This window comes from Oncorhynchus nerka, linkage group LG18, assembly GCF_034236695.1.
Source record: "Oncorhynchus nerka isolate Pitt River linkage group LG18, Oner_Uvic_2.0, whole genome shotgun sequence".
In the NCBI taxonomy this organism is placed as follows: Eukaryota; Metazoa; Chordata; class Actinopteri; order Salmoniformes; family Salmonidae; genus Oncorhynchus; species Oncorhynchus nerka.
Window position 1 is genome coordinate 37,355,833 of NC_088413.1, and position 72,089 is coordinate 37,427,921.

General features: G+C 42.7%; 3 protein-coding genes across 3 annotated transcripts; 1 reads left to right on the forward strand and 2 right to left on the reverse strand.

Annotated features, from left to right (window-relative positions):
* Positions 1-1,495: 1,495 nt before the first annotated feature.
* On the reverse strand, positions 1,496-28,073 carry LOC115145826 (succinate--CoA ligase [ADP/GDP-forming] subunit alpha, mitochondrial-like). Its single transcript, XM_029687378.2, has 9 exons — positions 27,909-28,073; positions 23,787-23,887; positions 21,764-21,880; positions 21,421-21,633; positions 21,194-21,251; positions 20,279-20,362; positions 18,639-18,790; positions 11,194-11,382; positions 1,496-1,871 (listed from the first exon to the last, which is right to left on the reverse strand). Exons 1-9 carry the CDS (start codon positions 27,940-27,942, stop codon positions 1,845-1,847), a joined length of 975 nt encoding a protein of 324 aa, XP_029543238.1. The 5' UTR covers positions 27,943-28,073; the 3' UTR covers positions 1,496-1,844.
* Positions 28,074-30,642: 2,569 nt separating this feature from the next.
* On the forward strand, positions 30,643-35,169 carry LOC115145825 (CDGSH iron-sulfur domain-containing protein 2B). The gene is made up of 3 exons (XM_029687377.2): positions 30,643-30,906; positions 33,722-33,936; positions 34,441-35,169. The coding sequence occupies exons 1-3, from the start codon at positions 30,804-30,806 to the stop codon at positions 34,528-34,530; spliced, it is 408 nt and encodes a 135-aa protein (XP_029543237.2). The 5' UTR covers positions 30,643-30,803; the 3' UTR covers positions 34,531-35,169.
* A 2,667-nt stretch (positions 35,170-37,836) lies between these two features.
* LOC115145824 (sodium/hydrogen exchanger 9B2-like) lies at positions 37,837-55,159 on the reverse strand. The gene is made up of 13 exons (XM_029687375.2): positions 54,894-55,159; positions 52,485-52,740; positions 50,529-50,727; positions 49,821-49,991; positions 47,869-48,011; positions 46,910-47,037; positions 44,685-44,860; positions 44,060-44,166; positions 42,504-42,653; positions 41,927-42,035; positions 41,626-41,762; positions 41,061-41,244; positions 37,837-38,859 (listed from the first exon to the last, which is right to left on the reverse strand). Exons 2-13 carry the CDS (start codon positions 52,572-52,574, stop codon positions 38,801-38,803), a joined length of 1,653 nt encoding a protein of 550 aa, XP_029543235.1. The 5' UTR covers positions 52,575-52,740; positions 54,894-55,159; the 3' UTR covers positions 37,837-38,800.
* Between the last annotated feature and the right edge of the window lie 16,930 nt (positions 55,160-72,089).

Consider the following 72,089-nt stretch of genomic DNA (forward strand, 5'->3'; position numbering starts at 1 on the left):
TCTCAAATTCAACCTCTGCTTTCCTCATTCTCTTCTCCCCCCATTCCACCTTTCTGTGTCCCTGTCCCAATATTACGCTTCTCCGGACTTCACTCGCAACCCATATCCCGACGTAACTCCATCTCATAATCATCCTGCCCACCTCCGAAACATGTATTCTCCAGGTGCCAACATTTTGAGAGCATCTTCCCAATATAGCTACAGTCCTCTTCATTAGCCTTCCTTCTCATGTGACTGCAACACATGCAATGGGCTTGGGCTGAATTGGACACAGGTGGACGCCAATCAAGTTGTAGTGACATCTTAAGGATGATCAAAGGAAATTGGTTGCACCGGAGCTCAATCTGAAGTGTCATAGCAGAGGGGTGGGAATACTTATGTAAATGAGATATTTCTGGATTAACATCCAATACATTTGCTAAAGTTTCTAAAAATGGGATTTCACTCTGTCATTATGGGATATTGTATATAGATGGGTGAAAATAAAATGATTGAATCCATTTTAAATTCAGGCTGTAACACAAATTGTAGAATAAGTCAAGAGGTATGAATACTTTCTGAAGGCACTGTATGCTCTCTACTAGCCTGGACAAGGTAAACAATGAATTCATTGAATGTAACCTACAAGTGGGCCAATTGACTGAGGCTGTGATGATCAAAATGTAATGCCTGATTCACACTATGCTACTATGGTGAATGCTTAACTAGGCCAGCTCAGTACCATACAACTGTTTGGTCCTATATTGTGAGTAAATGGTGACCGACTGTCTGATCTTCGAATAATAATTAGTAGTTATGATGCAAGGGGATTTGTAGGTTGGTTGGTCACCTGCACTGACAAACAAGCCAATAAACCCCTCCACTGATTAATCTTATAACCAATCATATCAGATCTTTTCAGAGATGATCTGATTAGTCAAAAGACCAGTTAGTGGGGGGAAAAAATATCAGCTTCAAGAGGAGTTATGAAGTGTGAATTGAGAAGGAATTAGCATTTGTCTGATATTACATAATGACAAATGTAAAAACTGTATGAAGCAATGCAATTATACTGTAGGCCCAATAAAAGGCCTCCTACACACCACCTCTTCCAATGAGGCGAAGAGAAAATGTGTGCACATGCAAATCCCTTAATGGGTGACATGTCAGCTCGATTATAGCAAATCAAATCCCTGGATTGTATATCCTGCCTCCTAACTGGCCTCGCCAGGGAGTGACACTGCATGACGGGGGAGTGTGATTGGATGAATTTAGTTCAGTGGCGACCTTTTCAAATTGGGACAAAAGAAAAACATCTTCCAAATAAAGTCTAGTATTACATACCATTTTCAAACAGACATTGTTTTTAATGCTATTACACTGTAAAACTTAGCAGAACCACACATCATATGCACCCAATAATACCAGTGTGATAACGCTTCAACACAGTCATGCTAACCTGTGTGTGCGTGCAAAAGACAGCGAGACAAACATAAAAATGAGCCCACAACCAAAACCGTGTTCGAGATATTTTCTTATTCAGGTGTATAGCCAGTGAGAACAGACATTTTGATGGAATACTTGGTTACAGTAGGAGAGTGTAGTAGTAGAAAGACAACACAGGAACCAGATCACCTCGGTTACCTTGGCATTCCTCTGTTGTCAAACTAAACACATCAGAAGCTACCATAACAGATGCCAATAACTATCCTCTAAAAGACATGGTATCACATATTTAAAAGACATCAAGATATACTGATATATTTACTCTTTTGTGTAATGGTATGAATTCATAGCTGAAATCAAAAACATCTTAAAAACACTGCGTAGTGAGTGTGTATGGTAGTAGGGGCGCCTTTCCCCGTTTACAACATCTTCCTCTTCTCAAACTCCTGCGGAGAGAGGGACAGAACAAACAGGAGGGGGAAACAGGGGGAAGGAGAGGAAATCATTATTTATTCATGTGGATTCACAGTTTGTTTACATCTGGAAGCTACACGGGGTGGGGGATTGGAGGGGATGCTAGTAGACCCTGACAAGGCACTTCTTCCTGGGGAGGTGGGGGAAGGGATAACTTCGTCCCAAATGGCACCCCCATTCCCTACATAGGACTCGGGTCAAAAGTTGGGCACTATGGGTGCCATTTGGGATGTAGACAATCTCTCTCTCTCCACAGGGATTAATGAAGGAGATCTAGACAAATAACATTCAAAATCGTTATTTTGGATGCAAAGATAAATACCTTGCAAACCGAATAAGGCTATGCAAGGCTCATGTTCAGTGTGGAGTAGTCCATACACAGAAAACATGTATATTCACACCAAAGCATCAAGATCCATAGTCATATTATACGACAGTGAAAATAAGACGTAAAAGCACATAACCAAAAGGACGGAGAACATTAGACGGGATGTCGCCGTTTATTAAATATCAGCAGAGGAAGGACGATAAAACAAATACTCTCCTTCCCATCCTAGAATTCCCCCATGCTACAGAGGAAAAAGCTTCCTTTATGCAAATGTCATTTATCAGGACTGCAACACACATGCATGATGTTGCCCATTGGAAAATGCCTTACTTCCAAAATACCTGAATGTCTACTGCCACCAAGTGGTTGAAAATGTCTACTTCGGCTCAACGCCTCAACTTTGACAGAGTACTAGAGCAACTTGGCGGGCTGTGCGCGTGTTATCTAATGTAACACTCAGGAGTGTTAAGGGAAGACGCCCTTCAGTCTCACGCGGGGCGGATTAAGTGTATCTGTACGCGCCGATCAAGGCCGGGCCCTTGACTTTCTGTGAAAGAGAGAGAAGAGGGGGAAGGAGAAAGAGACCGGGGGATGAGCGGGGCTGTGTTAGGGCTTCTGACGGGAGTGCTGACATGGTGGCCACGAGGCTTCAGGCACTCTGATGGATGGAAGGAGGGAGAAGGGTGGAAGGTGGCACAAGGTCCACTCATAGTCCAGAGGGAGAATGATCGAGACTATTCTCTCTGCTACCGCACAGCAAGCAGTACCGATGCGCCAGGTCTGGAACTAATAGGACCCTGACCAGCTTCTACCTCTAAGCCATAAGACTAAATAGTTTACCAATAGCTACCCGGACTACCTGTATTGACACTTTTTGCACTAAATGCTTTTGACTCATCACATACGCTGCTATTGTTTATTACCTGTTTATTACCTATCCTGTTGCCTAGTCAATTCATCCGTACCTATATGTACATACAGTGGGGCAAAAAAGTATTTAGTCAGCCACCAATTGTGCAAGTTGTCCCACTTAAAAAGATGAGAGGCATGTAATGTTCATCATAGGTACACTTCAACTATGACAGACAAAATGAGAAAACAAATCCTGAAAAATCACAATGTAGGATTTTTTATGAATTTATTTGCAAATTATGGTGGAAAATAAGTATCATTACTCATTCTGTATTTATTCCTCGTTATTATTTTCAAAAATAAATATATATATATATATATATATATATATATACAGTGCCTTGCGAAAGTATTCGGCCCCCTTGAACTTTGCGACCTTTTGCCACATTTCAGGCTTCAAACATAAAGATATAAAACTGTATTTTTTTGTGAAGAATCAACAACAAGTGGGACACAATCATGAAGTGGAACAACATTTATTGGATATTTCAAACTTTTTTAACAAATCAAAAACTGAAAAATTGGGAGTGCAAAATTATTCAGCCCCTTTACTTTCAGTGCAGCAAACTCTCTCCAGAAGTTCAGTGAGGATCTCTGAATGATCCAATGTTGACCTAAATGACTAATGATGGTAAATACAATCCACCTGTGTGTAATCAAGTCTCCGTATAAATGCACCTGCACTGTGATAGTCTCAGAGGTCCGTTAAAAGCGCAGAGAGCATCATGAAGAACAAGGAACACACCAGGCAGGTCCGAGATACTGTTGTGAAGAAGTTTAAAGCCGGATTTGGATACAAAAAGATTTCCCAAGCTTTAAACATCCCAAGGAGCACTGTGCAAGCGATAATATTGAAATGGAAGGAGTATCAGACCACTGCAAATCTACCAAGACCTGGCCGTCCCTCTAAACCTTCAGCTCATACAAGGAGAAGACTGATCAGAGATGCAGCCAAGAGGCCCATGATCACTCTGGATGAACTGCAGAGATCTACAGCTGAGGTGGGAGACTCTGTCCATAGGACAACAATCAGTCGTATATTGCACAAATCTGGCCTTTATGGAAGAGTGGCAAGAAGAAAGCCATTTCTTAAAGATATCCATAAAAAGTGTCGTTTAAAGTTTGCCACAAGCCACCTGGGAGACACACCAAACATGTGGAAGAAGGTGCTCTGGTCAGATGAAACCAAAATTGAACTTTTTGGCAACAATGCAAAACGTTATGTTTGGCGTAAAAGCAACACAGCTCATCACACTGAACACACCATCCCCACTGTCAAACATGGTGGTGGCAGCATCATGGTTTGGGCCTGCTTTTCTTCAGCAGGGACAGGGAAGATGTTTAAATTGATGGGAAGATGGATGAAGCCAAATACAGGACCATTCTGGAAGAAAACCTGATGGAGTCTGCAAAAGACCTGAGACTGGGACGGAGATTTGTCTTCCAACAAGACAATGATCCAAAACATAAAGCAAAATCTACAATGGAATGGTTCAAAAATAAACATATTCAGGTGTTAGAATGGCCAAGTCAAAGTCCAGACCTGAATCCAATCGAGAATCTGTGAAAAGAACTGAAAACTGCTGTTCACAAATGCTCTCCATCCAACCTCACTGAGCTCGAGCTGTTTTGCAAGGAGGAATGGGAAAAAATTTCAGTCTCTCGATGTGCAAAACTGATAGACATACCCCAAGCGACTTACAGCTGTAATCGCAGCAAAAGGTGGCGCTACAAAGTATTAACTTAAGGGGGCTGAATAATTTTGCACGCCCAATTCTTCAGTTTTTGATTTGTTAAAAAAGTTTGAAATATCCAATAAATGTCGTACCACTTCATGATTGTGTCCCACTTGTTGTTGATTCTTCACAAAAAAATACAGTTTTATATCTTTATGTTTGAAGCCTGAAATGTGGCAAAAGGTCGCAAAGTTCAAGGGGGCCGAATACTTTCGCAAGGCACTGTGTATATATATATATATATATATAAATAAATGCATGGTTGGGAAGGACCTGTAAGTAAGCGTTTCAATGTTCGTCTACACTGGTTGTTTACGAAGCATGTGACAATTTGATTTGAAGAGGGCAAGGACAGAGGAGAAGGAGAAATAGTGCTTGCTTGAGATATGTATTTAAGCAGAGGGGAAACGACTTTATTGTTCATTTTTATATATTGATCCTTTATTTAACGAGGAAAGTCAGTTAAGAACTAATTCTTATTTACAATATGACGCTGGGCCAATTGTGCGCCACCCTATGGGACTCCCAATCACAGCCGGTTGTGATACAGCCTGTAAACCAAAGATGTAGAGTAAGAGGAACAGGAGAGAGAAAGAGATGTGATCGTCCTTGTGTGTGCGTCAAAGGTGCTCTATACCGGAAGAAGGGGAGAGGTGGAGCAAGATGAAGAGAGATGAGGGCAGGAGGAAGGAGAGAGGGAGTGATGAAGAGTGCTGGTGTGCAACAGGGACATTTTGTCAAGGGAGGCCATGAGAAAGAGTGAAAAACGGAGCAAGCAGCACACATGGGTGACTGGAGGTTTATGTGGGCTTGACACAGTCTGCCTTGAATGCTAGGTGGGTGGAGTTTGCACATTTGGGACTATTCTATCGGTGACATGCAAGTTTAATCTAGAGCATTTACAGTATTTGAAAGAAAACAAATACTTGAATCTAGGTGTGGACACAAGAAGAACTTCACCGACAAGCACAAACAAAACACTAGAGAGTTGGGCCTTGTACTGTACTGAGAGCTGAGCATGTTAAACCAAACCAAATTAATTACCCCCATCGGGCACTACTTTGTTTGTTTGCGCTGTTGTGTCGTGTGTATTATTACACCGATTACAGCAGCGCCAATGAGATTAACAGAGATGTATGAACACAAAATGGCTGGGAAATTAACAGGCCGGGAAATAGTTCAACATTACGCGCAATGATTCTGAATTAAAACGAAAACAGTGCCACCGCCGCGCAAATCAATAACTGGGTGTTTGGGTTTGCCACCCTGCGCTCGCTCGTAATGAAATAATAAGATGAATGGGTGTAATACAAGCTTGAACTTTTTATACGTCTTGTTAAAACCAGCTTCCTCCGGTGATAAATTGAAATATAGGCAGCAGCAGCAGCGTAGAAGAGTTGCCCGCCCCGGCATCAACAGCCATGGTTATTAATTCCCCCTCACCGGTGCCTTTTGTTTATTACGTATTAAAAAAGTTCAATCCACAAGTCCCACAACCTTACTTGTTAACGAACCCAAAGACTGAAAACAACATAAAAGGTTACTGTAAATTCATTGGGTTTTTTTCTACTTTTCTATGTCGAGATTAGGGTTAAACATTTTGGGGAATATTCAGAGGAAACTTTGTAGGAATTAACATGGAATATATGCAAATTAACTTTAATACCATTTAAATGTAGATGTTTTTTTGCATTTGATATACACTGCTCAAAAAAATAAAGGGAACACTTAAACAACACAATGTAACTCCAAGTCAATCACACTTCTGTGAAATCAAACTGTCCACTTAGGAAGCAACACTGATTGACAATACATTTCACATGCTGTTGTGCAAATGGAATAGACAACAGGTGGAAATTATAGGCAATTAGCAAGACACCCCCAATAAAGGAGTGGTTCTGCAGGTGGTGACCACAGACCAATTCTCAGTTCCTATGCTTCCTGGCTGATGTTTTGGTCACTTTTGAATGCTGGCGGTGCTTTCACTCTAGTAGTAGCATGAGACGGAGTCTACAACCCACACAAGTGGCTCAGGTAGTGCAGCTCATCCAGGATGGCACATCAATGCGAGCTGTGGCAAGAAGGTTTGCTGTGTCTGTCAGCGTAGTGTCCAGAGCATGGAGGCGCTACCAGGAGACAAGCCAGTACATCAGGAGACGTGGAGGAGACAATAGGAGGGCAACAACCCAGCAGCAGGACCGCTACCTCCGCCTTTGTGCAAGGAGGAGCAGGAGGAGCACTGCCAGAGCCCTGCAAAATTACCTCTAGCAGGCCACAAATGTGCATGTGTCTGCTCAAACGGTCAGAAACAGACTCCATGAGGGTGGTATGAGGGCCCGACATCCACAGGTGGGGGTTGTGCTTACAGCCCAACACCGTGCAGGACATTTGGCATTTGCCAGAGAACACCAAGATTGGCAAATTCGCCACTGGCGCCTTGTGCTCTTCACAGATGAAAGCAGGTTCACACTGAGCACGTGACAGACGTGACCGAGTCTGGAGACGCCGTGGAGAACGTTCTGCTGCCTGCAACATCCTCCAGCATGACCGGTTTGGCGGTGGGTCAGTCATGGTGTGGGGTGGCATTTCTTTGGGGGGCCGCACAGCCCTCCATGTGCTCGCCAGAGGTAGCCGGACTGCCATTAGGTACCGAGATGAGATCCTCAGACCCCTTGTGAGACCATATGCATGTGCGGTTGGCCCTGGGTTTCTCCTAATGCAAGACAATGCTAGACCCCATGTGGCTGGAGTGTGTCAGCAGTTCCTGTAAGAGGAAGGCATTGATGCTATGGACTGGCCCGCCCGTTCCCCAGACCTGAATCCAATTGAGCACATCATGTCTCGCTCCATCCACCAACGCCATGTTGCACCACAGACTGTCCAGGATTTGGCGGCTGTTTTAGTCCAGGTCTGGGAGGAGATCCCTCAGGAGACCATCCGCCACCTCATCAGGAGCATGCCCAGGCGTTGTAGGGAGGTCATACAGGCAGGTGGATGCCACACACACTACTGAGCCTCATTTAGACTTGTTTTAAGGACATTACATCAAAGTTGGATCAGCCTATAGTGTGGTTTTCCACTTTCATTTTGAGTGACTCCAAATCCAGACCTCCATGAGTTGATAAATTTGATTTCCATTGATAATTTGTGTGATTTTGTTGTCAGCACATTCAACTATGTAAAGAAATAAGTATTTAACAAGAATATTTAATTCATTCAGATCTAGGATGTGTTATTTTAGTGTTCCCTTGTTTTTTTTGAGCAGTGTATATACACACACCATATCACATGGAGACCTTTTACCTTATCATGAGTAGACATCATTGCAAATGATTAAAACAATTTAAATAAAAAATGATTTAGTTATGAATTGAACTTTAATTAAATGACTTCAGGAAACTAACAACATAAATATTGAATGATCCCCAATGATCCATCGCATCTCCCAAAAATGTTTTCAACATACATCTCTAAAATTAGTCTAGAAACTAAAGCTTTGGTTGTCTTCCTCTCGGGCTTCCGTGTCTTCTCCCTGGACATCCTCTGAACATCAGACTGAGGTGTCATCTTCACTGTCACTTTCCAACCTTGTGGAGGATGGCTCGTTGTCAGGCTCAAAAAGCCTCTAATTTTCCCGGATGGCCACCAATTTTTCAACCATTGTATTGGTCAGCCTGTTGCATGCTTTGTTGTGTGTGTTCCCAAACAAGGACCAGTTGCGCTCTGAGGCGGCTGATGTTGGTGGGATTTGGAGGATGATGGAGGCAAAAGGGGAAAGAGCCTCAGAACCATTAAGTCCCTTCCACCGGGGGACTGATGAGATATTATTAAACCTCCATCCCAAAGACCTTGCTTGGAAGCGTACTTCACCAGACTGCCAAGAACCTTGTCCTCATCCAGGCCATGGTGGCGAGACACGGTTGTGATGACACCATAGGCCTTGTTGATCTCTGCACCAGACAAGATGCTCTTGCCAGCATACTTGGAGTCCAATATGTACGCTGCGAAGTGTATGGGCTTCAGGCAGAAATCTTCACGCTTTTTGATGTATTTCAGAACTGCAGTTTCCTCTGCTTGGAACAACAGTGGGCAGTACGGATTTCTCTTCTTCCATCTGCAAGCAGAGTCTGAACATCAGATAGGATGGCATGGTCTCCCTCAATCCATGCAATGGCTACTGCTATAGGTTTCAGGCTGCTTTCTGCTCTCTCCCAAAATACATCATCCAGGAGGATCCTCTTGATGGGGCTGTCCATATTGGCAGACTTTGATATGGCCATTTCTTGGAGAGATTTTTTATTTTACCTTTATTTAACTAGGCAAGTCAGTTAAGAACAAATTCTTATTTTCAATGACGGCCTAGGAACAGTGGGTTAACTGCCTGTTCAGGGGCAGAATGACAGATTTGTACCATGTCAGCTCGGGGATTTGAACTTGCAGCCTTCCGGTTACTAGTCCAACGCTCTAACCACTAGGCTACCCTGCCTTGCCCTCCAGGAGAATGACAAACATGATGACAACACCACCCCAACGGGTGTTGCTGGGCAGCTTCAATGCGGTGCTCTTATTTTTCTCACTTTGCTTGGTGAGGTAGATTGCTGCAATAAATCTTGATGATCCTTCACAAAACTAACCATTTCCTTGGCTCTCTTGTAGAGTGTATCCATTGTTTTCAGTGCCATGATGTCCTTGAGGAGCAGATTCAAAGAATGAGCAGCACAGCAAATGGGTGTGATGTGAGGGTAGGACTCCTCCACTTTAGACCGAGCAGCCTTCATGTTCACAGCATTGTCTGTCACCAGTGCAAATACATTCTGTGGTCCAATGTCATTGATGACTGCCTTCAGCTCATTGGCAATGTAGAGACCAGTGTGTCTGTTGTCCCTTGTGCCTGTGCTCTTGTAGAATACTGTTTGAGGGGTGGAGATGTGGTTAATTATTCCTTACCCACGGACATTCGACCACCCATCAGAGATGATTGCAATTACAGTCTGCTTTCTCTATGAATTGCTTGACCTTCACTTGAACTCCAGCAAATTAGTAGATAAAGCATGTCTCTGGTTGGAGGGTTGTATGCTGGGCAAAGAACATTCAGAAATCTCTTCCAATACACATTGCCTGTGAGCATCAGAGGCTAACCAGTTGCATACACAGCTCGTGTAAGACATTCATCAGCATTTCTCTGACTATGTTCCTCCAATGAGTAAAATAAAAACTTCTGACTCATGGAGGACCATAAGCTGTTGCTATTGATAAGGTGTCTGATTCATCATTTTCACGTCGAATGGATGTAGAGGGACTTTTGTCAGAGGTTGCTTGTTGTGAACGCTGAGGGGAACTTGATGCACTTGGACAGACTCTGCATCTTTGTTGCATTCTTCACATCTACATTAGCTGCAGTGAAATGTCTCCACACATCAGATAGTGCCCGTGGCATTTTCCTTTAAAGAAAAAAATGAGTAAAAATAAAAACAAATAAAACATGTATCTGTACATGGAATTGTATCTAACTGCTTAACCATCTATCTTACAAAGGAGTTGTTTAGAAATGAAACATGCATGGAAACAGGTGAATTAACACTCAGTTAGCAGGCTCAAGCAACCCACTTGGTAGCAAAAACTAACTAGCAGAAACTGTTAACAAGTTAGAAATGATTTAAACACTTTGGTGTATGCTACTATTTACTAGTTAACAAAAAAATAATGTCATATCAAATATATTCACCCCACCCAGTATTGTAATCAAAACTTACCAGAAAACATGTAGTCCTTGGCTCAGACAGTGTCGTGGTGTGGGCTCAATAGCATCTCATTAGTGTGCAAGATCTTGAGAATCAGCTGTACATGTGATGCACTGCACATGTGATGGAAAAATGCACTGTGCATGCAGATGTTTGGAATTCCATTGACTTGGGGACAGTAAACAAAATATGCCACAAGACCCATAACTGCCTTTTGTATCACACAATTAAAATGTTATGTTATAAGCTAACGGTTTTGATGAATTTAAGCAAAATCCCCCAAATTCCCAGGCTTAACGTCCCATGGAATATTTCATGAAGAATTTCCAGAAATTCTTTGCAACCCTAGTCGAGATTGTTTTTAGTATATTTGAGGGAAGAGGAAAAGTTGGGATGTGGGACTAAAGCGACCAAAGTAACCCTTTTGCCGTCCTCCCCCAGCTATGGGAGAATGGTAGTCCGTCGCGGCACTGAATGTTATTTATCTATCGCTACGGGTCTCACCCATAGAGTTGGCTAGAGGGCTCGAGTCATGGTAAAGATAGATTAGCTCTTTAATACATCTCTCTAATCTCACCTTGAACATGGTGCTGCCCAGTTGAGCCGGGGACATGCTGACCACAACGCCCGCCTGCTGTAGGGCGGAAATCTTCTCTTTGGCTCCACCCTTGCCCCCTGCGATGATGGCACCGGCGTGACCCATCCTACGGCCTGGCGGGGCAGTGAGCCCGGCGATGAAAGACACCACGGGCTTGGCATTCGTTCCCTGGGGGGAGAAGGAGACAGCCTCAGTCATACTTGTGTTCTCAGACAAATAACAGAGTAGACATTCCAAAACAAAAGACATTGTCTTCCTATTAACAGACCCTCAAATAGGTATTCCTAGAACAATCTTATTTTATTATTAAAATAAAAGGACAGTAAATGTTATATTCACATTCATGCCAATACTCTATTACATGCTCTGTCCAGATGTGTGTGAAAGAGTCAATGAGACCATTTAATTGCATAGGCAGATACACACCCTCTACACCCCTCCCTGCCATTTCACATGATCTCATTCTCGCAGAAGCAGGTTATTAGTCACGCGGACACTGATTAGCTCTGGCCCTGTCCACTCAGCTCGTCCTGATGGAGGCTAAATTCAACAGTTGAGATAGTCTTCCAGCGCTTGGCGGGAAGGGAGAGCGAGCTAATATTTCACACTCCGGAATAACATCGTATAGGAGATGAAAGACAGGCTTGTTCATTAGGGCATGCTTAGGAAAACTTTTCGAATTAGGTAGCGAAAATGTGCGTTTCCTATTCGACCAGGTACTGTAGTAGCCACCCATTTCAGTATTTTTTTTGCCAAATGAACACAAGCCAGGCCTCTCTTCAGACACTCCTCAGGTACTTGCCTTGTGATAAGGCTCTCCTTCCATCTTTTTCTCCCTCATACCCTCTCCTTCAGATGAGAGTTAACACGGCGTGTAGAACAAACTGGCCGACAAGCCAGGAAAGGTGGTCCTCCTGCTTAAGTCTTTACTTCCCTGCTACCATTTCAGCGCATGCTTTCTAAATGGAACCCTACTGAAACTGGCAGGCATGTACAGCAAGACCACTGCCCGACGACCGCTATTCATTTCAACATGCTTGAAGACACTGCATAATTGTTTAAGCGGAGCAGCCAATCCGCTCGTCTCTCGGGCCAAGAAAATGAATTTGTTAAAAAAAATGTTTTTAAAAACCTGACTAACAATGTACAGTATTAACAAGGCTCATGGCTCTGAAAGCAAAATGTTCATTAAACGGGGGAATATGACTGCAATCAAGGGGGGAAAAAAAGGTACCGGGAGGATACTAATTAGTCGAGGTGAATGTTTCCTCTTGTAAGGTGGCTCAACATTTTTTCCTCTGAATGGGTCAGAACGAGGGTGGCCATGCCTTTTCCTAAAGACTGACCTTCCTGCAGGCTTTTGTTCCACACCTGATTCTACTACTTAGCTGCTTTTCAAGACCTTGACTAGCTGAAGTACGGCTGTAGCAAAAGCCTGAACACCCAGTAGCTCTCCAGGAGGGGTGGCCACGTCTGTTTTAGAATCTCTATTCACAAAGCATCCCTGTCTATACAATCTTATTCATTATGGTCAACAAGGCAAAACTGATCCTGGATCAGCACTCCTACTTACTTAAGACACTTTATGAATGCAGGCCCAATGCTGTTCTTCTAGCTAGGCCCTAAACACTCCAGTTCAGGCTCTCGCTTGTCCCATCCTAATGAATTCACAGCTTTGACAAACAAACCACCCCCTGTGTGAATCAACTTTTAAAACCAACCTGAACAAGTTAGGCTGTAATTAGTCAATTAATCTTCATCTTCCCTCAGAGAAGTCGGAGCATAATAAGAGAAGTCGAAATAGCATTTGAAAGTTCCCACCGCCTTTGTCCTACATTGTTAACCTTAAGAGATCTATTACTTTAATAATGGAACTAAAGAGAAGGAGTAGGTCGTTTCAGTTCATATATAAGGAAATCAGTCAATTGAAATTAATTAGGCCATAATCTATGGATTTCACATGACTGGGAAAACAGATCTGCATCGGTTGGTCACAGATGCCTCATGCAGTGCAACACATTTCCTTTGCATAGAGTTGATCAGGCTGTTACACGTCGATCCAGAGCATCCCAAACGTGCTCAATGGGTAACATGTCTAGTGAGTATGCAGGCCATGGAAGAAATGGGACATTTTCAGCTACCAGAAATTGATCCTTGCGACATGGGGCTGTGCATTATGCTGAAACATGAGGTGATGGCGGCAGATGAATGGCACAACAATGGGCCTCAGGATCTCATCACGGTATCTCTAATTCAGCTCATGAAACATGGGACCAAAACTTAACATGTTGACTTTATATTTTTATTCAGTATACTAAAACAGACCAGGTTGGCAAGCAGCACACAGAGTTAGAGGAATAGTTTTTCTATGTAGGCTAATGACCTCTAAAGTGTGTACTAATTTTAGCTCTGCGAAATTAAAAACATCAGAGCAACTTTTTGGTGCAAAGATCTCCCTTTCAAAGCCCCTCTTTTGTAAATTAGTTGTCTATTTTTATACATCGCATTTTTTGTTAAGCATATTTTATGTCAAGTGTAACACTTTTAATAAAGACCGATTTGACTCAAGCACGACAATTTGATCTTCATCCCCTAGACTTAAATCGTGTACAAGTGGTCACCAAACGGTCGATCGCAATCTTCAAGGTATTTCTAGTCGATCACCAAACTTTTCTGTAGAAAGGCCAATAAAGGCGTGCTTTTATTTCTTGCGCTGTTGGTTGTAGGTGCACTTCATTCAGAAGCCTTAAGCATCAGGTAGGCAAAGTGTTCCTATTTTTAACCATTTCATTTGTTTCAAATCATCGTGCCTACGGCTTCCAGAGCCCCGGCCACAGCAAAGTTTGATACTAGCCTACGTGAGATTTCATAACTTTTAAAATAATGACCAGAGGGAGACTATCAAAGAATACAGCGAAGAGCGGTTGTTATTATGAGTGAATTTATGTTAAGTTATTCAGCACTGTCAACACTCTATTCAATACCATTACAAAACATAAAACACACTTCTCCCTACTTCCACTCGCGCTGCAATGAATGAGTAGCCAAGTCTATCAATAGCCCTCCATTTTCATTAGTCTGTTTTAATAGAGGAATATTTTCACTTTCTCTGGTCATAGGAACAACATGAATTTTTGCATGAGGCAGATGCATTGCGACTTGAGATTCACCATCAGGTGGAAGCTGGTGTCCCCTTTCTGATTAGTCTAACCCGGAGGAAAGGAAGGAGAGAGAGCGGGGATCTTGAGAGGAGGACCCTCCGCTGATTTCTCCCTCCCTCAGCTGAGACTAATGCGGTGTTCAAAACAACTGGGAAATCGGAAATCTCAGACTTCCGTGCTTTCAAGAATGGTTTTGAACAGTGATCCAACTCAGAGCTCTAGAAAGATGCCTGAATTCTGACTTTCCGATCTGAAGATCACAGACGTCATGATTTGACCACCCCCCCAGTTGTCTTAAAAAGAACCATGACAGCAGTAAAATAAAAAAAGATCATTCTTTACATTTATGCTCAGCTGTGCCTCACAAGTGCTACACCGACTGATCTATAAGTCTGTGGAGAAAGAGATCATTTTTGAAATATCTAGCTATGGCATACCAATGTCTAGCTACTGGTAATGGCATACCAATGTGATATTATATTCTACTTTTCGAGTCACAAATGGCACCCTATTCCCTACAGTGTCATTGTATTGTACTATTCATGTACGATTCCCTTAAGTGTCTGAAAATATGCCTAGCCGATCTTATGACGAATTAGTGTCAAATAAATGTATGTGTGTGCCTGTTGTAGATACAGAAATTCAATACAGTTAATATTTGTGTTAGGGTTGGGCGGTATCCAGATTTCCATACCGTCATATGGTATTACTGGAAGTGCACACAGTGGATGCCATTTCTAAATAAATAAATGGATGTATTTTTTATGGGCAAAAAAAAACATAGGCAACATGGATCTTGATCCATAAGGGGATTGACTGTCGCTGTAACCAATAATCTTCCTCTTGCCATCTAGCCACTTAGCTAGCAAACCAAATGCATAGATGGAGCCCTGAGCTAGATATAATGTATTAGGCAAATAGATAGTTTTAACATTATAGTTTTCTGAAAAACCTGGAAATTCTGGGAAAGCTACTGACATTTTGCAACCCTAGAAAATAACATGTCTGAAGCATGGAATTGTTCTGAGTCAAACTAAAGAGAGGAACATAATTTTGGGTCTGGCTTTGCATTCAGTGTTTCCGTTTCTCAACGTTGACAGAACAGCAACTCAGATAAAACAATTTCAGGCTTTGGTTAAACTGCTGCCTCTGGTGTTCAATGCTCGGCACACACACACTCAACTTTCAGAGAACTACCCGCCGCTTTCAAATGGGCTTTTCATGCATGTTGGTGTCACGGTCTCTGGTTGTCAACACTTTGGATGATTGGTTGACCCGGTTTGTACATGAGGAAGGGAGAGAGAGTGGCTGCGTCCCAAATGGCACCCTAAGCCCCATGTGGCGTACTACTTTTGACATGGGCCCAAAGGGCTCTAGTCAAAAGATGTACGCTATTAGGAAATATAGAGTCATTTTGGCCTCAGCCAAAGAGTTGAGAGATTTACATGCATTAGGGCAGCTGAAAGCACATACAATTACATTTTTCAGCTGCTGAACACCTGACAGACAGACACACACACACACACACGTATTTTCTCAATCAAAATTCTGTGTCTTGACAAATCTAGAGGGTAAAACACACACTTGGCAATAACTGTTGTTGAAAGGCACTTTTCAAGCCTTGCATAATTCACCATCCATGCTCCAAAGATCAGTCTCTCCCACACCTGCCTGGAATGAGTGTGTCAATCAAAGGTGTGTGCTGTATTCTGCACCATGAACCCTAACTGGAAGTACATTCAGTTAACTTCCTAACTGGAAGTAAACACTCTACTCCTATTCCCCAGGCGCTCTCTTTTGATGACTTCTGTAACCGTAATAGCCTTGGTTTCATGCATGTTAACATTAGAAGCCTCCTCCCTAAGTTTGTTTTATTCATTGCTTTAGCATACTCTACCAACCCAGATGTTCTAGCCGTGTCTGAATCCTGGCTTAGGAAGACCAACAAAAATTCTGAAATCTTCATCCCTAACTACAACATTTTCAGACAAGATAGAACGGCCAAACGGGGCAGTGTTGCAATCTACTGCAAAGATAGCCTGCAAAGTTCTGTCCTACTATCCAGGTCAGTACCCAAAGAATGTGAACTTCTACTTTTAAAAATCCACCTCTCTAAAAACAAGTCTCTCACTGTTGCCGCCTGATATAGACCTCCCTCTGCCCTCAGCTGTGCTCTGGACACCATATGTGAACTGAAACATGCTTAACACCCCAGCCATCCTACAATCTAAGCTTGATGCCCTCAATCTTACACAAATGATCAATGAACCTACCAGGTACCACCCCAAAGCCGTAAACACTGGCACCCTCAAAGATATCATCCTAACCAACTTGCCTTCTAAATACACCACCTCCTCCTCTCAGCGATCACTGCCTCATTGCATCCGTAATGGGTCAGCGGTCAAACAACCTCCACTCATCACTGTCAAATGCTCCCTGAAACTCTTTAGCGAGCAGGCCTTTCTAATCACCATCTTAAATAAGCATGCCCCATTCAAGAAATGTAGAATCAGGAACAGATATGGCCCTTGGTTCTCTCCAGACATGACTGCCCTTAACCAACACAAAAACATCCTATGGCGTTCTGCAATAGCATCGAACAGCCCCCGTGATATGCAACTTTTCAGGGAAGCTAGAAACCAATATACACAGGCAGCTAGAAAAGCCAAGGCTAGCTTTTTTAAGCAGAAACTTGCTTCCTGCAACACAAACTCAAAAAAGTTCTGGGACACTGTAAAGTCCATGGATAATAAGAACACCTCCTCCCAGCTGCCCACTGCACTGAAGATAGGAAACACTGTCACCACCAATAAATCCACGATAATTGAGAATTTCAATAAGCATTTTTCTACGGCTGGCCATGCTTTCCACCTGGCTACCCCTATCCCGGTCAACAACTCGCCCAAGCCTTCCCCATTTCTCCTTCTCCTAAATCCAGTCAGCTGATGTTCTGAAAGAGCTGCAAAATCTGGACCCCTACAAATCAGCCTGGCTAGACAATCTGGACCCTTTCTAAAATGATCTGCCGAAATTGTTGCCACCCCTATTACTAGCCTGTTCAACCTCTCTTTCGTGTCGTCTGAGATTCCCAAAGAGATTCGTTGGCTGGCCCTCGCTACATACTCGTCGCCAAACCCACTGGCTCCAGGTCATCTACAAGACCCTGCTAGGTAAAGTCCCCCTTATGTCAACTCGCTGGTCACCATAGCAGCACCCACCTGTAGCACGCGCTCCAGCAGGTATCTCTCTCTGGTCACCCCCAAAACCAATTCTTCCTTTGGCCGCCTCTCCTTCCAGTTCTCTGCTGCCAATGACTGGAACTACAAAAATCTCTGAAACTGGAAATATTTGTCTCCCTCACTAGCTTTAAGCTCCAGCTGTCAGAGCAGCTCACAGATTACTGCACCTGTACATAGCCCATCTATAATTTAGCCCAAACAACTACCTCTCCTCCTACTGTATTTATTTATTTTGCTCCTTTGCATTTCTCTCTCTACCTTGCACATTCTTCCACTCTACCATTCCTGTGTTTTACTTGCTATATTGTATTTACTTCGCCTTTTCTTTTGCCTTTACCTCCCTTATCTCACCTCATCTGCTCACATTGTATATAGACTTATTTTTTCTGCTGTATTATTGACAATGTTGTTTGTTTTACTCCATGTGTAACTCTGTTGTTGTATGTGTCGAACTGCTTTGCTTTATCTTGGCCAGGTCGCAATTGTAAATGAGAACTTGTTCTCAACTTGCCTACCTGGTTCAATAAAGGTGAAATAAAACAAATACAAATGTTTAAACATGCACTATAGCTCACAGCTCACACCCTCAGCCTGTCCAGAATCCCAAGATCCATTAGCAGTATGTCTTACTATACTTGAGGACTTTTGGGGACCAACAAATGACTCCCATTCAAAATCCTATTTTCCTTAACACCCAACCCTAACCTTAAAATTGCCTTTTTACAAGTAAAGGACCGGCAAAATGTCCTCACTTCTCTGTATTTAAGTTAGTTTAGCATTCTTGTGAGCACTTCTGGTACTCACAAGTATAGTGAAACATGTCCACCCACCCACTCACACATTTTGGAACTGGGGGCTCGGAGTGGGACTTCCCGAGGGGGTCGTCGGAATCAAAGAGATGAAAGGGAGTACCTGACAGAACTACACTCGTCGTTCAAAAAGGGTCTGGATGATTCACAAAAGTACTGGTGGATCATTGGCAAAGTGTTAACAGTCTGGTAGCAGTGTGGGTCTCTCCTCTTACAGAGTTGTGCTGTTTGAGGTAATCGGCAGCGTTCTCCTCGGCGTTGCCTCCGATCTCTCCGATCAAGATGATGCCCTCCGTCTTAGGGTCCTGCAGGAATACCTCCAGGCAGTCAATGAAGTCTGTCCCATTGAAGGGGTCCCCGCCAATGCCTGAACAAAAACCATTAGAAATCACTGTTACGCTGCTTATATCCATAAGATGAATGTCAGACCTGACCGAAGGCATAGAGTACCATGTACTCATCATTTTTTAGGTTGAATTGGTTTTATGTGTGACTTAGAAAGTGTTCTGGTTGCAGTAAAAATAACTACACTTAGTGCACAAAAGATTAGGAGCGCTTTCTTAAAATTGTGTTGCACCCCCTTTTGCCCTCAGAACAGCCTCAACTCATCAGGGCATGGACTCTACAAGGCGTCGAAAGCGTTCCACACTGATGCTGGCCGATGTTGACTCCAACGCGTCCCACAGTTGTGTCAAGTTGGCTGGTTATCCTTTGGGTGGTGGGCCATTCTTGATGCACACGAGAAACTGTTGAGCATAAAAAACCCAGCAGTGCTGCAGTTCTTGACAAACCGGTGTGCCTGGCACTTACTACCACAACCCGTTCAAAAAAAATATTGTCTTGCCAATTCACCCTCTGAACGGCACACATGCACAATCCAAGAAATAATCAATCAAATTGTATGAGTCACATGCGCCGAATACAACAGGTGGACAACGACCCAAAGCATACTTCCAAAGATATGGAAAAATAGTTTACGGACAACAAAGTCAAGGTATTGGAGTCAGGACCTCAGACTGGGGCGAAGGTTCACCTTCCAACAGGACAACAACCCTAAGCACACAGCAAATACAATGCAGTAGTTGCTTCGGGACAAGTCTCCGAATGTCCTTGAGTGGCCCAGCCAGAGGGCTGACTTGAACCCGATCAAAAATCTCTGGAGACCTGAAAATAGCAACGCTCCCCATCCAACCTGACAGAGCTTGAGAGGATCTGCAGAGAAGAATGGGAGAAACTCCCCAAATACAGGTGTGCCAAGTTTGTAGCGTCACACCCATGAAGACTCAATTCTGTAATCGCAGCCAAAGGTGCTGTAACAAAGGGTCTGAATTCTTATGTAAATGTGTCATTATGGTGTATCGTGTGTAGATTGATGAGGGGAAAAAAATATATCAATTATAATAAATTTTTAATAAGGCTGTAATGTAACAAAATGTGGAAAAGGTCAAGGGGTCTGAAATCTTTCCGAAGGCACAGTATTTTGTCTATACCAGGGATGGGCAACTGGCGGCCCTTTTTGTAGGCCCGTGGAAAAATCTCTGCGCCCCATGGCAAAGTGTAGAATTGCATGAAATTACTCTTAAAACTTCAGATTTTTCTCTCTGCCGTCAAGAGGGGAGAAAACTATTTCAGTTAGTGAAATTGTGTTGTTTGAAATTTTCCTTAGGGCTCTCAAAAAGGCTAGGGCCGGCTTTGACTGCATGGGTGGGTACACAGAACCACTGAGGCCCCTCATAATCGGAGGCCCCTCATGATCAGTTCAGAGGTTTTAGTGGCCCCCACCCCCATCAAAGTTACTAATCCCTGGTCTATACATTTGCAGTATGTGTATATCATAACGTTCAGTCCCACGTACCGATGCAGAGAGACTGTCCCAGGCCAACTTGTGTAGTCTGGTGAACAGCTTCATATGTGAGAGTTCCCGATCTAGAGACAATGCCTGACAGAAAAACAAAATACCTTTATTTCACACTGGTGCCAACACAGTTCCCTTTTCTGTCAGTAGATAAGGAGAGACTGAGGACAAGTTCCAATTCTCTTAACATGCATCCTTCCTTCTTCTTGAGAGGTAAGGAAGAAGGATGCATTTTTATTTATTTATTTATTATTTATTATTTATTTTTTAAGTATGGGTGCACCCCAAATTGCACCATCTTCCCTACTTTTGACTGGAGCCCCAGGGACTATTGTAAACAGGGTTGCATTGGAGACACAGACACTGTATGCCTTCGCAATGAGCAGCAAGTGGTGTAGGATGTCTGTGCAGCGATGCAGCTCCCCAGCAGTCACTACACCAGTAGAGGTTGGTGGGAGGAGCTATAGGAGGACAGGTTCATTGTAATGACTGGAATGGAACAAAAGGAACAGAGTCAAGCATGTGGTTTCCATATGTTTTGACACCGTTCCATTTATTCCATTCCAGACAGACATTACAATGAGCCCGTCCTCCTATAGCACCTCCCACCAGCCTCCAATGCACCTGGAGAAACATTTGCTATGGCTGTTTCTGCTGCCTACAGGGCTAAAGTGAAGAAAAGAAACTGCTTGGATGCTCGCTGAGCGACTTTCATTAATAGCCACATGGGCAGAGGTCCTTTCTCCCTCTCACAATTCAACTGCACGCATGTAATTTTGGAGACTGAATCAAGTATTGTAGGATCACTAACTTACTGTTAACTTTCCATCACAGAACAAGATGTTGGTGTGTCAGCATTATGACACAGCTGCCAAGTAAAAGCAGATTTTATTCAATGCTTCAAAAATATCTCACCAATCCTCCCTTTCTTGTGAATGTGGCCCGGCATGATCCCGATCTTGCATTCTCCCGGCTGCAAAATAGGAAATCACAAAGTTAACACCAAGAGAGTGCGTGTGTGTTCTAGCCTCTTACGTTGACCACTCTAAAGCAGTTGCAGCCAATGAGGCAGGTAGCGCCCTGGCACAGCAGCTTGTATGTGTGTATACTACATACCAGTGTGTATATGTGTATATTCTTACATTAATAACGCCGGGGCAGTTGGGGCCGATGAGGCGCGTGGTGCTCTGGCGCAACAGCTTGTGTTTGACCTTGACCATGTCCTGCTGGGGGATGCCCTCTGTGATGCACACCACCAGGGGCATGCCAGCGTCGATGGCCTCCATGATGGCAGCACCCGCGAACGGAGGGGGCACGTAGATCACTGTGGCCTCGGCCCCGGTGCCCTCTCTCGCCTGGAGGTGTGGGACATGGTGAATTTAGGGCTTGCTATTCATCAATGTATGTATTTAATTTCTTAACCAGGCAAGTTAGTTCAGAACCAGTTCACTTTTAGGGAAACACAAATAGTGGAACACATTTAACCTCCTTGACAGAGTTGAAGACAGGCACGCCAAGGTGTGTCCTCCCCCCCTTGCCGGGGGACACGCCACCGACTAGCCGGGAGCCATAGTCGATTGCCTGCTGACTGTGAAACGTCCCCTAGAGGGGGAGAGAAAGAGGAAGAGTCAGAGAGAATCAGCAAGTCCCAATCGTTTCTCTTGACCTTAGCCAGCTTCAATGTTTGATTGCAGATCTGCAAGATGGAAGCAATATTGTGAAGTTCCTTCAGTTCAAAGGGTTCGGGCCAAGGGGAAAGGGTAGGGAGGGAGCAGCCGACAGTGTGTGATGGATGGAGAGGGGAATTGTCCCAGTCACTGGCGGCACCATCCGCCAACCTTGAGATATCATTAAAGCCAGGTAGTGGGGAATGAGAAGAACAGGCCTGCCATCCACCATTAATCAACTGGGCAGAATGGTGTCCGGTGCCCGCAGAGGGAGGGGGCATAGGAATCAAGCTGACATGGGTGGGCACACAGACACCACCAGCATATTAAGACTAGGTACATCAGCAGGTAAATCAATGACTATGTGAATGGGGGTCTCCGAGAGGAGATTTGGTACATGGTATTTTACGGTGTCTGTCACTTAGTATCCCATTGACCTAAATGCATGACTAAGAGAACATTCAACTTAAGTGTAAGTTAGGATTCACCTGTAAGTGAAAGGGGCTTAGGTTGGCATCACATTCAATCAGTTTGAATCCAACCCAGGCACACTAAATGACCAGAATCAAATGGCATCATGTCTCTGTATTTCTTGAGGTCATCAATAAAAAAAATCAAACACAGTCCCACCTTCACTTTTTCAGGGGCATTGAATCCAATAATGTGTTGTAATATAATAATATTATGAATATTCAACCTGCCAAGTTGCATCAGCCTTCTCAGTTAATAATTACAGAGGCTGTTAAGAAACGCTATAGATAAGCGGCTGAGGGCCAACTACGACACGTCCAAACCAATGACCCTAAAGTTAAAACTATAATTACCAGCAGTAAAGAGAAAGGAAAGACTGAGCCAGCAATTTTTTCCCCTCGCAACGCAGATATCTTTTCATTTCAATACTTCTTCCATTCTCCAGACTCATCTTTTTTTACTCCCTCTGTTCATTTATAAACGCAACGTGCACCGTCTGCTCACTTTGCCCTTTCCCCCCGTTGGTGGCGGTCCTAACTATCATCCACTAATGAAAGGGCAATGAATTTGAAGTATATGGCTTGATAAGCAAACCATAGATGAAAGTCGGTGTGCAGCAGCAGCAGCGACACTTGAGTCATTGCTCAGCCCTTTCTAATTAGCATGAGTGTTCATTAAGAAGAACTATATTTAATAACACTATGTTAAGTCGAAGAGTTGTTGGAGAGGAGGGGGACGGTCATTAACCTACAAGGTGAAAGAGGAGAGAGGTTTTCGCTTGTGGGACAATGACGCCGACACTCTTCTTTTGACTTTGACAGAGATCTTCCATCCTCATCCAAGGCAATATTGTGGAATGAGATTATGGGGTCATTTAACGACAACTCGTTGTCTGTGGATAAGGTGCTCAGTTGCAGATAGCTAGCTACTGTTTGCTGCTTCATTTTAAAAAAAAATTTTTTTACTTTAATATTTTTTTTTACTCAATGTAACATCGCAAATTCAAATCCTTAGCTAGTGGGTACAGTTGGTTCTTTTTAAATCTCTATGCCTACATGCTCCTCTGACAACTTTGTCAATTAATGTTTTGGGAAGATTATTGAGCTGTTTTGACTCTGCACAGGCAGATCTTCAACAATGTCTGTTGACAGTGAAACAATAACCCAATCAGGGTTGTGTTCATTCGGCACCAAACGGATGAAAGCAGATTGAGACAGGGAGGGACTACCTGGACTTGTCTTATAGGAAACGCACATTTTCAATCATTTCAGTTGCAAAAGTTAAGATTTCCTTTGAGTACCGTAATGAATACAACCCAGTTGAATGCAGAAAGCAGCCAGTGTCGGCTGGGTGTTGTGTAGCATACACACCTGCTTCCCAGTGAAGCCTTGGCAAATGACCTTGGTGTCTTTGTCAATGTAGAGGTGCTTCCTTGAAGCAGTATAACAGTTCCTTACCCCATTTTGCTGCACTGCAAATGGAGACAGAAGGAGAGGAAAGTGAGACCACACACAGGTGAGATTTCCAAAAAACATGTCCTCCGCATTTAACCCAACCCCTGAATCAGAGAGGTGCGGGGGACTTAATTGACATCATCGGCGCCTGGGTTAACTACCTTGCTCTGGGGCAGAAAGAAAGATTTTTTATCTTGTCAGCTCCGTGACTCGATCCAGCAACCTTTTGGTTACTGGCCCAACGCTCCAACCCGCCAAGAGAAGCTTATGAATTGCATTAGTATGTGCAGTTCTGTATGGCAGTCATGGTGAGATTATTATTTCACAAAAGGCCGGTTATAAATAAGGGGAAAGAAACAAATTACCATGAATGTGTAATCTACATACGTGTGAGATTCTGGAAAAATTGAGAAAAAAATATATATCTGCTATTTGGCAAGGAAAGCTTGCTAGAACAGAGGGCAACAAAATGTCAATACAGGATTAAGATTGAATCCTACTACACCGGCTCTGACTCATCGGATGTGGCAGGTCTTGAAAACTGTTACGGACTACAAAGGGAAACCCACTGCGAGTGGCCCAGTGACGCGAGCCTACTAGACGAGCTACATGCCTTTTATGCTCGTGTCGAGGCAAACAACACTGAAGCATACATGAGAGCACCAGCTGTGATGGATGACTCCGTTGAAACACTCTCGTTAGCCAATGTGAGCAAGACCTTTAAACAGGTCAACATTCACAAAGCCGCAGGGCCAGACAGATTACCAGGACGTTTACTCAAAGCATGCATGGACCAACTGTCAAGTGTCTTCACTGACATTTTCAACCTCTCCCCGACTTAGTCTGTAATAACTACACGTTTCAAGCAGACCACCATAGTCCCTGTGCCCAAGGAACCAAAGGTAACCTGCCTAAATGATTACCACCCTGTAGCACTCACGTCTGTAGCCATGAAGTGTTTTGAAAGGCTGGTCATGGCTCACATCAACAGCATCCTCCCAGACCCACTCCAAATTGCATACCGCCCCATCAGAGCCACAGATGACGCAATCTCTATTGCACTCAACACTTCCCTTTCCCACCTGGACAAAAAGAACACCTATGTGAGAATGCTGTTCATTGACTACAGCTCAATGTTCAACACCATAGTGCCCACGAAGCTCATCACTAAGCTAAGGACCCTGGGACTAAACACCTCGCTCTGCAACTGGATCCTGGACCGCCCCCAGGTGGTAAGGGTAGGCAACAACACATCTGCTACGCTGATCCTCAACACTGGCGCCACTCAGGGGTGTGTGCTTAGTCCCCTCCTGTACTCCCTGTTCACACACACAACTGCATGGCCAAACAACTCCAACACCATCATTACGTTTGCTGACGACACAACAGTGGTAGGCCTGATCACTGAAAATGATGAGACAGCCTAAGGGAGGAGGTCAGAGACCTGGCTGTGTGGTGCCAGGACAACAACCTCTCCCTCAATGTGAGCAAGACAAAGGAGCTGATTGTGGACTATCGGAAAATGCCAGCCAAACTGCCCCCATTAACATCGCGGGACTATAGTGGAGCGGGTTTAGAGCTTCAAGTTCCTTTGTGTCCACATCAACAAACTAACATGGTCCAAGCACACCAACACAGTCGTGAAGAGGGCACGACAAAGCCTATTCCCCCTCAGGAGACTGAAAGGATTTGGCACGGGTCCTCAGATCCTCAAAAGGTTCTACAGCTGCACCATTGAGAGCATCCTGACGGGTTGCATCACTGCCTGGTATGGCAACTGCTCGGCCTCCGACCGCATGACAGTACAGAGGGTAGTGCGTACGGCCCAGTAAATCACTGGGGCCAAGCTTCCTGCTATCCAGGACCTCTATACCAAGTAACTTTAGTTAAGTGAACAATTTCTTAAATTAAGGTACACTAAAGATAAGCTTCTTTCAGTGAAGTAACTGGTAGCTTGGTTAACTCTTTTCAGAGTACTTCTAAACAGCTTCTACCCCCAAGCCATAAGCCTCTTGAACATCTAATTAAATGGGTTAAGTAAAGTTCCTTTCTTTTTCGGCAATACTGCATCAGGCCTGTCTACCCTCACAACAGTGGTAGGCTTGATTACCAACAACGACGAGACGGCCTACAGGGAGGAGGTGAGGGCCCTCGGAGTGTGGTGTCAGGAAAATAACCTCACACTCAACGTCAACAAAACTAAGGAGATTATTGTGGACTTCAGGAAACAGCAGAGGGAACACCCCCCTATCCACATCGATGGAACAGTAGTGGAGAGGGTAGTAAGTTAAGTTCCTCGGCATACACATCACAGACAAACTGAATTGGTCCACTCACACAGACAGCATCGTGAAGAAGGCGCAGCAGCGCCTCTTCAACCTCAGGAGGCTGAAGAAATTTGGCTCGTCACCAAAAGCACTCACAAACTTCTACAGATGCACAATCGAGAGCATCCTGGCGGGCTGTATCACCGCCTGGTACGGCAACTGCTCCGCCCACAACCGTAAGGCTCTCCAGAGGGTAGTGAGGTCTGCACAACGCATCACCGGGGGCAAACTACCTGCCCTCCAGGACACCTACACCACCCGATGTTACAGGAAGGCCATAAAGATCATCAAGTACAACAACCACCTGAGCCACTGCCTGTTCACCCCGCTATCATCCAGAAGGCGAGGTCAGTACAGGTGCATCAAAGCTGGGACCGAGAGACTGAAAAACAGCTTCTATCTCAAGGCCATCAGACTGTTAAACAGCCACCACTAACATTGAGTGGCTGCTGCCAACACACTGACTCAACTCCAGCCACTTTAATAATGGGAATTGATGGGAAATTATGTAAAATATATCACTAGCCACTTTAAACAATGCTACCTAATATAATGTTACTTACCCTACATTATTCATCTCATATGCATACGTATATACTGTACTCTATATCATCGACTGCATCCTTATGTAATACATGTATCACTAGCCACTTTAAACTATGCCACTTTGTTTACATACTCATCTCATATGTATATACTGTACTCGATACCATCTACTGTATCTTGCCTATGCTGCTCTGTACCATCACTCATTCATACATCTTTATGTACATATTCTTTATCCCCTTACACTGTGTATAAGACAGTAGTTTTGGAATTGTTAGTTAGATTACTTGTTGGTTATTACTGCATTGTCGGAACTAGAAGCACAAGCATTTCGCTACACTCGCATTAACATCTGCTAACCATGTGTATGTGACAAATAAAATTTGATTTGATTTGATTCTCACTTTAAAACATCGTTTGTGTTTAATAGGCTAAATCACACATTCTGATAACATATCATCCCAAAGTGATCTGTTCGTGCAATTTGTAGTCTGACATTTGAGATTTCATATGATCATTTTTTCCCACGAAGTAGTTTGGATGTAGTGAACTACTTTTTCAAAGTAACTAAGTTTAAGTAAAGTAAACAATTTCTTAAATGAAGGTACACTAAAACTATGCTCCTTTCAGTCAAATAATTGGTAGCTTGGTTAACTCTTTTCAGAGTACTAGTACTATAGTTTCCCCCAACACAGTAACCAACAGCCTGTAGCTACTTCCCATATAAAGAGATAACGTTGTAAATCACAAATTGAAAGCTTTACTAACGCTAGCTGTTTGTAACGTTACAATACAATGGGGGAGTAACGTTAGGTAGCATTAGCTTACCAAGTGCCCAGCTAACGTTACATGACAGTTCCGTTATAGTATAGCTAACTACATGCCCTACTCTCATTTAAAGAATTGACACGCTAAATATAAAGCCTTAAGGACAAGCACGGTCAAAGTTCAGTAGTTCGGACTGTGTGGCCTGGAAATTGATGCGCTATCTATCAGCATGCTAAAACAGTTAGCCAGTAATAGAGGCCCTTGCGTTGCTTGCCATGGCTACCCTTTGAGCAAGAAACCCCAAATTCCGTCCAAAACGTGCTCCGTGAAGCACTTCATTTAGCAGAACCTAAACAGTTTAAAGACTAGAGGAGAACACATATGTTGTTGTACTTACAGAGCAGCCGGGCAAACAACCTACTATTCGACATCTTCGGTCATTCACCAATGACACCGGAGGCTACGGACCTACACGTAAAAGGCAAAGGGCTGACTACAAATATGCCCAACTAATAAAACGTACTGCAAACGTTTTTGAATTTGTTCAACCGAGATACCAATTTCACTATGTGGTTATTATACCTATTATTTAAGTCGCTGACAAAAATAGTACAACCAGTGAGATGGAAATTTCTCCAGGCAAAAGATTCAAGGTTGGCTTTAAAACAGCAAAGAATTCTGGAAAGTGGAGTTCAAACTTTCATCAACAACTCGGATGAGGCTTGCATGCCTCAAACACTAAAGTGCCTGTTATGCCCATCATAGAAAACCCGAAGGGTAAAATCTGCTATGGAAATGTGATTCTTACACTGAACAAAAATATTCAAGAAACATGAAAACATTTCTACGTTTTTACTGAGTTACAGTTCATATAAGTCAATTGAAATGAATTCAGTAGGCCGTAATCTATGGATTTCACATAATATAAGCCAATTAAGCAGACACTTTTATCCAATGCGACTTACAGTCATGCATGCATACATTTTAAGTATGGGTGGGAATCAAAGCCACACTCCTGGCATAGCAAGCACCAAGCTCTACCAACTGAGCTACAAAGGCCAACATGACTAGGAATACAGAAATGTATCTGTTGGTCACAGATATCTTTTTTTTTAAAGGTAGGGGCGTGGATCAGAAAACCAGTCAGTATCGGGTGTGACCACCATTTGCCTCATGCAGCGCAAAACATCTCCTTCGCATAAGAGTTGATCAGGCTGTTAATTGTGGTCTGTGGAATGTCCCACTGTTCTTCAATGGCTGCGCGAAGTCGCTGGATATTGGCGGGAACTGGAAAATGCTGTCGTATACGTTGATCCAGAGCATCCCCAACATGCTCAATTGGTGACATGTCTGGTGAGTATACAGGACATGGAAGAAATGGGGATTTTTTTCAGCTTCCAGTAACTGTGTACAGATCTTTGGGAAATGGGGCTGTGCATTCTCATGCTGAAACATGAGATTATGGCGGTGGATGAATGGCACAACAATGGGCCTTAGAATCTCGTCAAGGAATCTCTGTGCATTCAAATTACCATCAATAAAATGTAAATGTGTTCATTGTCTGTAGGTTAAGCCTGCCCATACCATAACCCCACTGCCACCATGGGGCACTCTGTTCACAAAGTTGGCATCAGCAAACCGCTCGCCCACACGACGCCATACACGCTGTCTGCCATCTGCCTGGTACAGTTGAAACTGTGTTAAGAGCACACTTCTCCAGCATGCCAGTGGCCATCAAAGGTGAGCATTTGCCCACTGAAGTCGGTTACGACGCCAAACTGCAGTCAGATCACAACGCTGGTGAGGGCAACAAGCACGCAGATGAGCTTCCCTGTGACAGTTTCTGACCGTTTGTGCAGAAATTATTCTGTTGTGCAAACCCACAGTTTCATCAGCTGTCTGGGTGGTTGGTGGACATTCCTGCACGCTCCCTTAAAACTTGAGATATCTGTGACATTGTGTTGTGACAAAACTGCATATTTTAGAGTGGCCTTTTATTACCCCCAGCACAAGGTGCACCTGTGCAATGATCATGCTCTTTAATCAGCTTGGCAAAGGAGAAATGCTCACTAACAGGGATGTAACATTTGGGAGAAATAAGCTTTTTGTAGTTTTGGAAAGTCTGAGATAATTTATTTCACCTCTTGAAACATGGGACCAAGTCTTTACATGTTGTGTTTATATTTTTCTTCGCTATATTTGGATTCATAAGGAAGTAAATATAAACTGGAAACGAAAAATACAACGTGATGCATGCTTTTCCTATGTGCATTTCAATAGTGCTTCCATTCATCAGGAGTGAGGTGAAATAATTTGACAGGCGTAAGCAAATCATCATCCACATTGACTTGTGTTTTCAGATCAGCTCAGATTGCAGAACAGAGGAGACAAGGACAAGCCATTATGTACTATGGAGAGAGAAAAAAAATATTTTAAACTGAAATAATTTCAGATTATGAACTATGTCTGAGACATAGATATATGATTTATGTAGCCCCTAAACTTTTAGGTGGATCCCATTTATAGCCAACTACCCACATCTCTTTCTCTCTCTCACACACACACACACACACACTGCATCTCAGTGCAAGAGGCGTCACTGCAGTACCTGGTTCAGGCTGCATCACATCTGGCCGTGATTGGGAGTCCCATAGGGCGCTGCACAATTGGCCCAGCGTTGGCCGGGGTAGGCCGTCATTGAAAATAAGAATTTGATCTTAACTGGCTTGCCTAGTTAAATAAAGGTAAATATATATATACATCCCAGCCTATTTAATTTCCTCTTGAAGTTCTAATCAAACTTTAAAGTATTATTATATGGGTGAAATTATGAGTAAACAAACATTTACACGTTTGCTTAGGAAGGCTGAATGGATCAATTAATAAATGAATGATTGAAGCCAATGCACAAATAAATAACAAATATAATAGCATACAATAGAATGGAATACAATTTATTTTGTCCCTGAAAATATCGGTAAGATACTTTGTCATACAAACATCACATAGGCCTTTGTATCAAACAAAGTAAAGAAATTGGCTACTTTCTCTTTATCTGCGCCATTAGAAACTGTCCAATCAGATGACACCAACTCTGCCAACGTTCATTGTTACATGTTTTAGCATCATCTTCCGCAATTGCTTCTATTCACCAACACAGCTACGCGTCTTCTCTATTTATTTCTTTTGCACGCAACTGTCAAGACTTGAGCTTCTAAAATAGCGTAATGACGCAAACGGACCTCAAGAAATATCCAGCTCAAACTAAAACCTGCCTATAGTTTCATTCAAGATGGTTTTAGAAACTATTTCAAAGATCATAAAAACCCAGCTTCCAGCCTACCTCAAGAAGTTCCCCCTTCCTGAGACGATCGGAGGATTTGCGAGGTTAACAGGTAAATTGTTACGGTGTTGAAAAAAGGAAAGACAGAATAGTTTGTCCCCATGCATGCCTGCCTACAATATTAGCTACAGTAGTTCGCCAGTTTTAGTGCGGTTTTTCCAAGTTTCTTATAGATTTTCGGGTTCTGTGTGGCTGTAAAAGTGCTAATCCACTTCCTACTGAATGAAGTTCCTTACTTGGCTCAGGTCAAGTTGATTGAACATTGAAGGGTAGTTTAACAGTGCACTACTTTGAGATGCATTGTAACAGTACAAGAACATGTATCAGACTCCGACTGGAAACGTATTAATTGTACAGCCAAACAAGTGTTTCGTTTGTATGTAGCACATTTCTTCTCTTGGCTATGGAAGGGAACTATTCCAAGCATATGAAACATTAGGCTACAACAAAATATGTACAAATTAAAATCCAAGTTGAGGCTGCTTATACTTTCATATACAGGCTATGCGTATTTTACATACTCCTGTGTGCATAAACAACCATCTCCAAGCTTCAATAATTGCATCTACAAACCTTTATTTTGCCTTCGCTGCAAAACATGAAATACACTCTCATGGTATTCCCATAGAGCAGTGTAAATCTAGGATGGCATGCTTACTCAATGGAGAACAGATTCCTCTCACCTTACACCTGAATGCGGCTCACACACTAGCCTTTATGAGTAGTTGTGAGAGGGAAAAGGTCTGACGACAGTAACTGTCAGTGTACAACATTGGAAAAGTTATGCCTTGAATTTAAGTACTATGACAAACCCGCTGTAAATGAGCTATGAGACCTCAGGCGACCACTTAGTTGTTTCAAGCTTTGACAACTTGAAGAAACGCTGAATGCACCCCTATGGAAAGTGTCCGATTTGGGATTTAAAAATAGCCCTAAACTAGTGGCTGGCAGATGACATGGGTAGGCCGTCATTGTAAATAAGAATTTGTTCTTAACTGACTTGCCTAGTTAATTAAATAAAAGCATGATGTTTTTTCGAAGGAAAGCAACAGACATAGGTACTATTTCAAAATCTTTCAAATACTTTTGAGTGTTTTTCCCTAATTCTGTCTGAATTGCCAGATGGGAGGGGTTTGCAGTTGTGGGACTATTCTATTTGTCCATTAAACCAGACAAGACCAATCAAGCACAGATAGAGTACAATATTTGAAATGAATTCAAATAGGATTTGAACCCAGGTCTGGAAAGCAGTGGTGGTAAATTATGGTTTCTCCCATTGCTCTGAGATGCTCCATACTGAAGATCATTGACATTGTAAACATTGATTTAAGTCTTCGGTAGCAAATCTATAGGAGATGCATAAACATGAAGCGACTGGAATAATTGACATGGCACTGGAAGCTCAATTGTTAATTTCGTTGCCGTTCAGTGTAGTTTTGAAGTTATAACTTGCCTGCAGTCAGTAGCATAAGTACTGAGGTTTTTCCACCTCTATATTACATTTGTCATGTTAATGTTTTCACTCTCAGGAAAAAATGGGAGTCAAGTGAAAGGTCCCTGCAGGAATCTAAAGACACTATGGCTGTGTTTAGACAGTCAAAAGACCAATTAGTGGAAAATCTATATAAGACTGTGTTTACACAGGCAGACGAATTCTGGTATTTGTTTCACTAATTGTTGACCAATCAGATCAGCTCTGAAAAAGATCTGATGTGATTGCTCAAAATACCAATTAGTGGAAAAAAAGATCAGAATTTGATGCCTGTGTACATGATGCCTCCGCAGCAAAATTCAGTCTAGCAGCTTTAAGGGTGAGCACCTCATTAAATGATTTTGTCCGGATTCGATGGTGTTTTTACATTTGCCTTTTTTGAAGTCGAGAAATCGTATAATGAGATTAACTTTCTCCCTTTAGTCACCTTTTTAATCAAAAGCCATTTAATTTAATTGTCCTGAGATTCAAATACACAGCCCTCAAAGTTGTCATAGTCTATGGAATAATCCATGGGACATTATCCACTGTTATATTGGCCTCTTGGAACTGTGCATTGATGGGTAGGCCAGCCTATCAGATACTAAGATGCTCTGAGAGTATGAGAGCTGATATAGAATCAGTTTTGCCTTAAGATCTTAATGAATAAGATAATTGACAGGATGGACCTGATTTTTTTTTTTTTTTTTTTGATAACCATGTAAATCTCTTTCGGACAAGATGACTTTGATCAATATATTCGGCTGTATTTACTGATTCGAAAATGCTAATTGGCATCAAAGTAGACATCGCGCAATACTACAAATCCCTGCAAGCTCCTGCACATCATTTCAAGCCTACACCTTTGCTAACAAGTATTGTGTAAAATAAAAAATTGCACAAGACCGTTGACAGAATTGAAAGAAATATAGGCAATTTATTCATGACTAAATTTAGCTAACATTAGACAGTTAATCCAGAGATTCTTACCTTTGCCTGAATTCGGCAGTCTCGTCCAGATCATCATGGCATTTGTAGTTCTTTATGATAGCCACATTAGCAGCTAATTAGCGTTTCATTTTTGTAGGGTAAATACAGGTGAAAATATTGATAAGTCACCCTGTCTTAGATTTAAATGGTAACCAAAACTTCATGCCATGGTAAGCCCTTATTTTAAAAATGAATGGTGGGAAAACGATTGGAACCATTTCCTTGTTTGACCGCTAGGTTTTATGATTCATACTGTGGTACTCTATACATGTTGTGTAATTGTATGACTCCGCTATAATCCCATGTTATGGGAACCGCATGGGTGGAACAATTGAGGAGATCCAATATCACTGTGTGTTTTACCTGTGCCTGCCTGTGTGTGTGCATGTGTGTGTTTTCTTCCCAGTCCTTGATTGGCTCCGGTTGCTGCCTCTCCTGGGAATCTTGGCCCTGCTGGGCTACCTCACCATCCGGCCCTTCCTGCCCAAGAAGAAGAAGCAGAAGGACAGCCTGATCAACCTGAAGATCCAGAAGGAGAACCCCAAAGTGGTCAACGAGATAGATATTGAGGACTTGAAGAGCACAAATGTCTGTTACTGCCGCTGCTGGCGCTCCAAAACGGTAAATTAGACTAGAGGGAGAGTTGGATGGTTATTGCTAACACTACACCTTCTTAGTAATTTCAGGGCCCATATTCAAAGTCTCTCAGGAGTGCTGAGGATCAATACTGCCTGATAATCTTATCCATTATGATCGATCTGGACAGGGGGAACCTAATCTTAGATCGCAGTACTACTCTGGGACACTTTTTGAAAAAAGGCCCTGATCAGCCTTCATGCGTCGGGGGCCAAGGGAATGGGGTGGGGGGAGTTGGCTCGAGATTGGTTTTTAGATCATGTTAGATGCAAAGACTTATAGCAATAGCTAGTGGTCTTCTAACCTTAGCAATTTATGCAGATATCAACTGTTTCTTTTTCCATTCTCACTGTCTTGATGCCAAAGGGAAGCATATGACTGTTAAGAAATGGTGAACTATGGAGGGGAAGGGCTCAAAAGTTAGCCTATCTATAAGCAATGCCTCGTACTGTACGTATCAGTCTAATATTAAGTTGTTTCCTGTTGCAGTTTCCTGTTTGTGACAAATCACACATAAAGCACAATGAGTTGACTGGAGACAACGTGGGGCCTCTCATACTCAAGAAGAAGATAATATAATCCATCTTTAACACTGAGGGAGCCGCCATCTTCACTCCATACTTCTGTCTTCGGTTCTTTTAAAAAAGTCTGTATTTTAGGGCATGACCTTTTGCACTCTTCCAATTTGTCTTATGTTTTGGTAAAAAAAAAAGCACATACTTTCCTTTTGGTCGTGATATGCTGTAGAAATGTTGGTGGCACGTTAACTCAAAGATTTTACCATCAACACTTTTGTAAATCTTATTTATTTCAACTTGACAATAACGGACATTAACAGAGGTTATACCACAGAGTAGCATAAAACCTTTCAAACTATCACCACTCCCTCTTGTCTCCTTCTGAGAACTTTTTGTACAGTGGCCATTTTCCAGTCGGGCTAGCAGCTCTCGTTAGAAACAGTTAACTTTGGTCTCCTTGGTAGCACCGCTCGGTTCCAAACTATTGGGATCACATTGAGGGAACTTGAACTTGAATCATGATTGCAATTAGGGTAGCAGTACATTTTGTTAAGTTGAAAAAAAATATGTATACTTAGCCTTTTCAATCTCTGAACTACTGCAAGCTTGAAGTCTTTCACTTGCATACAAACACACTTCCAGGATTTATTTTCTCTGCCATTTCTTTGTTCCTAACCTTATAAAACATGCCTTAATTCTGTGTTCATACTGTTGTGTATTCAACCAGAGACATCTCAATTTCACAAAACTCCTCCACTCAACAACGAACCCTTGTTTCTCTACAAATATTTAAGCAATTCAATGTTTTGCCTTTACAGTATCAAACATGTCAGTTGTCTGACTTTGCATTAAAACTGAATGTATAGAAAATATTTCTTAATACATTCATCATGAGATTTGAAGAAGGTAGCTGATCCTTTTGTTAAATACCAGTTTTACTGGGATTTAGGCAAACTGGACTTCTGTAAAATAAAAGTTCACCCGAGTTACTTTGTTTTAGGAAAGGAGTTTGTCAAAGGGCAAGAAGAAAGAAACAGGCCTTGAAGTTTTGGAAATTAATTTACAATAATTTGAAACACACTTCCCATGAGTTTGCACAAAAATGTTGACCACGATTAGGTGTTTTTTTATATGCCAACCTAAGGACACCAGCAGCACCAGTTACTGTTTGCATCTGCTTTCCATACCAAAACCTTGATGCTAGGACCTGACCTGTGCTTTTTTGATGGTGATATCTGACCCCTTATATCACCACATTAAAGATAAGACCGTTGCCCACCTCTAACACAACATGATTACAGTACATGTAGCATCTACGCTGAGTGTTAAACGTTAAGGACACCTGCTCCTTCCATAAGACTGACCAGGTGAAAGCTATGATCCCTTATTGACGTCACTGGTTAAATCCACCTCAATTGGTGTATTGCAGATGTAGGGAAGACAAGTTTAAAGGATTTTTAAGCCTTGACATGGATTGTGTATACAGTGCATTCAGAAGGTATTCAGATCCCTTGACATTTTGTTACAGCCTTAAATTGTTCACCCCCCCCCCCCCCCCAAATCCCCCTCAATGACAAAGCAAAACCAGATTTTTAGATTCTCACATTTACATAAGTATTCAGATCCTTTACTCAGTACTTTGTTGAAGCACCTTTGGCAGTGATTACAGCCTCAAGTCTTCTTGGGTATGAGGCTACAAGCGTGGCACACCTGTATTTGGGGAGTCTCTCCCATTCTTCTCTGCAGATCCTCTCAAGCTCTGTCAGGTTGGATGGGGGGGCGTCCCTTCACAGCAATTATCAGGTCTCTCCAGTTCAAGTCACAGCTGTTCGATCGGGTTCAAGTCACAGCTCTGGCTGGGCCACTCAAGAACATTCAGAGACTTGTTCCGAAGCCACTCCTGCGTTGTCTTGGCAGTGTGTCATTGTCCTGTTGGAAGGTGAACCGTCACCCCAGAATGTGGTCCTAAGCGCCCTGGAGCAGGTTTTCATCAAGGATCTCTGTACTTTGCTCTGTTCATCTTTCCCTTGATTCACGCTTCATGGTGACAGGTTCCCTCCAGACGTGACGCTTGTTATTCAGGCCAAATAGTAAAATGTTGGTTTCATCATACCAGGCAATCTTGTTTCTCATGGTTTGCGAGTTCTTTAGGTGTCTTTTGGCAAACTCCAAGCGGGTTGTCATGTGCCTTTTACTGAGGTGTGGCTTCCATCTGGCCACTCTACCATAACGGCCTGATTGGTGGAGTGCTGCAGAGATGGTTGTCATTCTGAAAGGTTCTCTCATCTCCACAGAGCTCTGTCAGTCACCATCAGGTTCTTGGTCACTTCCCTGACCAAGGCCCTTCTCCCCCAAATGCTCAGTTTGGCCAGGCAGCAAGCTTTAGGAAGAGTCTTGGTGGATCCAAACTTCTTCCATTTAAAAATTATGGAGGCCACTGTGTTCTTGGGGACCTTCAATGCTGCAGACATTTTTTGGTACAGTTCCCCAGATCTGTGCCTCGCCACAATCCTGTCTTGGCGCTTCAACCTCATGGCTTGGTTTTTGCTCTGACATGCACTGTCAACTGTGGGACCTTATATAGACAGGTGTGTGCCTTTACAAATCATGTCCAATCAATTGAATTTACCACAGGTGGACTCAAATCTTGTTGTAGAACATCTCAAGGATGATCAATGGAAACAGGATGCACCTTAGCTCAATTTCAAGCCTCATAGAAAAGGGTCTGAATACTTTCTGAATGCGCCCTTCAGAGGGTGAATGGGCAAAGCAAAATATTGAATTGCCTTTGAAAATCGTATGGCACCGGTTTGGGTCAAGAACTGCTAAGCTGATGGGTTTTTTCATGCTGAACAGTTTCTCCGTGTGTCCACCACCCAAAGGACATCCAGCCAACTGTAGGAAGTATTGGAGTCAACATGGGCCAGCATCCCTGTGGAACACTTCGACACCTTGTAGAGTCCATACCCGGACAAATTGAGGCTGTTCTGAGGGCAAAAGGGATGCAACTCAATATTAGGAAGGTGTCCTTAATGTGTTCTTAGTGTCAAAAGTCTACCACTTTCGTTAAAGGGCCAGTGTTGACATTTTCTATCAATATCAAATAATTTCCGGGTATAATAGTCCAGTTGAGCTAGACCTACAGCATATACGTAATCTGGAGCAAATGGAATTGTTTTAACAGAAAATGTGCTTTGATCTCAGAAAACTTTTTTTTTTTTTTTTTTACAATTTAACAGTTCAAGTTTCAAAAGTTAAAACAGGACTCTTAAATGGTATGATATATTACAAATTACTACTGAAAAACCTAAAAGGGACCCTTTCAAGAGTCCATACAAACGTAACAAAAGTATCTCTAAATCAACTGCACAATTTAACTCTTTATGGAATCAAAATCATAAATACTGAATAATAAAAACACGATAAAATGAATAGAACAAATAAACTGACTGTTTGGCAGTCTTTTCTTAAACAGATTTTTACAGTATATTGCTCTGAATGTGACGCTATTATCTGAGCCACACTGATTTTGCATGAAAGACCCCCGTCATAAATATATCTTAGCTAGGGGTCCATATTATTCATGTTTTTTGTGACATTCGGTCACATTTAGTGCACAACATGATTTGAATATTGCTTAAATGGTAACATACAATAAATAAAATTGTCTTGCCTTCGTCCGGAGTCTAGCTAGCAACAACAGTCCAACGCGAAATATTTTCTTTGAATCAAACTGCACAACAAGCTAGTACAACAACCTTCTCATAAATACATTACATTCACACAGAATACAACATCAGCAGCTGGTAAATAATTGATGCGTAAGGCCTAAGGACAAAAATAAATGCTGTGAAGGCGTACATACAGTGTATGACTGTATGATAATGAACACACAATATGCCTGATAGTCAATGTCAAAAACATTTAATTCTAGTGGCTCAGCTCATCGAACCACTTTTAAATGATAGGGTATCATTTTAATAGTAGCATTACTGAATTTTCAGTATAGTGCATAATGCTTGGATATAGTGGATTGTTGGTTGAGTGGCAGCTGTAGTTCGAGGCCTGGAAACTACCCTCGGGGAGATATAAATAAACGCTGCAGGATGTCAAACACACCAAGGACAGACACACAGATGAGACCCCACTGTCCGAAAGGCATTATCCTGGGTGTCACCAGAGTCTGAAATAGGAACCATATTCTCTAAACAGTACAGCACTTTAAAGAGAATAGGGTGCCATTTTAGATGCACGCTTGAAGTGCCGCCATTTCCCTACGATCCATCCATGTCATTTCCTCCTTGGTGAAGTGTACTTCCTGGTTCCCGCCATCAGAGGGTACTCTCGTAGGTGATTGGGGTCTCGGTTATAGTTCCGCTTTGCTCCCGCTCTGCATATCCAAGGGAAAAGGGTAGAAAATAATGATTAAAAAAATGCCTTTGCAGTGTGCGTGCTTGCATGTGTGTGCGAGAGAAACTGAAGTGCCTCCACGTGAGTATAAACTAAATAAGACTATAGGCCAAATAGTCAATATGGATAATGTCTCAGGGAGTGTACAGTCTGAGACACAGTGTAGTCAAATAAAAAGATCTCCCTCCAAACCTGAAGAGCAAAAAAAAGCCACCATTGTGTGGTGACAGGGCTGAGACGAAACATGAGGCATGAAACAAAGACTACCTGAACCCACAATGCAAATCATTCTCCAATCCACAGCTTCTCTTTATTAGCCTGAGATCCTGACTGACATACTCTGTTTCACCACTGTCAACAATGTTGAAACAATCCATATCGGTTTGGATTCCAGGCTATTTTAAATAAAGATCATCTCAGTCATAAAAGGTACACTGCTTTTCATGAACACACTTCCTTCCCTATACTGTGTGGACAAAGCTATTACAAGCTGGTTTAAAAAAAGCACAATTGAGTATAATAGGAGTGGAGATTAAAACCCATAATGGGGTGTCACCGTTTACAGTGCCCTGCAAAAGTATTCACACCCCCTTTCGCGTTTTTCCTATTTTGTTGCATGACAACTTGTAATTTAAATGGATTTTTATTTGGACGTCATATAAATGGATACACAAGATACACAAAATAGTCTAAATTGGTGAAGTGAAATGATTTTTCCCCCAAAAGATTCTTAAAATTAAAAATAAATTTAACTTTGCTATGAAGCTCGTAAATAAGATCTGGTGCAACCAATTACCTTCAGATGTCACTTAATTAGTTAGATTGCACACATGGACTTTATTTAAATATCACAAAGTTGTGGAGAAGTACAGATCAGGGTTGGGTTATAAAAAAAAGATCAGAAACTTTGAACATCTCACAAAGCACCATTATTCAAAAATTGTAAGAATATGGCACCACAACAAACCTGCCAAGAGCGGGCTGCCCACCAAAATTCACAGACCAGGCAAGGGGGGCATTAATCAGAGAAAACAAAGAGACCAAGGATAACCCTGAATGAGCTGCAAAGCTCCACAGCGGAGATTTGAGTATCTGTCCATAGGACCACTAAACCGTACACTCCACAGAGCTGGGCTTTACGGAAGAGTGTCCAAGCAAACATGTTTGGTGTTCACCAAAAGGCATGTGGGAGACTCCCCAAACATATGGAAGAAGGTACACTCTGGTCAGATGACTAAAATTGAGCTTTTTGCCCATCAAGGAAAACGCTATGTCTATCGCAAGCCCAACACCTCATCACCCTGAGAACACGTTCCCCACAGTGAAACATGCTGGTGGCGGCTGCATCATGCTGTGGGGATGTTTTTCCATCAGCAGGGACTGGGAAACTGGTCAGAATTGAAGGAATGATGGATGGCGCTAAATACAGGTACATTTTTGAGGGAAACCTGTTTCAGTCTTCCAGAGATTTGAGACTGGGATGGATGTTCACCTTCCAGCAGGACAATGACCCTAAGCATACTGCTAAAGAAACACTTGGTGTGGTTTAGGGGAAACAATTAAATGTCTTGGAATGGCATAGATCAAAGCCAAGACCTCAATCCAAATGAGAATCTGCGGTATAACTTAAAGATTGCTGTACACCAGCGGAACCCATCCAACTTGAAGGAGCTGGAGCGGTTTTGACTTGAAGAACGGGCAAAAATCCCAGTGGCTAGATGTGCCAAGCTTATAGAGACATACCCCCAAGAGACTTGCGGCTGTAATTGCAGCAAAAGCTGTCTCTACAAAGTATTGACTTTGGGGGGTGAATAGTTATGCATGCTAAAGTTCAGTTTTTTTTGTCTTATTTCTTGTTTTTCACAATAAAAAATATTTTGCAACTTCAAAGTGGTAGGCATGTTGTGTAAATCAAATGATACAAACCCCCTAAAAATCTATTTTAATTCCAGGTTGCAAGGCAAAATAGGAAAAATGCCAAGTGGGGTGAATACTTTCGCCAACCACTGTACATCATGTGGGGATAACAGCTGACACTCAAGCTAGGTTAGTAGTAGGTGTGGGTTTTTGGGTGTTTCTATTTTAAAAGCGATGGTGTGGCAGTCCTTCCTGTTGCTGTGTGCTTCTGTCTGTGCATTTATGCAGACAGTGTGTTTGCACATTCTGTGTGTGCGTCCTCACCCCAGGCAGCGTTCTTTGGTTTCTGCAGCAGGCGAGGTCCTGTGAGTCCTATGACCAGGGCCCCTATGGGGGCGGTGAGCAAGATGGAGAGCACGGCCACTGTCAGCACGTCCATGCCATACTTCTCCAGCTCCTTATCCTCCTTGGTGCGGGCCATGTCCAGCGCTGTGGAGCCAATGGCTGCCTGGGGAGAGAAGAGGAGGGGAGGAGATCGACACATTGGCCACGTCACCCTAAATAAACATTGTGAGAGCTGGAACTCTGTCATAAAGTTAAAATAACGCAGACATAGGTAATAATAGGTGTTGCAAGTCGCGCAATCACTAGTTAGAATATTCAAATGTTATGGTTATTTTGCGTGTTAAGCCTTTTTTGCGTGCAGCAAATTTCATCCTTTGATCCTGTTTTGTATGCTTACTGGATACAGCGAAATGGAGAGAATGTTGAAAGAGCAGTAAGCTGGATTCGAGCCCATGCTGGCAGAGGTAGTACATCGTACATGTGCTCCAGAGGCAGGGGTTTAGACCACTCCAGGCCACCGTAGTTTCTATTTAACGTTAAGTACCTGTACAGTGGCTTTGGGTAACCAGGCCAGAGCGATGAAGAGCTTCTCTTTGAAGTTGAAGCCGGCACACAGCACACAGACGAAGGTGAAGAGAATACGCACCAGCAGACCAATGGCCAGAGAGCCTATGCCCAGGCCTGGTGGGACAGAGAAGTTAAGAGGGGGTTGAATGATAAACACTTTATTCAAGTTAAAGTAGGAAAACACCCCTAATAGATTATCTCCAAAGAGCGGGGTATAAATGTATACGTAGTGTGTGTTCTTACTGACTGTGTGTTTATGAGGGTGTTTGTGTTCTCACCGACAGTGTTTTTGTCCAGCTCTGAGATCTGGATCTCGGCCCCGATCAAGCCGAAGAGCAGTGGCTGAAACACCTCCCAGGCAATACCCACTATGTCCTCCACAGGGACCTGCACATACACCGAGTCAGACAGACACACGTTACGGTATCTCAAAGTACTGACGTTTTCAAATACAATGTGAAAGTAGAGCAAATGGAGGGGTGATAAAGTGATAAAAACATTCAAAACCACCTACGACACATACCAGACTACAGAGAGAGTTCAGCAAACACCAAGACTTCACAACTGTGTTACTCTACTGGAGAATCTGCCTCCCATAGAGACAATACGAGATGTGACTGACTATATTTGGGATTGGGCCTCTATCCTGATTGGAAGGGTCCCACTGTGTGTTAAGACAGCAGTTTGTGCTGCACTGGAACATCCAATGCTTTAGTTGAGTCCACTGTGTTGGAGGTAAGGGCTCGGGGGGCATTTGGGTGAGAGTGTAAGTGCATAGCTAGAAGATGCAGGGTACGGCGGGTTGAGTGAATGGTTGGCACGGGATGGGGTTGTATGTGTGTGTGATTGACTGACCTTTGACCTTCTCCAGCCCAGGCTGGCCAGGAAGGCGAGGACCAGGGTGCAGAGGCCCCCCGAGCCGGGGAAGCCGGCCACGTTGCTGCCGAACACGGCGAACACCGACAGGCCCAGTAGCAGGAATGAGCGCTTCATCATTACGTTGTCCTACAGTAGAAAGAGTGTGAGAGAAGGAAGGATGTATTACTAAAGGTTTTCCAAACAAGGACTATGTCCCTGGAGTAACATTACTGAGAAAGGGAAACGCTACTGAGAAAACTGAACTCCATTATAGGTCAACTCCACAGTCCAGTTTCCTCTCTATTGCACTCCACACTACCCTTTCACACCTGGACAAAAAGGAACACCTATGCGAGAACGCTATTCATTGACTACAGCTCAGAGTTCAACACCATAGTGCCCTCAAAGCTCATCAGTAAGCTAAGGACTCGGATTAAACACCTCACTCTGCAACTGTATCCTGGACTTCCTGTCGGGCCGCCCCCAGGTGGTAAGGGTAGGTAACAACATATCTGCCATGCTGATCCTCAACACGGGTGCCCCTCAGGAGTGCGTGCTCAGTCCCCTCCTGTACTCCTTGTTCACTCATGACTGCACGGCCTGGCACGACTCCAACACCATCATTAAGTTTGCCGATGACACAACAGTGATAGGCCTGATCACCGACAACGACGAGAGCCTATAGGGAGGAGACCTGGCCGTGTGGTGCCAGGACAACAACCTCTCCCTCAACGTGAACAAGACAAAGGAGATGATTGTGGACTACATGGAAAGGAGAACAAAGCACACCCCCATTCTCATCGGAGGGACTGAAGTGGAACAGGTTGATAGCTTCAAGTTCCTTGGTGTCCACATCACCAACAAACTAACATGGTCCAAGCACACCAACACAGTCGTGAAGAGGGCACGACAAAGCCTATTCCCACTCAGGAGACTGAAAAGATTTGGCATGGGTCCTCAGATCCTCAAATGGTTATTCAGCTGCACCATCGAGTGCATCCTGACGTGTTGCATCACTGTGTATGTATGTATGTATCACTGTATGGCATCTGCTCGGCCTCCGAACGCAAGGCACTACAGAGGGTAGTGCGTACGGACCAGTACATGGGTCTAAGCTTCCTGCCATCCAGAACCTCTATACAATGCGGTGTCACCTGAGTCATAGACTGTACTCACTGCTACCACGCGGCACTGAAGCGCCATGTCTAGGTCAAAGAGCCTTCTAAACAGCTTCTACCCCAAAACCATAAGACTCCTGAACATCTAGTCAAATGGCTACCCAGACACTTTAATAACTCTACCTACATATCCCCCCCCCCCCCCACATTGAATCTGTACCGCTACCCCCTGTATATAGCCTCGTTATTGTTATTTTACTGCTGCTCTTTAATTATTTGTTACTTTTATTTTAGGGGGTATTTTCTTAAAACTGCATTGTTGGTTAAGAGCTTGTAAGTTAGCATTTCACTGTAAGGTGTACACCTGCTGTATTTGGCGCATGTGACAAATAACATTTGATTTGAAAGCAGAGTCCTTTCAATGGTGATTCGTACCTGGTCTTTGCTGGGAAAGTAACGCAACAGAAATCCCAGCAGGACCCCAGCTACCATTCCCCCTCCCACCTCCAGTATACCTCTCAGCAGGTTGTACCACATGGAGCCTGCAGAGAGAGACACAGCACAACAAAACATATGAAATGAATAACAAAACAGATGGGATTGTCCCAAATGGCACCCTGTTACTTTTGACCAGAGACCTATATGGGCCCTGGTCAAAGTAGTTCACCATATAGGGAATGCGATGCCATTTAGGACACAGATTCCAGCAGGAAGTCAATAATAAAAAGCATACAATACAGAGGAAGACACAGTAATGGCAGAACACATGCAGTTTGCTCATACTAATGGTCCCGTGGCTCAGTTGGTAGAGCATGGCGCTTGCAACAACAGGGTTCGTAGGTTCGATTCCCGAAGTGTGAGGGTGTCATCTATTGGATCCAGGACAGATTGCAGGAAGATTTATATTAATGCTGCAACAAAAACAGATAAGTTCTATTCTTTTTCTAGTGGTCTCCTCGCATCATTGGCTCAGAGCAGAGGCACAGATCAACAACCTCCCTCCTGATTGGCTTAGAGCAGAAGAACAGATCAACATGCTCCCGACTGATTGGATCCCTACCGGTGGCGAAGGCCATGCCCATGCAGGTGGTGAAGCCGGTGATGGCCAGGATGTCGTCGAAGCTGCCGGCAGCCATGAGGAGGGTAGGGATGCCCTGCTCCAAGCCGTAGCCATCCTTCTGCAGCAGCAGCATGGAGGGAACCACCACGGCCGGGGACACGGCTCCCAGCACAAATCTACAAGAGACGGGAGAACCAAAGTGAGGGTTAATCATCATAATATCATATTCATCAGGTTTGTGTTGCCAGGCTGAAGAGTGACCTCAGAAGTAACAACCTGTAATATGAATACTGATAATAATATTGTCATATGACCATTTAGCAGATAGCCAGTACAAACCGACACAAGAGGAGACAGAGTTTATCATATAATATGGCCTTGTAGAAGATGCTTTCAAAGGACTGTAAAAGCACATTGAGCAACTGCTGATGTTAAATAAAAAATAATGCATTTGATTGATTAATATGAAGACATCACAAACCATGAAGAGACAGGGGAGGGGTTATGGGGGATAATACAATGAGCATAGACAAAGTGTTTAATGATGCAGCTTTACTAATAGGAATTAGTTTGAGATATACACTATACATACAAAAGTATGTTGACATCCCAGCCACAATCAATGCTGTATAAAATTGAACACACAGCCATGCAATCTCCATAGGGATAACATTGGCAGCAGGATGGCCAAACTGAAGAGCTGTGAACCTTTCAACGTGGCAGTTCGTCAAATTTCTGCCCTGCTAGAGCTGCCCCGGGTAACTGTAAGTGCTGTTATTGTGAAGTGGAAATGTCTAGGAGCAACAACGGCTCAGCCGTGAAGTGGTAGGCCTCACAAGCTCACAGAACAGGACCGCTGAAGCACGTAGTGCGGAAAGATCATCTGTCCTCGGCTGCAACACTCACTACCGAGTTCCAAACGGCCACTGGAAGCAATATCAGCACAAGAACTGTTGGTCGGGAGCTTCATGAAAAGGGTTTCCATGGCCGAGCAGCTGCACACAAGCCTAAGATCACCATGAGCAATACCAAGCCTTCGGCTGGAGTGGTGTAAAGCTTGCCGCCATTGGACTCTGTAGCAGTGGAAACCTGTTCTCTGGAGTGATGAATCCGCTTCACCATCTGGCAGTCCAAAGGACAAATCTGGGTTTGGCGGAAGCCAGGAGAACTCTGCCTGTCCCAATGAATAGTGCCAACTGTATAGTTTGGTGTAGGTGGAATAATGTCTGGGGTTGTTTTTCATGGTTCGGGCTAGGCCCCTTAGTTTCAGTAGGGAAATCTTAACACTATAGCATACAATGACATTCTAGATGATTGTGCTTTCTTGTTTCAGCATGACAATGCCCCGTGCACAAAGTGTGGTCCATACAGAAATGGTTTGTCGAGATCGGTGTGGAAGAACTTGATTAACCTGCAGAGCCCTGACCTCAACACATTCAAACACCTTTGGGACGAATTGGAACGCTGACTGCGAGCCAGGCCTAATCGCCCAACATCAGTGCCCAACCTCACTAATGCTCGTGCCTGAATGGAAGCATGTCCCTGCAGCAATGTTCCAATATCTAGTTGAAAGCCTCCCCAGAAGAGTGGAGGCTGTTATAGCAGCAAAAGGGGGACCAACTCCATATTGATGCCCATGATTTTGGAATGCGATGTTCGACAAGCATACTTTTGGTAATGTAGGAGGGTAGGGTAGTGTATTTAGAGGGATGGATGAATAGAACGATGGATAGATCAGAGTGAGAGACCGTATGAGTGGAGAGGACAGGAGAGAGAGTAAGAGGAGAGAGGATGAGAGAAATATAGAAGACAGAGGGCAAGGGGCTAAGAGTCAGAGGATGAAATGAAAATATAAAGGCTGGGTATCCAATCCTACTCCTGGAGAGCTCCCCTCCTGTAGGTTTTCGCTCCAACCCCAGTTATAACTAACCTGGTTCACCTTATCAACCAGCTCATTATTAGAATCAGGTGCGTTAGATCAAGGTTGGAGTGAAAACCTACAGGACAGTAGCTCTCCGGGAACAGGGTTGGAGAGCCCTGGTATAAAGTATACTTCAAGTGTTCACGGTGAGATACAGTAGCTGCCAAATACTCTACACTGGTCTTAATGGAAAGCAAGTGGTGTTAGGTAGCTCTTTATATTTACAAATGCATCGGGAGGCTGCAGAATACTAAGTGGAATTTAGACGACTGTCCGACAGACCCGAGACAGACAGAGAGTTTACCCTAGGATGAATCCCCAGATCCAGGGCAGGCCCATGAGGAAGTGGGAGGCGATGGCGACGGTGCAGGCCTCGATGATGCAGGGTCCCATTCCCACGCGTATACACACCATACTCAGCTTCTTCAGAGCCTGGGAACACACATGTATACAAACACACACACATTAATAGAAAAATCTAAATGTCATTAGTCCACTGTTGATACAACCCCAAGTGAAAAGGAACAATCCACATTTCATTAGCCCCAAATGTTTTGTAGGTCAGCAGTAAAGTTGACATAATGTGGCAAGTGACACTTTGCTTCATGAAGGTCCTGAAAACTTGACTGCTGAAATGCAAAACATTTTGGGACTGTAACAAACAGTGGACTAATGAAAAAAATACACACCGTTTTTGAGTGGATTTCTCCTTTAACACAGGTTATCACAGGAACACAAATAGAAAAGGACTAAACAATTATTTTTTTTTACATATTTACCTGGACCTGGTTTGTTTGACAGAGTTAGCGATTAATACTTTACAAATGGGACATTTCTGTAAAGAGATGGTTTCCACTCTAGCTTCCTGCACTTAGTCTGGGCGTAAGATCAAGCATTCTATAGACAAAATGTGGTGTGTGTGACCCAAGATAGAGATAACCTGAAAGAGCTTAGAACAATGTCATCTTCCTGGTATCTGGGAAACTAAGCCGGGTTGGGGTCAAAACACCATCCTATGTAGATAACCAAGGTGGCTTATGGGAGTTGGAAGCAGTCTGACTAAACATTTTTAAGTCCTATATAAGTTCTTGGTTTTATCATTATCAGTTAGGCTCTTGGCCCAACAACCAAGACTGTTGGGTCAACGGTTTCATTATTGCAATAATTCATCGATATTGAATAAAGATGATTGTTTGAAGAAATGACAAAGTCTCTCACACTTTGAATAGAATATTCCACCGAAAGAGTGTTTTATTGACATACCGAGGCATCCAATCCCAAGCCTGCTCGGGCCAGGATGACAGCAAGGGCAATGTTCCTCAGGGAGGAGGACCATCGGTAGTCGATGTACACGGCATCCGTTACCACGGGGATATTACGCAGCAGGAAGCCCGACAATAGCATACCTGTGGAGAATGACAGAACAATGATACTTTATCATACTATTATATTATTAAAGTTAATACTTCTATAAGCAAACAGGGTGTTATTCTTTGGACTTTCTCTCACAGCAAGAGGGACAAAAAACAATGTCTTGCTGTGTCGTTCTGAAAACAAACGTGTTTTTATAAAAAATATATATATATATTAAAAAAAAGAGCTAAACAGAGGCTAAGATATTATTCCCATCTTCACATTGGTTCAAATGCCAAGAAATACATATTTTACGACATTCTTTGTTCTGATAGTCTGGGAACTGCATATTAAAAAGGTTGAAGATCAATTGGTTTAAGACATCAAAAGGCTTCTAGGCATAGGAGGCTTTTGAGAGGAAAGGAAAAACCTTTCCACGTAGGAACAGCACAAACTGAAGACATGCATACAGTGGAGTCTTTCATTTACTGTATGAAATTGAATTGCCTTTGAAGGTCAGAAAGATGAATATGGCCCTGTGTGGTTCAGTTGGTAAGAGAGTGGCATTAGCCAACATCAGGGTTGTGGATTTGATTCCCCACTGGTGGCATACAAAACCGTATGCACTCACATCACTGTGCTGTAAACCGCTTTGGAGAAAATGCCTGCTTAATAGTGTATTATCAAGAAAGTACAGAACAATTCCATCCCATTTGGGACGCAAGCAATGACTACTGTCTGAGCAGGGAGGAACCAGTTGACAGGCATAAGAATGTGGGACCGACTGTCGGTTAGCCTAAGTTAAGTAAAAAAATAAATACCTTCAAGGCTGTAACAAAGCTTGAACGAAATGGAATTCCTGCTTTGTTCCGTTTCAATGCTGCGTCCCCAGGCAACGCAGGCCCAAAAAAGTATTCAGCTCAAACAATAAAACGGAGACTTTGAACTGGGGACGCAGCATGTCTGGGTTCACAAAGAAAAACAGGGGTTGGAGAGACATTAAATATCAAAGATCTATATCCAACAAACAGGACTTCAATTCTGGACTATGGGAGTGGGCTCTGTCGGATAGACTACGCTAACGATCAACGTTTAGAAATTAAACACCCAGCACAAACACTTCTTTATTATCTACAATCTCCTTTCTGGACTGTTTAAAGTGAGGAGTAGGCTGCGAACCGGAACGACAGCCTTCTACCTTCTTGCGGGCTAAATGAGTGGCCACTGTCTTATTATAGGGGTCTGTGCAAACTACAGGACTTCTCATGTGGTTACCGGCATCAAGAGAGACTTTGGTCAAAGCTCAACCAAGTCTCTCTTGTTTGTTGAGAAATGAAAATACATGTTTCATTCAATTCCTATCAGTCTAAGTCAACAAGGGTGTTAATTTGGTTAGAAATGGGATAAGGTGTGATATGAACTCACTTCACTGTTTAGGTATGGTAGTAACATGTAGCAGCGTCGGCAAAGCCAGACAGAATAATAGGGGGACTGTTTGACCATCCGTGTATAGTAAAGAGTAGTAGTTAGGGGACACGCAAGTGCATGCAGGCTAAATATAGTGAGTGGGTGCGCTTAATCTGAATGTGTGCTTATTATAGAGAGTAGGTGTATTCTATCTACTATATCAGCAGATATATATTACCAGCAGCCAGGCCGATGGCATGTCTGAATGTTGCTAAGGAGCATGTAGGGCACTCAACACCCTGAAGATGGCATTTCTTCTCATTCTCAACAAGTCAAATGAAGTAGAGGTTACAGAATATAACTTGTATGCTGCACATTCACAGACAAGACAGACCCCATCACCTACAACACACACATACACGCAAACACTCACTCTCTCCATTCGCATTACCTACCCAGGAGCGGGGGAAAGGGAGGCAGTTTGGGAAGCCGTATGAGGCCCACCAGTTTGCCCCCGGTGACAGAGCAGATGAAGAGCACGGTGATGCCGAACAGGTTCCCCCCCGGCAGACACTCCTTCTCTGTGATGGACCACACCACGCCAAACAGCACTAATGCAATGAGGACTGGGAGGGAGGAGAGGTCAGAAGTCAGTACGTTTTACCTGCCAAATAAAATAGATTGCATGTGCTGTACTTGATTTGGCTTGCAAGGTACAATGGTCTCAAAAGTCTACTACTAAGCCTAAATGTTAACTTGTAAATGGCAGTATATCAGGAACAGTGGGTAGTGCTTTAGTCCATCTGTAAACCTACTCCATTTGTGCTATATAAATGCCTCTGGGTACTGTGGCACTGTTCAACAGCGTGCACTGGATAAAGACAGAAACACACTGGTTCTACAAACCCCCACCATTTTCCACTCGCCCAAGCATAGAATGCTACAAGATGCCAACCCCTGATCCCATAGCAATGTCACCATGGTAACATCTCTACGGTAGCATTAGCCCCCCCTGGTGCCCAGAAGTAAATAAAACAGACCAAAATGGCATTATCGGCACATTGAAGCCACTCTAGTGTTAGGCCTATATTGCATCTCTATTCTGGTGTCCATAGGCCACTCTAGACAATATTAGAGTGGCCTATATCTATGTTGGTGCCCACCCTTTGTGATGAGGGAGGCCAGGAGGCCTCGGGGTGGGCAGGGGCATGCCCGGCGGAGCCTGCCACAGCAGATGACCGGGGGGTCGGTGTTGGTGCCCGCATCCACCACCGGGTTACGGGGGATAAAGTAGGTCTCCTCCGTGACCTGGGGGGTTGGGCTCCGGCTCACCACCACCTGAATCTGGTTGACACCCAGGAACTACCGGGAGGATGGACGTAGAGGAAAGGGGTCTTAGTTCAATATGAAAATGTGTCCGTAGCTATACTTTTTAAATTAAACTTTCTTACTACAAAAATGCCATTTCAATACAAGCTTCTGAAAAAGTAACTACTGGACATTTTTATATTATTTCAAAAAGATTCCTATCGTACTCTAACCAGTTAAAACGTGCAATATGCAAAAATTGCCCCGTCATTTTCTGGTTGCTAAAATTCAAATAGAACACTTAATTTAAGTTTATGTAACATAACAAGCAATGCATAGTGTAGAGAAACAATGTACCATTAAAACCGTTGTTAAATATATTTTCAATAACCAAAAAGATGTATATTTGTACAAAACCAAAAGACTCAAAAACTAAACTTAACAGAAGCATAGAAATCGTGCAGAGAACAGATCTTGCTTTCAATGAAAATAACTGATCTATAATTCATATTTCTATGTGAATTTGGACAGGTCGCCCAAAAAGCTGCATATTGTAGCATTAACTTCTTGAGCTGAAATCATTGCAATCTCTCAAGAGAGAATGATTTTGTCCAGGAAGTTTTTCTGGGTAGCCTAACTCTTGAAAGTTGATAAGAATGGTACTGGAGCCAATGCAACTGGCTTTTTTTGCCTCCATTTCTTTGTCACACCTACAGTATGTTAATTAAGTGGTTCTCATTGTTGACAGAGAGGTCACACTAACAAGACACTACTGTGTTCCCAGTGTTAGGTTCTAAATAAACGGAGTAAAAACTCACGGACGACTAGTAAAGCTCAAACCAAGCATATTCACCCACTGCGTTACACAGCAACGTAAGACAAAAACACACTTACACAAGTACTGGCATTTAAACCTTCTCCGTACACATCTGGACAGCCAGATGTTGCAAGGCAGGACGTTAAGTGATATGGGTAATAAACTGTTCCTTCTCCCTTAATGTGACCTGGCCTCAGCCTCCATTCCTCACTAATCCACAGCTATCTATCCTTATCAGTGACCACAACCACGTGATTGCCTTTCTCTCTCTCCAAGTCCCTGGCTCATATCCAACCTTAATAGACCCCACCATATACATTCCTCCTACAGATAACCATTCACTTCTGGTGTAGCAAGTATTTCAAATTAAAACCCAACAACTGAAACCAGACTGTGGCCCTTCTCCTTTCCATAGGATACCTGAAGTCTAACAATAACATCCTCTGCACTCCCCTCTCTCCCGGGGGTACCATGAACAAGGACATTTCATGTTTCAAGTTTAGAAGTGAGAACCCATCCCCAGTAAACAATAGTTCTCATGCTTATCCTAAAGAGTAGATACCGACTTTTCCTACAAAGAGTGTGCCGCAATGTGAACAGTCAATGTCATGAACAAGGCTTTTGATCCAACTTACAGAAATACCACACTCTGTGGAAAAAGAGGCTGGCAAAAATCATGTGCAAATCTGCTGGTAGGGTACATCTCGAGGTGTTTCAAATGACCTAACAGAAAGTCAGCAATTATGATTTTACTTTTGTTTTCAAAGTAAATATTTGACCCCATAAATACATAGTGCCAAATAAGAGTGCACAGTACACTGCTAATAACACATTTAAACTAATGCCTTCAAAACTGATTCTAGATCAATATGTGTGGAATTGTCTACTATTAGGCCAAAGCTTTCGGTCAGCCATTTCTCATAGCTTCAGCATCATTAAATTATGTAAAAGGATATCTATTAGCATTTTGGCCACAGCACTAGATATACTATACCTCTGCATGGTTCGTTACTGAAGAGGCTCCGGGACAGTGTTCTAGGTCCAGCAAGGGAGAAGGTGTAGGCAGCTGGTCGTCCTCCATCATGGCATCTAGTACAGTTCACTTTCTCCTCCTCACTTCTTCTCGAACCTCACAGCAAACCTGTTGAGGGGTTGGGTGGGCCATCGATGCACTGCTGCTCTGCTCTTCTCCTGTTGTATCCGAAGGTCAGACTCTGTCCAGCACTAGCTCCCATTCAGTGAGTCGTCACCTGTTTATCAGTCAAAGGCAGTGACAGTGAGTGTTTGCTTGGTGGAACTGGCCAGAAGCATTTTGAGGCAAACATGGCTGTAGAGATATGAGGTGGAAACCAGCCAAGTGCAGAAGCAATCAAAGGTGAAGGTAAACAGGACTGTAAAACAGTTTCCAATGTTCAGCATTCTGCTACCAGTATGGAATGAGATTGGGAGTAAGGGCATCAATGCAGAATTTCCTCTTCTTTAACTTCAGTTATGCGAGTAAAGTCCTACTGTATAAAAATAAATTGTGACAGCTGTGATGAAAACAGTAAGCTTCGGTACAATTTTATAAATGCAGACAGATCATTTGTTTGTTCAACATGGTGGGATCTTTTTGTGTCTGTAAAATGTATTACCCACGAAATGGCGGTGGTTACACCTTTATGCACAAATGTTGATACAGTATAATAACTGAAAAGATTTGGCATGGATCCCCAGCTATTCAAAAAGTTCTACAGCTGCACCATCGAGAGCATCCTGACCGGTTGCATTAACGCCTGTTATGGCAACTGCTCAGCATCTGACTGGAAGCCACTACAAAGGGTAGTGCGTACAGCCCAGTACATCACTGGGGCCAAGCTTCCTGCCACCCAGGACCTCTATACCAGGCAGTGTCAGAGGAAGGCCCAAAAAATTGTCAAAGACTCCAGCCACCCTAGTCAGACTGTTCTCTCTGCTACTGCACGGCAACTGGTACCGGAACGCCAAGTCCAGGACCAAAAGGCTCCTTAACAGCTTCTACCCCGCAGCCAGAAGACTGCTGAACAACTAATGGCCACCCGGACTATTTACATTGAACCCCCCTTTTGTTTTTACACTGCTGCTACTCGCTGTTTATGAAAAGTTTGACCATAGTCACTGTACAACTTACCTCGATTAACCTGTACCCACACACATGGAATTGGTACCGGTAACCCCTGTATATAGCCTTGTTACTGTTATGTTAATTTATTGTGTGCTGACAATGTAAAAATATTTCGTTCTGCCCCTGAACAAAGTAGTAAACCTACTGTTCCTAGGCCGTCATTGTAAATAAGAAAAATAATTCGGTGTTCCAGCACTGTATTTGACCTGCGCACGTGCCAGCACCGGTAGCTCGAGCAAACGTAAAGCATGCATATTAGAAATCGTTTTTACATATACTGTATATGTCCGAATCAAACAGGTTTCGCAAAACTAACATCGTAGCTTTGATAATCGATTTTATATATTTATTTCTCCCACGTGGCGCAGCGGTCTAAAGCACTGCATCTCAGTGCTAGGGGCGTCACTACATACCATGGTTCGATTGCAGGCTGTATCACAACAGGCCGTGTTTGGGAGTCCCATAGGGCGGCGCAGAATTGGCCCAGCGTCGTCCGGGTTAGGGTTTGGCCGGGGTAGACCGCTGCGCCACTCGGGAGCCCCTAAACTTTTCTTAGCTGACTAGCTTAGTTAAATAAAGGTTAAATAAATTAAAAAGTCCCCCGTGATTTCAGATGTGTCGATGTAAACTGGATAATAAGGGAAGCCATTCTTGCAAAAGCATGTCAACGTTTTAAAATAACTATTATCTGTCTATCCACAATAATCGTATGGTTGTGTGCATGTAACCGTGGTCAAGTCTCGCACGTCAAAGCTGCAAAGTTTGAAAAACACATTATTGCAAACCAGGCATTAGGCTACTGAAAATGATAACCAACATGGCCCGCAACGTTGTTGATGCCAGTAAACTACGTTGACCGACGTTAGCTAATCCAATTTTGAAGAGGCCAACACTAATCAATGCTAGGTTTAGCTCGACACCATATGGCACATTTTGGAACCTAGCTACTTTAGCACGCTAACATTAATCGCAAACCTGTGGCATATGGTCTCACGCCTTAGCAACAAGCTAGCGAGTTGGCTTCATTATCGGATCTTTACATTTCACATTATTCACATCGACGGTCTTTAAAAAAAATGGATGTATTCCTGTAGAATGTTAAAACATAGCTACCCAACACCGTGCCTAGCTATTATTCCGCCACAGCTGAACCGATTTACCGCGCGTAAACTTTCAGAAAAATAACTACAACTGACTTACTGTACACGTTTTTATAAAATCATACCAATAAAGTAGTCACGAGATTTGACTGTCACTCACCTCAAAACCTGCCATGCCCATGTATGAACTGTCCGTGTACCTGCTGGCTAGAAGGATGAGTGATGTCCACTCCTGGACGGAGTACGATTATGATGGGCAGGAGGGATGACAAGACCCCAGTCAATTGTCCAGCGTCATCCGGGTTTGACCGTGATTGTAAATAAGAAATTGTTCTTAAAAAACTGACTTGCCTAGTTAAAAAAATGTTTTTTTTTATGTTTGTTCTCTTTTGAATTTCAAAAATATTTAGATGAGCCTAACACCAAAGCTCGTAAAACTGCTGCATTATACTTACGTCACTGTTACCTCCTAGCTTTTTCGCCGGTTGACGGACGTTAGTTGGCTGGCTGGCTAGGGAGAGAAATTAATCTCGGATCTAATTCGCTAGTTTTAGTGCTTAATTAACTACTTCCAGTCTTTGCCGATCCTGTGCAGACAACCCTACCAAATGGCAATATGGCTACACATCAACTTGATTGAATCTCCAGGTTTACACCAGGTACTACACGTAGCTAGTTAGAAACACACAAGTGTTAGCAAGCGATTTACAGTGAATGAAGTGCTTCGAAAACAGAAATTAATCGAGTAACGTTAATAACCGGGAGTCGACAGCTTTCTAACTTTACGGTGTATAGTATGAAAACATGAGGTTCATCTAACCTGGTCCTTGGCCAGTTGATGAAACTTAATGTGGTGGTTTTCTCCTGATATAGTTCTAACAAAACGCTACTCAACAGCTTTTCAGCATTTTTTAGCTATAAAAACTGTGTTCGTTAGGCTATCTGAAGAAATGCCACGTTCAAGTGCAGATCGGGACGAGGCAACACGGACATATTCTTCTTCTGTGGATTTTATGGCGGACTACAACCCAAAAATGTGCATTGCCGCCACCAACTGGAAGTTTAAAAAATCCACTATGATTTCTATCTTCCTGGACCTTCTCTCCACCTTGGCAGTGCATTAATTACCATAGCAATAAAGGCCACAAAGTCCACTTTCTTAACCTTTAAAATGTCAGGATCCTGCTGGTGAAAGGCAACCTGCAGTGTAGGCCTATCCACCACCATGGACTCTTCTGGTACACCATTCAACCTCTCTACCCTTTTCACAGCTGCTGTACATGAAATGCTCTGTACAACCCTGACTTTGGCCACCTCATTCTCTTTCACCCTTGTGGGGCGTTCGAAAAACTTGGCTTCATGGTTCTCACCGCAATTGCAACATGTCACATATTCATCACTTTTATAACACAAAATATGATATTTTCCACAACTTGGACATCTCGGCTTCTCCCTTCTGCAAATACTTGACACATGACCAAAAGCTTTACAATGATCACACTGACCATAGTCTTGGGATAAATGCTCTGACTCTGTAGTTAATATACTCTAACTGCACTTGAGTAGGGAGAGACTCCATATCAAAAAAACAAAAGAACAGATAGACTCTTCACTTTTTAACACACAATTCATCCGACGTGCTTCAATCACTCTAGGAATATTTTTAATCTCTTCAAAATCGACTTCCCACGAGACGCCAGATGTAACCCCCTTAAGGGTTGTCCTGTTCCGAAGAGACGCACACAACACTTCAAACGTATCAAGTTGGTTAAGACACAACGCGCGTTCCTTCTGATCCGCAGAAGCACAGAAAATCAAAACAAGCCCGCTTCTCGTCATCCTTACAGCCTTCACTTTACCCAGCACTCTCTCCACCAGTTTGGATAACTCAAATGGTTTCTTCCAGATTGGTACTCTGCTCAGCTGCTCCTCATTAACAAACCATACTCCTACTAGATACGAAGGGTCATTCTCATCACTGTACACTACCATAGTTTTCCATTATTTTGGACAATACTCCAATTCTCCTTGATTCTACCACCATTGTATTCAGAATCCACTTCATCGTCCACTTCTGCCATCTTTCGTCCAGAAACGTCCATTTGAATCTGCTCTTTGACTGATAATCGTGATGTACACTACAGTTCAAAAGTTTGGTGTCACTTAGAAATGTCCTTGTTTTTGAAAGAAAATCACATTTTTTTGTCCATTAAAATAACATCAAATTGATCAGAAATACAGTGTAGACATTGTTAATGTTGTAAATGACTATTGTAGCTGGAAACGGCTGATTTTTCATGGAATATCTACATAGGCGTACAGAGGCCCATTATCAGCAACCATCACTCCTGTGTTCCAATGGCACATTGTGTAAGCTAATCCAAGATGATCATTTTAAAAGGCTAATTGATAATTAGAAAACCCTTTTGCAATTAAGTTAGCACAGCTGAAAACTGTTGTTCTGCTTAAAGAAACAATACAACTGGCCTTCTTTAGACTAGTTGAGTATCTGGAACATCAGCATTTGTGGGTTCGATTGCAGTCTCAAAATGTCTATAAACAAAGAACTTTCCTCTGAAACTCTTGTTCTGAGAAATGAAGGCTATTCCATGTGAGAAATTGCCAAGAATCTGAAGATCTCGTATAACGCTGTGTACTACTCCCTTCACAGAACAGCGCAAATGGTCTCTAACCAGAATAGAAAGAGGAGTGGGAGGCCCCGGTGCACAACTGAGCAAGAGGACAAGTACATTAGAGTGTCTAGTTTGAGAAACAGACGCCTCACAAGTCCTCAACTGACAACTTCATTAAATAGTACCCGCAAAACACCAGTCACAACGTCAAGATTGAAGAGGTGACTCCGGGATGCTGGCTTTCTAGGCAGAGTTGCAAGGAAAAAACTATATCTCAGAGTGGCCAATAAAAATAAAAGATTAAGATGGGCAAAAGAACACAGACACTGGACAGAGGAACTCTGCCTAGAAGGCCAGCATCCCAGAGTCGCCTCTTCACTGTTGACGTTGAGACTGGTGTTTTGCGGGAACTGTCTAATGAAGCTGGCAGTTGAGGACTTGTGAGGCGTCTGTGCCGTGTCTGTGCCATTTCCAACTACAATAGTCATTTACAACATTAACAATGTGTATACTGTATTTCCGATCAAGTTGACGTTATTTTAATGGACAAAAAATGAGCTTTTCTTTAAAAAACAAGGACATTTCTAAGTGACCCCAAACTTTTGAACGGTAGTGTACATTCCATGTGACAGTCTATCTGTTCATGCTAACATTTATACGTTTAGAATCAGTGTTTTTCGGGATGTAGTTTGCTGATTAAGATGACCAACCAAGCATATCCCAAATGTTTATAGAATGATACAAATAAAAAAATACAGCCATTGTCGGGTTATGAGTAAAGTATGCAATTTAATATGGGTTTAAAAGGAGTACTGTACGGCTGTACCCTAATCGGGGGTGTGGTCACGTTAAAACCATGCTTCGTCATGTGTATTTATCTATGATCGCTGTTTTCAAAGTAAAAGCTGTGTGACTAACGTACCTGACCATGAGGGAGTTCGATTCATCTCGCACGGGAGCCCGTGTAGGCATGTTTTGCACTGGCTGAAAGTTGACGGGTGTCAAAGTCGATTGTGACTTAAACAAAAGTGACGTGCAGCCGCCTAGTGTGGCACGGGGCACCCGCACATGTTTTTTTTTTGAAGTAAAAAATAAAAAATTCAGAATGGTGACATTTGCGCAATCGGTTTTCTATCGCTCATTTGCACGTTACGTCAGTGATATCATGTCACCGTATGGGACAGTGGCTCAATTAACCTTGTCGGAGTGGGCGCCCTGATTCTAGTTTGTGAGCTAGGGGGGTGGGCAGAAGGAGGGGTCCGCCCAGGGAGCCATACAAGCTACAACCGCCACTGCATCCCCCTAACGTATGGCATATCAACAACCTGTTGCCAATGAATGTAATGTTCATTTCTCTACCATAAACCGCGTCCAACGTCATTTTAAAGAATTTGGCAGTACGTCCAACCGGCCTCACAGCCGTAGACCACGTGTCACCACACAGCCCAGGACCTCCACATCTGGCTACTCTTTTACTCCAGGACTTGGGGAGATTGAGGCAAAAAAAAGATGGTAATTGTTGCCCACTAGTTTTCCAATTGTAAAATAAAAAACAATTGTATTATTTATTTCTATCCTATATCCATTTCTATGCCTGGTTTCTATCAGTTATTATTAATAGAAATACACTTGTGTCATGTAGGTGATTAGTCCAGACAACTTAAAGAGAATGGTTATTGTAAGTAAACATGTTATGTGTATTTCTAAAGGAAAGGATTGATCTGCAAATAAGCATAACCCTATGGTCAATGAAGACAATGTCATATCTCAAATCACATTTTATTGATTGCAATGCACATATTTTGCAGATGTTATTGCGGGTGTAGCGAAATGCTTGTGTTCCTAGTTCCAACCCTGCAGTAATATCTAACCATTCACAACAATAAACACAAATCTAAAAGTACAAGAATGGAATGAAGAAATATATAACATTAGGACGAGCAACTTTGGAGTCTGGAATTTAAATACAGTACATATGTGTGATGGGATGTATAGACGTTATGGACAGTATGTGGATAGAATATTTAGCATATCTGTAGAATACTGATGAGTCCTGACTCTAAACTTTAAATATGGTTAATTATCAGGTATCCTATTGAAATATTGAGTTCCATAGTCTGGTTTCTACACCATAAGTGAATGGTTGTCTGTAGGAGGAATGTATATGGTGGAGGCAATTAAGCTTGGAATGTATTGAGTAAAGGAAAGGCAATCACATGTTTACAGGCAGGGTGGAGAAATGTGGTTTAGTGAGGAGGCGGGCCGAGGTCAGGTCAGGTCACATTAAGGGAGAAGGAACAGTTTATTGCCCGCATCACTTAACTTCCTGCCTAGCAATGAAGATGTCATGTTTAGAGAGAAGGAGGAGACTCTTGGGGTATATATATACTACCACTGGTGGAAATATGTATTTTTCTTATTCAGCTGTATGACCCAGTGGATGAATAAACTTGGTTTGAGCCTTATTAAGCGTCCGTGAGTTTTGCACTGTTTATGTAGAACCTAACAATGCGTAGGATAGAATAGTATACATACAGCAATAGTTGAATAGAATGGCCTGGACTAGAAAACAGTACATACATATGAAATGAGTAAAAAAGCATGTAAACATTATTAAAGTGACCAGTGTTCAATGCCTATGTACATAGGGCAGCAGTCTCTAAGGTGCATGGTAGAGTAACCGGGTGATAGTCGGCTAGTGACAGTGACTAAGTTCAGGGCAGGGTATTGGGTGGAGGCCGGCTAGTGATGGCTTTTTAACAGTCTGATGGTCTTGAGATATAAGCTGTTTTTCAGTCTCTCTGTCTCAGCTTTGATGCACCTGTGCTGACCTAACCTTCTGGATGATAGCCAGGTGAACAGGCCGTGCCTCGGGTGGTTGATGTCCTTGATGATCTTTTAAGCCTCCCTGTGACATCGGGTGCTGTGGATGTCCTGGAGGGCCGGCAGTGTGCCCCCAGTGATGAGTTGGGCAGACCGCACCACCCTCTGGAGAGCCTTACGGTTTTTATGTACAGTTGCTGTACCAGGCGGTGATACATCATGACAGGATGCTCTCAATGGTGCATCTGTAAACGTTTGTGAGGGTCTTAGGGGCCAAGCCATATTTCTTCAGCTTCCTGAGGTTGAAGAGGCGCTGTTGTGCCTTCTTCACCACACTGTCTGTGTGGGTGGACCATTTCAGATTGTCAGTGATGTGTTCACCGAGGAACTTGAAGCTTTTCACCTTCTCCACTGTGGCCCGTCAATGTGGATGGGGGAGTGCTCCCTCTGCTGTCTCCTGAATGTTGATGTTGAGGGAGAGGTTATTTTTCTGGCACCACTCCGTCAGGGCCCTCATCTCCTCCCTGTAGGCTGTCTCGTCATTGTTGGTGATCAGGCCTACCACTGTTGTGTCGTCTGCAAAATTGATGGTTGAGTTGGAGGCGTGCATGTCCACGCAGTCATGGGTGAACAGGGAGTACAGGAGGGGGCTGAGCATGCACCATTGTGGGGCACGTGTGTTGAGGATCAGCGTAGTGGAGGTGTTGTTTCCTACCTTCACTACCATTCTATCTGGAGGCTCCATGCCCGGCTTTGCCCCCCCCCCTTAGAGCCAGCCCTGTACACGGATCAACTCAGCCACAGTATTTTATTGTTTAGGCTGCGTATTGGGTATTCATGATACAAAACAAAGACACAATTAAAGATATTTTATTATTTTTCAAGAGACAATTTAACATAATCCACATAATCATAAAACATGAACAATCTTTGGACACACCTACTCATTCTGGGGTTGTTCTTTATTTTTACTATTTTCTACATTGTAGAATAATAGTGAAGATATCAAAACAATGAAACAACACATATGGAATCATGTAGTAACCAAAAAACTGTTAAAAAAACTCTGCTGAATAGGTGTCCCGAAACCGAGATGCAATAATGTGACTGGAATGACGTTGTAAACCACAGCCAACTTTCCGGGACATAGACATGTCTTATATGGGCAGAAAGCTTAAATTATTGTTAATCTAACTGCAGTGTCCACTTCACAGTAGCTATTACAGATGCTATTACAGCCATCTAGATGTGTGAAGGTTAGTGTCTTTTCTGTAGTGAAGATAATGGTGTGTGTGAATGTAATTTTTTTATTACCATAGCATTTTTGTATGTTCTCTATAGTTATTGACTTAAAAATGTATCAATTGACCAATTCAGCACAGCAAACTCGTGACGGACACCTGGCAGACTTATGTAATTCTTCAATGGATCCATCTGACACTTTGACACTGCTGTGGTCTTGTTGACAACAATAAATTACACCTAGAATCCTACATCACTGTAGGATGTAGGACAATATAACACATTAGATCTGGTAAGAGATAATATAAACAAAAAAAATACAAACAAAAATTATATTATATATTTTTTTCATCATCTTTGAAATGCAAGAGAAAGGCCAAAATAAAATAGAAAACTTGTATTTTTTTGTTTGTATTATCTATTACCAGATCTAATGTGTTTTATTCTCCTACATTAATTTCACATTTCCACAAACTTCAAAGTGTTTCCTTTCAAATGGTGTCAAGAATATGCATATACTTGCTTCAGGTCGTGAGCTACACATAGTTTGATTTGGGTATTTTGTTTTAGGTGGGTCCAATCCTTAAGTTAAACAAATCAAAAGTAGCCACCCTTTGCCTTGATGACAGCTTTGCACACTCTTGGCATTCTCTCAACCAGCTTCACCTGGAATGATTTTACAACATACTTGAAGGAGTTCCCACATCCCCTGAGCACTTGTTGGCTGATTTTCCTTCACTCTGCGGTCCAACTCATCCCAAACCATCTCAATTGGTTTGAGGTTGGGTGATTGTAGAGGCCAGGTCATCTGATGCACCACTCCATCACTATCCGTCTTGATAAAATAGCCCTTACACAGCCTGGAGGTCATTGTCCTGTTGAAAAACAAATGAAAGTCCCACTAAGCGCAAACCAGATTGGATGGTGTATCGCTGCAGAATCCTGTGGTAGCCATGCTGGTTAAGTGTGCCTTGAATTCTAAATAAATCACTGACTGTGTCACCAGCAAAGCACCCCCTGACACCACCACACCTCCTCCTCCATGCTTTATGGTGGGAACCACACATGCAGAGATCATCAGTTCACCTACTCTGTGTCTCACAAAGACATAGCGGTTGGAACCAAAAATCTCAAATTTGGACACATCAGACCAAAGGACAGATTTCCACCGGTCTAATGTCCATTGCTCGTGTTTCTTCTTATCATTGGTGTCCTTTAGTAGTGGTTTCTTTGCAGAAATTCAACCACGAAGGCCTGATTCATGCAGTCTCTCCTCTGAACAGTTGATGTTAAGATGTGTCTGTTACTTGAACTCTGTGAAGCATTTATTTGGGTTGCAATTTCTGAGGCTGGTAACTCTAATGAACTTATACTCTGCAGCAGAGGTAACTCTGGGTCTTCCTTTCCTGTGGCGGTCCTCATGAGAGCCAGTTTCATCATATCGCTTGATGGTTTTTGCAACTGCACTTGAAGAAACTTTCAAAGATCTTGACTGACCTTTATGTCTTAAAGTAATGATGGACAGTTGTTTCTCTTTGATTATTTGAGCTGTTCTTTCCTTAATATGGACTTGGTCTTTTACCAAATCAAAATATTTTTTCAAAGTTCTTCAGACTTCTTTAGAAGTTCTTTAGGCAGACTAAAGGGAGGAGGAAAAAACAGTTACACTTCATTTAAACTCTCCGTCAGCCATAACTAGTAATGTGTTACCTGAAAAAACATTTGTCAACTAACCTCTGACTGCATTAGCAGATACAAACTACAGCTCTGCAATTTAGCACAACCCAGTGACTTACTAATGCATGTTAACTTACTAATGCATGTTAACACAGATCAAACATTAACCAATATTCAGACATTTTATTATGGACCCAAACACAGCTTCTCAAGTCTTTAAATCGCTCTAGACCATAAATGCACAAGACGTGGGTTCAAATTTGAAATCATATGCATGTCAATTACTTTACCTGTGCTTGGTTGAGCAAACCCCACCCACCTGGCACTACAGGCAGGCTAAAGTTTACACTCCTCACCTCGTCTGAAGTGAGGTAGACACACAGGTGAACCACCTCCTCGGCAGTGCAATTCCTGCCTGTATTGTGACTCAACAGGATGTCAGCCAAGCCTACATCCTAGGTCATGGCTTGTCTTAGAGAACTTTAGCATTTTAGCTAACCCTATCCCTTTTCCTAACCTTAACCTAATTCTACTAACCTGCTACGTTAATTCTACCTGCGTAGGTTCTCCTAACATGCTACAAAAAATATTTTATGACCGTAGCTGCATACCATCTAGTCAAAATCTGCATTGTCCCCCTCATAGAATGAGTATCAACAGTCCCTATAGAGCAGAGAAGACATATTGTACAGGCCAATTCCACGGTAACAGAATTGCACTGAGTCACATTTGTTACTTAAAAATGTATGCCAAATAAAATAACTTTGATTTCAAAGTTTAACAAGCCATACAACTCTTTGCACAAGGACTACCTTTAACAATGTACACTGAAAAAACACATTACTGAAAGAACTGTGCAGATGCAAAGTTTGGTAACAGAATTTCAGTCAAATCTCCCTCCGTTTTTTATGTGACCACATTTTCAAATTAAGATTCAAAGATGTCTGGGAAAGAATGGTGTGTCAGGCATGACACCTTGGGCACGGACACATTTTGTCTAGTCGGTGACCATCGTTGGTCATCTCCTTTCAAAGTGTGTTGCATTATGGGGCTAGAAATGATCCGACTTGCGCCTACACGTCAACTGCATGAACTTGACAAAATCCATGTGATGAAAGATTATGCCGTTTTTTATGAAGTCACCTTCAAGTCGCTTCATGCAGCCATCACCTGCCTAGTAGGAGGCACTATTTGTCAACCAATCACGATCCAAAGACGTGACTGAAAAAGGAAGCAACTTTGCAATGATTCTGAAGCTACAGGGGATACTAATTAAAGTGATATTTGAGACATCTCTCTAACCAATTCATTATGTACACGCTATGTTTTCAGTTGGTGAGTGTGTGATATGTGGATATATAAAAGTTTATTTAACATGAATAAAGATCAACCTTTCTAAACAATAGCAGCTATTTTGATACTGCCATGTTGATCTGAGAACTTCTGTTGGAAAACCACTACAGTGTCTGACGTTTGGCTCACAGATGCACCTCCCCCGACTGCACTCGCCGACTTTTGTCTAAAGTTGGCTTCGTTAGCCTTACTTTGAAAAAATAGCTTTTGGATGTTGAAGTGAAGTGGATTTACACCCGGTAAAAGAATTACAGTAACAGAATTTCATGTACTACGTAGAAATGCATAGTTATGGATATGAACGTCATTCTCTTCATGGTGATAAATCCTAAATATGAACACAAAGGTATCAATATGCAATATCCTCCCTCCGTACTCCATATTTATGTATATTCTACACACTGGCTATTATTTTTAACGAGCTCCACCCCAAAACAAGACCAAATTTGGTTGGTCCGGACATCTATGTTTCACACGTTTTGACATTACAGCAAAGTAAACCTCAGTACAGTACAGTAGAGTACAGCACAGAACAGTACAGTAGACTTCAGTATAGTACAGTACAATAGAGTATGGTAAAGTAGAGTAGAGTTCAGTACAGTGGAGTATAGTTCAGTACAGTACAGTACTGTATTTAAACATTGAATTTAAAGCGTACCAATTTTTTTTTTAAAGAGGTCTGTGGACCAAGACGGAACAAATTTCAGCTACTTTTCAACGTCCATGGACATTCGGTGTAGGACCAAAAATCAACATCTGTGTACATTGAATTTAAAGCATACCAAAACATTTTTTTTTAAGAGGTCTGTGGACCAAGACGGAAGAAAATTTCAGCTACTTTTCAACGTCCATGGACGTTCGGTGTCGGTTGGTTGGTTACAGTAAATGGAAAGAGAGGAGGCTCATGGGTAGGTGTCAGTAAGAGCCGGGAGAAGTGACATTAACTGGAGAAAGAGAGAGGCAGACAGAGGGAAAGAGAAAGAGGGGTTGTCCAGACTGTTTTCACACTTGCTTTGACCACCAGATGACAGAAAGAGAAAGAAAACACTTATAAGTTGAACATAACAGTATGCCAGTGGAAGGGAGGACTGTAGCAGGTGGCCAAACTGGGGTTTGTGACTACTTTAATTTCCCATTGTAGCCATTAGCAATGATTCCGTTACTGATTTTTCAGATATTCCGTTAGTTTGAATCACTTAATAATTCATAAACGCAGTAGATATGAGTAAAAACACTATTTGTTACTAATTGTTAGGTCTACCTTTACTTGTTACCTCTGTGAACTTTCATCATCCCCTCTCACGAGGGAGAGAAATTAGAAAATATCTGTGGGTTTTAACAGAATTTCATGGCACAGGTCAATGTTTCTTAAACTTACACAAGGCAAATCATTTCTCCAAAATGGAATATGAGTGTTGATTTTAGTTGGCAGGGGTCTTTATTTTTAAGAGTTTTTCTGGTAGATACAGCTGAAGTCGGAAGTTTACATACATCTGAGCCAAATACATTTAAACTCAGTTTTTCACAATTCCTGGCATTTAATCCTATAAAAATGCTCTGTCTTAGGTCAGTAAGGATCACCACTTTATTTAAAGAATGTGAAATGTCAGAATAATAGTAGAGAGAATGATTTATTTCAGCTTTTATTTCTTTCATCACATTCCCAGTGGGTCAGAAGTTTACATACACTCAATTAGTTTTTGGTAGCACTGCCTTCAAATTGTTTAACTTGGGTCAAACGTTTCAGGTAGCATTCCATAAGATTCCCACAATAATTTGGGTGAATTTTGGCCCATTCCTCCTGACAGAGCTGGTGTAACTGAGTTAGGTTTATAGGCCTCCTTGCTCGCACACACTTTTTCAGTTCTGCCCACAAATGTTCTGTAGGAATGAGGTCAGGGCTTTGTGATGGCCATTCAAATACCTTGACTTTGTTGACCTTCAGCCATTTTGCCACAACTTTGGCAGTATGCTTGGGGTCATTGTCCAATTGGAAGACCCATTTGCGACCAAGCTTTAACTGATGTCTTGAGATGTTGCTTCAATATATCCACATAATTTTCCTCCTCATAATGCCATCTATTTGGTGAAGTGCACCAGTCCCTCCTGCAGCAAAGCACCCCCACAACATGATGCTGCCACCCCCGTGTCTCACGGTTGGGATGGTGTTCTTCGGCTTGCAAGCCTCCCCCTTATTCCTCCAAACAAAATGATGGTCATTATGGCCAAACAGCTCTATTTGTGTTTCATCAGACCAGAGGACATTTCTCCAAAAAGTACGATCTTTGTCCCCATGTGCAGTTGCAAACCGTAGTCTGGCTTTTTTATGGCAGTTTGGGAGCGGTGGCTTCTTCCTTGCTGAGCAGCCTTTCATGTTATGTCAATATAGGACTCGTTTTACTGTGGATATAGATACTTTTGTACCTGTTTCCCCCAGAATCTTCACAAGGTCCTTTAATGTTGTTCTGGGATTGATTTGCACTTTTCGCACCAAAGTACTTTCATCTCTAGGAGACAGCACGCGTCTCCTTTCTGAGAGGTATGACGACTGCGTGGTCCCATGGCATTTATACTTGTGTACTATTGTTTGTACAGATGAATGTGGTACCTTCAAGCATTTGGAAATTGCTCCCAAGCATGAACCAGACTTGTGGAGGTCTACAAAAAAAATTCAGAGGTCTACAAATTGTCCCATGATGTCAAGCGAAGAGGCACTGAGTTTGAAGGTAGGCCTTGAAATACATCCACAGGTACACCTCCAATTGACTCAAATTATTTAAATTAGCCTATCAGAAGCTTCTAAAGCCATGACATCATTTTCTGGAATTGTCTAAGCTGTTTAAAGGTACAGTCAACTTAGTGTATGTAAACTTCTGACCCACTGGAATTGTGATACAATGAATTATTGTCATGCCCTGGCCATAGAGAGGCTTTTATTCTTTATTTTGGTTTGGCCAGGGTGTGACTAGGGTGGGCATTCTATGTTCCTTTTTCTATCTTTTTGTTTTTCTTTGTTTTTGTTCTGGTATGGTTCTCAATCAGGGACAGCTGTCTATCGTTGTCTCTGATTGAGAACCATACTTAGGTAGCTCTTGCCCACGTGGGTTTTGTGGGTAGTTGCTTTCTGTTTTGTACCTGACGGAGCTGTTTCGGTTGTTCTTTTTGTTACTTTGTATTTAGTGTTCAGTTCTATTTAATAAATGACGAACACGTACCACGCTGCTCGTTGGTCCTCACCTTCTTCCACCAACGGCCGTTACAATTATAAGTGAAATAATCTGTCTGTAAACAATTGCTGGAAAAATTACTTGTGTCATGCACAAAGTAGATGTCCTAACTGACTTGCCAAAACTATAGTTTGTTGACAAGAAATTTGTGGAGTGGTTGAAAAACGAGTTTTAATGACTCCAACCTAAGTGTATGGTAACTTCCGACTTCAACTGTATTTTCTAATTCCCCCTTTCCATCTGTTTGACCAGAAATCAAAGCATTCGCTTATTCCTAATATTTAGGATTAAAAAATGGTTGAAAATTGTATGTATGCCTTAATTTCTCAAAAATATAGACGCTGCATTTGACACCAGATTTGACATGCTCCTATGAACTTCACATGTAGGTGCTCATGGGTCCGTTTACATGGCCAGTTGGTTTCTGCTCGCTCGCCAACACCTTATTTGTCAAGAGAGCAGAAACAGACTGGCACACAGGCTAATGGTAAACCACAATGGTAAAACAACTGCAATACACCTTTTTCACAAAGGGAAGCTACCACCTCTACCATAAGCAATTATGTGGCTGCCTGCCTGACCAACTCTGTACTGCATGGTCATCTCTAAAACTTTGACAGCTTTAAAGTTACTTACACACTGGGTTCTTACTGAGACATGCTGGCACCATTTAGATATTCCACTCTGCTGTTGTGTCATAAGTCCTCAAGTGTGTCTGCGTCATAATATAACACAGTATGTGCTGTCCTTGAGTAATAGTGGAGTATATGATTAAAATGGAGAAGCACTTTAATCAGAATTTATTCAAGGAATACGTCCCAAATGACACCATATTCCCTTTACAATTCACTACATTTGACCATGGCTGCTATACGCTGAGTGTACAAAACTTTGTAATATTGAGTTGTACCCCCTTTTGCCCTCAGAACAGCCTCAATTCGCCGGGGCATGGACTCCACAAGGTGTCGAAAGCGTTCCACAGGGATGCTGGCCCATGTTGACTCCAATGCTTCCCACAGCTCTGTCAAGTTGGCTGGTTATCCTTTGGGTGGCGGGCCATTCTTGATGCACACAGGAAACTGCTGAGTGTGAAAAACCCAGCAGTGTTGGAGTTCTCGACACACTTAAACCGATGCGCCTGCCACCTACTACCATACTGTGTTCAAAGGCACCTAAATATTTTGTCTTGCCCATTCACCCTCTGAATGACACACATACACGATCTGCATCTCTATTGTCTCAAGGCTTAAAAATATTTTTTTAATCTGTCTCCACACCTTCAGCTACTGATTGAAGTGAATTTCACAAGTAACATCAATTAGGTAACCTGGTAACCTGGATTCACCTGGTAAGTCTATGTCATGGAAAGAACAGGTGTTCCTAATGTTTTTCACACTTGGTGAGACGAATGACTGCAGCATTGGAGGTGCTGTACACAAATATTCGTCACTCCAACGTTTTGCTTGACTAATTACATTGTCAGAGATAAGAGGATCAGAGTGGATATGGACTCTGTGGCCACATCTCATTAGCTGTTCAGGAATTATACTGTCTATTCATATCATATCAGAAATATAGTAAGTGAACACAAAATCACATTAATGATACTTTACCTTAAGGGCCATTGATGCATTGTTAATGATAGTCCCAGACTTCTTGGCCAACATCTGAGTTGAAAAAACAAAGTTGATCAAGAACGGGAGTGGGAAACCAATTAGGGGATGAACTCTATTTTAAGTGTTTCACCAAATTAGTCCGATATTAGTAATAACTAGTAACTACTCACTATTAAATTGAAGGTGCTGGTGCACTCCCTATCTACATAAAAGACAGCTGATTATAATAAAAGCCAACTCAAGTTCGACTGAAAGAGTTCAGAGTGGAGGGATGCATTGTATGGTAAGCAGCACTAATTAAGACTACACTTTGTGGTAATTTGGTCTGTATATGGGTAACCCAGGAGTAGTGGGTAGAGGTTAGCGTCCTATGTCCCATGGCTCAATGCAATGCAGTTAATCCGGGTGGGAGGGCAGAGGAAGGAAAAACAACATGTCAGTCAAATGACCGCAGCACCTCTCTCTGTCTCTCTCTCTCTGTCTCTCTCTCTCTCTGTCTCTCTCTCTCTGTCTCCCTCTCTCTCTCTGTCTCTCTCTCTGTCTCTCTCTCTGTCTCACCCCCCCCTCACTCCCCCATGCCCCTCTCTATAGGCTACAATAGGATGATAGGATAATCAGGGAACAACAGGGGCAGAATGGACATATGTCTTCCTGTAATCCTTAGGTCAGAGGTCATGTGGAGTGTACTCTGTGGAGGGATGAGGGAGATGGTGTGGGTCAGCCTGCTCACGAGGTACATGCTGCGGGTGTTGACGTCGGTCTCCTTGTAGTCCAGTTTGGAGCCGAAATGGACGAACCTGGGAGAGGATGATGATGGGTGGTGGTGTTCCAGGTTGTCATTTTTGCAGTTGCTCTGGGAATCTTAGATTGCTATCATATTAATATGTTTTTTTAGGTGTGAGATATGGCTGCATAAAGGGACGACTTGGAGCACCACCAATGGCTTCTCGTTGACACCTCTGTCAAGTTAGTCTGGTTGTACCAGACATTGCACCACCAAATTCTCATTCAAGTCAACCCTCGTCCACTTCCAGATCAGTGTCAAAATTGAGGGAGACAAGAGTGCTTATTCACAGGGCCTGAGCAAGGTGCTGTGCAGATGAGCCTTATACCTGTGACCAAACTGTCTATACTGTGGGTCTTCTGAGGGTGACACCGACCTACATATCAAGGCAGGATCTTAGTGACCTCCATTAAGGGGATTGGTTGGTGACTGAGTGGAGGTAAGCCCATGGAATTCTGGGATTTTGGAATGTACAGTGACTGCTGGAGATTTACAGTGAGTTGAGAGAGAAGTGCTAAATAATTTAAAAATGTAAGTAGTTGTTGTTACTGTAGGTTTACAGTGATTAAAAACAGTGCCATAGCTATTTAGAGACAGTGGGTGCAAATCAAATGCTGGAAATGAGTCCAAGCTAAAGTGCGGTGGCTCAATGCGCCTTCTTACTTCAATGGGTAAAATGTTTTAATTGCATTAGTCCCTACACAAATAAACGAGTTGATGAGAGTGAAACAAGACCAGGAAAAATCTCAACTTGAAACAACATTGAAGAATATCTCTACGTGGTCAAACTCCTAGGCCAGACCTTCCACTCGGTTCTTCTTGATCCCATCCTTCACTTTGGTCTCAATAGCTATTAAGATACACGTTAGCCTGGTTACATCAAACTGAATACTGGTGAGCACAGCGTTTAGTCTGGCTACATAAACATATGATTAGCTTCAATAAGCCCTACCTAGTACAAGGAGATGTGTCATAGGGGGATGTATTGCACACTAGATCATGTGATGTGATTTGTGCCTAGATTAACAGGATTAGTAGGTGTGGGTAGAGGAGAGTCCACGGAAGAGAGCAGCAGGACCCTTTGAATTCACTATCTGAGAGGAACATCTAGTCTATATATACAGTAGGCATGGTTAGTGAACGACCACTGACCTACACGTGGGATTATCAGTATGGTTGTGGGCTATAAACTACTGTGCTCATAGACCATGTCATAGAAATACATTGAGTACAGAAATGTATGGCGAGAGGTTAGAAAGGGATTAGCAAGAGATAAAGCCTTGAATAGTGTTTTTATGCAGCCTTTGAAAATACTAGTATTCTACTGGTACTCTAGTACCCCCCCCCCCTTAAAAGATTTAGATGCACTACTGTTCCACTGGATGTCATAAGGTGAATGCACCAATTTGTAAGTCGCTCTGGATAAGAGCGTCTGCTAAATGACTTAAATGTTAAATGTTTAACACTGTTGGAATGTTAATGTGAGTCAATTGCTCTCAAATCATACAAATTGGTCAAGGTTAGGATTAGATTTAGGGTTAAGGTTAGTTTTGAGTGGGGAAGCTCAGGCATAGAGTTAGTGGACCATCGTTGGGAGGTTCTGGGAACCATTCAGATCTGTATAATAAACATCCATTTTCTGTTGAAGAAGGAGCAGTCTTTCATTCTCAAGATGCCCAGTAGAGGTCAGTAGTAAACCATAAGAAACGGCCAGTGTGGCCATTGAGTTATTTCAGTCTTCATGGATATCTGTTGCTGTAACTTGGGCTCCATATTTGGCAAAGGCCTACAATGTATAAAATATAGAATATCATGATTTTCCACACAAAATATCAGTACAATTGTCAAATGAATACATATTATACTACACATCATGAATACGCGATGACATAGATTGTACAACTTATAGAGTGTATCTGAGTGCCTTGAAAATCCTATTCACAATGAATAAGTGATCCCTTTATCAAGACATGACAGAACAGTAAATACATCAACATTCAA

Coding starts and splice junctions, on each gene's coding strand:
- LOC115145826 (XM_029687378.2), bottom strand. CDS start 27,942: ATGTCGAATAGTAGGTTGTTTGCCCGGCTGCTCT. Junction 21,252..21,420: donor ACTGCCCCGGCGTTATTAAT/GTAAGAATATAC, acceptor CCTATTTTGCAG/CCGGGAGAATGCAAGATCGG. Junction 1,872..11,193: donor TGGGCAGCACCATGTTCAAG/GTGAGATTAGAG, acceptor CTCTCTCCGCAG/GAGTTTGAGAAGAGGAAGAT.
- LOC115145825 (XM_029687377.2), top strand. CDS start 30,804: ATGGTTTTAGAAACTATTTCAAAGATCATAAAAACCCAGCTTCCAGCC. Junction 30,907..33,721: donor AGGATTTGCGAGGTTAACAG/GTAAATTGTTAC, acceptor TTTTCTTCCCAG/TCCTTGATTGGCTCCGGTTG. Junction 33,937..34,440: donor GCTGCTGGCGCTCCAAAACG/GTAAATTAGACT, acceptor TTCCTGTTGCAG/TTTCCTGTTTGTGACAAATC.
- LOC115145824 (XM_029687375.2), bottom strand. CDS start 52,574: ATGATGGAGGACGACCAGCTGCCTACACCTTCTCCCTTGCTGGACCTA. Junction 48,012..49,820: donor TCCCTTTCCCCCGCTCCTGG/GTAGGTAATGCG, acceptor CATTCTCCACAG/GTATGCTATTGTCGGGCTTC. Junction 42,654..44,059: donor ACTTTCCCAGCAAAGACCAG/GTACGAATCACC, acceptor TTTCTACTGTAG/GACAACGTAATGATGAAGCG.